This window comes from Urtica dioica, chromosome 7 (genome assembly GCF_054948205.1).
Source record: "Urtica dioica subsp. dioica isolate 48M chromosome 7, U.dioica_male_clone48M_v1_H2, whole genome shotgun sequence".
Taxonomy (NCBI): domain Eukaryota; kingdom Viridiplantae; phylum Streptophyta; class Magnoliopsida; order Rosales; family Urticaceae; genus Urtica; species Urtica dioica.
Genome location: NC_142762.1, coordinates 8,535,742 through 8,605,717, shown reverse-complemented (window position 1 = coordinate 8,605,717; position 69,976 = coordinate 8,535,742). Strand labels below are relative to the sequence as shown.

The 69,976-nt window shown below is 42.8% G+C and overlaps 6 protein-coding genes across 9 annotated transcripts; 1 reads left to right on the top strand and 5 right to left on the bottom strand.

Annotated features, from left to right (window-relative positions):
- Positions 1–9,917: 9,917 nt before the first annotated feature.
- On the bottom strand, positions 9,918–11,241 carry LOC149390196 (uncharacterized). Its single transcript, XM_089620922.1, has 3 exons — positions 10,613–11,241; positions 10,128–10,306; positions 9,918–10,050 (listed from the first exon to the last, which is right to left on the bottom strand). The coding sequence occupies exons 1-3, from the start codon at positions 11,225–11,227 to the stop codon at positions 9,960–9,962; spliced, it is 885 nt and encodes a 294-aa protein (XP_089477048.1). The 5' UTR covers positions 11,228–11,241; the 3' UTR covers positions 9,918–9,959.
- Positions 11,232–14,194, bottom strand: LOC149390195 (uncharacterized). Its single transcript, XM_089619700.1, has 3 exons — positions 13,938–14,194; positions 11,712–12,676; positions 11,232–11,627 (listed from the first exon to the last, which is right to left on the bottom strand). The coding sequence occupies exons 2-3, from the start codon at positions 12,135–12,137 to the stop codon at positions 11,232–11,234; spliced, it is 822 nt and encodes a 273-aa protein (XP_089475826.1). The 5' UTR covers positions 12,138–12,676; positions 13,938–14,194.
- Positions 14,195–14,964: 770 nt separating this feature from the next.
- On the bottom strand, positions 14,965–19,896 carry LOC149390194 (Myb/SANT-like DNA-binding domain protein). 3 transcript variants are annotated; one of them, XM_089619611.1, is made up of 9 exons: positions 19,729–19,896; positions 18,668–19,042; positions 18,445–18,595; positions 17,991–18,343; positions 17,291–17,444; positions 16,876–17,207; positions 16,653–16,803; positions 16,230–16,567; positions 14,965–15,756 (listed from the first exon to the last, which is right to left on the bottom strand). In XM_089619611.1, the coding sequence occupies exons 2-9, from the start codon at positions 19,007–19,009 to the stop codon at positions 15,208–15,210; spliced, it is 2,370 nt and encodes a 789-aa protein (XP_089475737.1). In that variant the 5' UTR covers positions 19,010–19,042; positions 19,729–19,896; the 3' UTR covers positions 14,965–15,207. The 3 variants fall into 3 exon arrangements, with proteins under 3 accessions (XP_089475737.1, XP_089475735.1, XP_089475736.1); XM_089619609.1 differs by lacking the exon at positions 19,729–19,896 and having other exon boundaries at positions 18,668–19,594; XM_089619610.1 differs by lacking the exon at positions 19,729–19,896 and having other exon boundaries at positions 18,012–18,343; positions 18,668–19,594.
- Positions 19,897–28,062: 8,166 nt separating this feature from the next.
- Positions 28,063–31,641, bottom strand: LOC149390193 (uncharacterized). Of its 2 annotated transcripts, none has more exons than XM_089620395.1 (11): positions 31,353–31,641; positions 31,057–31,275; positions 30,706–30,822; positions 30,204–30,632; positions 29,864–30,130; positions 29,391–29,779; positions 29,133–29,303; positions 28,953–29,057; positions 28,574–28,646; positions 28,348–28,452; positions 28,063–28,266 (listed from the first exon to the last, which is right to left on the bottom strand). In XM_089620395.1, the coding sequence occupies exons 1-11, from the start codon at positions 31,425–31,427 to the stop codon at positions 28,183–28,185; spliced, it is 2,034 nt and encodes a 677-aa protein (XP_089476521.1). In that variant the 5' UTR covers positions 31,428–31,641; the 3' UTR covers positions 28,063–28,182. The 2 variants fall into 2 exon arrangements, with proteins under 2 accessions (XP_089476521.1, XP_089476522.1); XM_089620396.1 differs by having other exon boundaries at positions 28,953–29,054.
- LOC149390192 (uncharacterized) lies at positions 31,476–37,252 on the bottom strand. Its single transcript, XM_089619699.1, has 6 exons — positions 37,102–37,252; positions 35,581–36,971; positions 34,571–35,525; positions 33,831–34,455; positions 31,792–32,931; positions 31,476–31,640 (listed from the first exon to the last, which is right to left on the bottom strand). The coding sequence occupies exons 1-6, from the start codon at positions 37,209–37,211 to the stop codon at positions 31,476–31,478; spliced, it is 4,386 nt and encodes a 1,461-aa protein (XP_089475825.1). The 5' UTR covers positions 37,212–37,252.
- Positions 37,253–43,747: 6,495 nt separating this feature from the next.
- LOC149390191 (pentatricopeptide repeat-containing protein At3g29230-like) lies at positions 43,748–45,669 on the top strand. The gene has a single exon (XM_089620426.1). It carries the CDS (start codon positions 43,911–43,913, stop codon positions 45,438–45,440), a length of 1,530 nt encoding a protein of 509 aa, XP_089476552.1. The 5' UTR covers positions 43,748–43,910; the 3' UTR covers positions 45,441–45,669.
- The last annotated feature ends 24,307 nt before the right edge of the window (positions 45,670–69,976 follow it).

The following is a 69,976-nucleotide window of genomic DNA, read 5'->3' as shown; positions in this document are numbered from 1 at the left end:
TCATTTATTCACACTCCAAGGAACAAAGCATGAGGTGACATACATTGCATTTCAGCAATCTTGTACATGAATTCCATATCTATGAGAACTTCACAAAGTTACTCATGACAGACTCACAACTTAGTACTTCACCAATAGGCCTTGTTCGGAATCACATAGTGAGTCCGAACTTTGACTTTCTCAAATGAGAATACTAAGGTGTGAAATGGCATGTCTCATTTCAGGATTAATGTAAGCATGATGCAATTCATACATAGTGACTTCGAGACATAAGAGGTTAAATGGTTTGTTCTTATCTTGTCTCTAGAAGTGCACTGGTCAATTCAGTACCTTCGGAAGATACCTAGAAGAACTATAGAGTTCCTAACTCTCAATGCCTCATAACCAGACATCATAGATTCTTCTAACAATCATACTGAGGTCAATAGTCCTTTGACCCTAAGATTGCGAATATATCGTTTTAAGCAAACTACGAAGAGTTTGTTCATGCAAATCTACATTTGTCTCTTCGTAAGTTGTTAAGTTTGTTTATGGACTAAAAGACTATGGTTTTATCATAAAGCTTCAGACAAGGAAGATTGAATGAACGTTTCAACTTTTTATTAATGAATAAGCAATTACAAGCAAGAGTCTTCGTAAGACTATATGACATCAAATGTACATAAATAGACACTACTACTCTTCTTGTGGGCACCATTGACAACACGCCCTACGCCACCGGCCGTGCGCGTCTCGCGCCCCCGGCTGTGCGCCCTGGGCTATGCGCGCCCTGCGCCCCACGCAGTCGTCCGCGCGCGCCCTCACGCCCCCGGCCCGCGCGCGCTCTGGCACCCCGGCCCTCCGGCCGGCCCGCGTGCGCTCCTCGCGCCCCGGTCCTCCGGCCCGCGTGCGCTCCTCGCGCCCCGGTCCTCCGGCCCGCGTGCGCCCCTCGCGCCCCGGCCCTCCGGCCCGCGTGCGCTCCCTGCGCCCCGGCCTTCCGGCCCGCGCGCGCTACTCGTGCCCCGACCCTCGCGCGCCCGCGCTCCTGGACGCCCGGCCGCTCGCGCGCCCATGCACGTCTGCGCTCCTGGCCGCCCGACTACTGCGCGTGCCTGCTGGCCCGGCCGAGCGCCCTGCTGCCTCGGCCGGCCGCTCCTGCTCCCCCGGCCGAGCGCCCTGCTGCCTCGACCGGGTGCCCTCGCACCCCGCGCCCGGCCAGGCCTCACGCCATGCGCGCCCCGCGCCCTGCGCCCGCCTGGGCGTTGTGCCTCGCGCGCTCCGCTCCCGGTCACCGGTGGGCCTTGAGGGGGCCGGCCCAAGGCCTCCTCCAACACTATAAATACCCCATCCCCCCCGTAGGGGAAGGGAAAAACAGACAACTTTCATCACACAATTCTCATCCCACAACAACTCTCTCGAGAGAGAGCTCTCTCCTCTCTCGTGCTCTTGTGACATTCCAAGAGCGTGCACTCCTCCTCCCTCGGCTCAGAAAGACAAGGACCCCCCTCCACGAGAGGGAGCGCGCTCCTCTTCTGCGACCCGAGATTCTGCAGTACACATTGTTCTCATGCTTCTTGGCCCTTGTGCTAGAACTCCGAGCTACGAGGCAAGCGACCCCTCTAAAGTCTTCACTATAAGCTACGAGCAGGGTCCTACTCTAAAGCCTTGGATTCTCACGCCTCCGAGCCCAAGATAGCTCCCAACACTCAAATTGAACTACGTTCTGACCTGATCCCGACTAAAGGGTACGTAGGCAGCCAACCTTTGGCACGGTCACACCCCCCAAAACACACCTCAGGGTCTGGAGGGTGCAGCTCGGTCTACGAGCTCCCATTTTTGGCCCGGGCACGGTCACTTGGTCCGGCCTTGGATCGAACCGCCCGAGGTATTTAATCATTGTTCATTTTCGTGCGACAACATTTTTGCGCTAGAAGGAGGGGACTTCCCGACTTACACAGCCCGAAATCCCTTCTACAGCTCGACCCCTTTCTTCTCAACTTGAGAAAGACATGAGTGGTCAACCACCCATTCGTTCTGAGGGCGTGAATAACCCCGAAAACGCAACTGGAGTGAAGAAGTACTTCATGCGCTCCCGAGCGCAAGGCGACGAGGAGTCTCTCAACGACGAGAGCCACACTTTCTCGCCCCCTCCACCTCAGGACAGTCCGGACGACCGCATCCTTGAGATGGAGGAGAAAATCCGACAACTAAAGATAGCCAATGCAAGGTACCACCGCCAACTGGCGGGCAAGGCGCCTGCACAGGGCACCCCCCACGGGGAATCCGGGGACCTCATTGACGAGGGACATGACTATGACCCCGACTATGAAGGCTTGGAAATTTCAGCGGACGTCGAGACTTCTCTCACCAAAGACGGGGAACTCCCTGTTGAGATCGAAGCCGGTCCGTCGATCCCGCCGCCTAAAACAAAGGCAATACCGATCTCCTCTCAAGAAGAGACCTCCCGACATTTAGCCCATGACTGACTCGGTCAAAGAGGCAATGTCAGGGAAGGTCCAACGACTCGGCGAGTGAGGCGTGTGGCTCGAAGCTCACGCCCCCGTACCACCGGGCCGGATCTTAGAGATCGGCTCACCGCCCAACGGAACGACCGTGGCGAAGACCTCCGGGAGAGGCTAAGTGCTCGCAAGGGTCACAACCCTGCGGCCCCAATCAATGGGGACCCTCGCACGGCTTAAGGGTCGAATGAAAGGCGCCAGGTGACTCCTCCTGAACAAGGAGTGACCCGCAACACTGGCCTCGATGTCGTCACTATGATTCACAATCTTTGTAACGAAGTGCGTGATCTGCGTGGAGGAGGCTTGGCCGGTGATACATACAGGGTCGTAGAAGAACATTCCTCGCCCTTCACTGCCCAAATCCTTACTGAGGTGTGCACGGGAAATTTCAAACTCCCAAATCTCCCTCCATACAATGGGAAAACTGATCCCACGTATCACATCCAACATTACGAACTTGGATGACGATGCAGGGCGTTTCACCTGGGGCTCTATGCCAGGCTTTTAGTCTTACCCTCACCGGACCCGGTTTTGAGTGGTTTAATAATTTAAGACCAGGGAGCGTCCAATCGTTCAAAGACCTGAAGGACATGTTCCTAGCACGATTTGCTACATCGATGGTCCAAAAGAAGACCAAGATGTACTTATGGTCAATCAGGCAAGAGAATAACGAGTCCTTGAGACAGTATCTCACCTGATTCACCGCAGAATCAAATAAGGTTGACCGCTTTGATGACAGTGACGCAATTACAGCCATCATCGAGGGCTTGCGCACCGGAGACTTCTTAAAGTCTGTCGTCGGCAGAGTCCCTTCTACAATGGCCGAGTTAATGAACCGCGCCAAAACCTTCATGGGGGTGGAAGATTACCTCGACGGCCGCAGGAGCAGCAACCAAAGCTCCCGCCGTCGGGATGAGTCCGGCAACGAGCCAGGCAACCCCCGCAAAAGGGTGAACAAGGGAGGTCAAGCTTCCGATAGCCGACCCCCTATGTCTCAAAAGCCGCGTCTTGCGAGCAATTTTAGAGACTACTCAAGTTACACCCCTTTGAACACCCCGGTAGAGCAAATCTACGCTGTGGCGCGTGACAAGTTCACCGCTCCGACTCCGATGAAAGGTGGCCTCGCATCTCGCGACCGGTCCCGTTATTGTGAGTTCCACCGGGATAACGGTCACACGACCGCTCAATTCTTCCATCTTAGGAGGCAAATTGTGACATTAATCCAAAAAGGAGAGCTCAAAGAGTTTTTCCTTCGCATGGTAGGAGCTGCAGCCCCCACCGACAACAGGCCAGCCTGAGAAAAGTGGAGGGCCCAACGCCAACACCGACCGCACCGCGGTCGCGGCTACGGCCGATGCGCAACTCCACGTCGTCACCACCATACTAGGTGGCTTACAAGACGGGGACTCGGCCCGGCAAAGGAAAAAGCTCCTCAGAGCTGCCTCTCAAGAAGGCCTTACGGGGCAAGTTAACCTCACCTATGAGGAACCTCCGTCCGTACCTCACGAGACGATACAATTCACCAATGAAGAGGCCAAGCGATTTGTGCACCCGCATAATGACGCTATAGTCCTTAAGGCCCAGGTGGCCAACAACTTGGTAAAAAGAGTTCTTATTGATAACGGCAGCGCGACCGATATAATCTTTAAGACCACCCTAGAGCGCATGAAGCTCGGGGGGCTCCGCCCTGTCCCAACTCAGACACCTCTGTTTGGGTTCACGGGAGAAAAGGTCATGACTGAAGGAATCATTGATTTACCAGTCACCTTCGGAACTACCGGAGGTATCGAAGTCGTTCACATGGTCCCTTTCCTTGTGGTTGACCAGGAGTCGCCCTACAATGTTATCATTGGGCGACCCACATTGAACAGACTAAGGGTCATCACATCTAAATACGTGTTGAGAGGCGAAGCCTTATACAAGCACGGGTACTTAACCCCGCTGCTCCGATGCCTCAATAGCGTCGAGTCGACTAAGGTCCTCCGCAAAATTCACGAAGGCCTCTGCGGGAACCACTCCGCTGGGAGGTCCCTTGCGCTTAAAGCGCTTCGACAAGGCTATTTCTGGCCGACGATGAAAAGAGACGCCTACGAGTGGGCGAGAAAGTGCGACAAGTGTCAACGTTTCTCTAACGTTCCACGACAGCCGCCATCTCCCCTGGGTAGCATCATCGTCCCACGCCCCTTTGCGAAATGAGGCGTAGACATTATCGGCAAGCTTCCCAAAGTTCCGAGACAATACGAATACGCCATCGTCGCTATCGACTACTTCACTAAGTGGGTCGAAGCCGAGCCTCTGGCCAGGATCACCGAGGCCAACACTACGTACTTCATCTGGAAGTCCATAATATGCCGCCATGGCATCCCCGCGTCAATTGTAACCGACAATGGCGCGCAATTCGGCAATGCTAGGGTTAGAGAAATATGCGCCCAACTACGGATAAGCAAGACATTCTCATCCCCGCGACACCCACAGGCTAATGGCCAAGTGGAAGCCGTCAACAAGACGATTAAAAGAAACCTCAAGAAAAAGCTCGAAGCCAAAAAAGGCGCCTGGGCCGAGGAGCTACCTTTCATCTTGTGGGCCTACCGAACGACCGTTCGAAACGCCACCGGATAGACCCCCTTCTCCCTAGCTTTTGGGATTAAGGTTGTGGTCCCCGTGGAAACAGAGGTCCCCACCTACCGGGTCGACACTTTCGACGAAAAAGAAAATGACGAAGCCATACGCCTCGAATTGGATCTAATCGACGAGAAAAGATCCGAGGCCCTCACCAGGCTCGCTGCACAAAAGCGAAAGGTTGAGAGATACTACAACGCCAAAGTCAAAAGGCGGATCTTCGCCGTCGGCAGCCTCGTACTCAGGCACGTGTTCCAGAACACCCAAGTACAAGGCGCCGGGGTCCTGGGCCCGAACTGGGAAGGACCGTATAGAGTTCGACAAGTCATACACGACGGAACCTACTACATCGAACACACTGGCGGAACTCCAATCCGGCACCCGTGGAACACCGAGCACTTGAGGCAGTACCACCAGTGATTGAGTCCCCTCCTTATTGCTCTGATTTCCCTTATTCAATAAGGCCTATGCGCCACTGTTTGAAGATGTTCCCTGTTAGCAAAAAATTAATAAAAAATAAAGTTTGCGGTCTTTTTGCCCACTTTGTTAAAGTTTTTAGTCATCACAGCACGACATGTAAACTAAAAATTTGGGGGGCTATGGGTCCTGCGACATACACTCAAGACTTCATGGCCCAAAAAAAAATTAAAATAAAAAACCTTAAGCACCCCACTCATGGGATATAGGGGCTTAAGAAGCTCGAACCCCGACGGCTCATCAAGCATACGGATTTGAGAAAAGACGTCGGCCTAACCCGGCGCAACACATATGCTCGGTCGCTCAACATTACGAGCTCAAAGACGCCGGCTCAGCCCGGCGCAACACATAAGTTCGGTCGCTCAACTGCACGAACACTTTTACCCAGGCCTAAGTCCCCTACGGGGATACAGACTTAGGAAGCTCGGACCGCGACGGCCCTTCGCGCATACGGGTTTGAGTAAAACGTCGGCCTTCCCGGCATGCCGTAAGACGCGTAAAGGCGCAGGTGAAAGACGTCTCCCGGGACGCATGTAAGTCGCGTAAAGCCGCTGTCTCAAACCCTAGAAACGGACAAATTTGAGCCTAACAAATGTTCGCTAGCCACAGGGCACGAGCACCAAAGACGCCGGCCTAACCCGGCGCAACAGGGTTTGAGTAAAAGACGTCGGCCTAACCCGACGCAATCGCATTCGCTTGCTCCAGGGCACGAACCCAAAAGACGTCGGCCTAACCCGACGCAACCGCGTTCGCTTGCTCCAGGGCACGAACCCAAAAGACGTCGGTCTAACCCAACGCAACCGCGTTCGCTTGCTCCAGGGCACGAACCCAAAAGACGTTGGCCTAACCCGACGCAACCGCGTTCGCTTGCTCCAGGGCACGAACCCAAAAGACGTCGGCCTAACCCGAAGCAACCGCGTTCGCTTGCTCCAGGGCACAAACCCAAAAGACGTCGGCCTAACCCGACGCAACCGCGTTCGCTTGCTCCAGGGCACGAACCCAAAAAGACGCCGGCCTAACCCGGCGCAACCTACGTTCAGACGCTCCAGGGCGCGAACGCCAAAAAGACGCCGGCCTAACCCGGCGGAACCTACGTTCAGACGCCCCAGGGCGCGAACGCCAAAAAGACGCCGGCCTAACCCGGCGCAACCTACGTTCAGACGCTCCAGGGCACGAACACCAAAAAGACGACGGCCTAACCCGGCGCAATCTATGTTCAGACGCTCCAGGGCGCGAACGCCAAAAAGACGTCGGCACAGCCGGCGTACCATATATGCTCGGTCGCTCAACAACACGAGCTCCAAAGACGCTGGCCTAACTCGACGCGATCTACGTTCGCTTGCTCCAGGGCGCGAACTCAAAAGACGCCGGCCCAATCCGGTGCAACATGCACGTCCAGTTGCCGAAGGCACGGACGCAGAGCCCCCGGGAACTACCCGGTGCGACCTCTTCGATCGCCGAGTGGCACGAAGCGAAGTCACTGGGCCACAGTCACATTTGGTACACTGAATCGTCGGCCTAACCCAACAGGCCGATATCACCGTTCGACACGGGTCGGCCCATCGCCTAACTGGGGACAAACGCCACCTCAACTCGAACGTTAAATGATGACGAGTATAACGATGAAATGAGCGGAGGACGAATCCCAGCTAAGGACGCAAAACCTACCAAAACTATTGGTAAGTATACAAGCCATTCGGGCCACGTTAGCCCACAAAGAAGGCACATGCGAGCGAAACTGCTCAAAAAAGAGATAAGCATTCAACGTGAAAGCGACAAAGTATCTCATAAATAAAAAGAGCCACTGGTCTAAATCCAATGAACACGTGCTGAATGAAAAGTGCGTGGAAAATAAATAAAATCCTGAAAAAAGAAAAAAAAAAAAAAAAAAAAAAAAAAGCAAAGCGCCAAACATACACGCTATAAAAAATAAATAAAAAGAGCCACATGGCTCACACAACACCCTCATCTAGTAGGGGAAACATGGTGTCGAAGAAGTCAAAAGTGACCCCCCCGGCCTCGTTCTCGATCGCGGTCGCCTCCCGACACTCCACCACTCCGGCACGACGGGCCTCCTCGGTCCCTATGTCGTAGTCATCCTGCAAGTCAGACGCTCTTCGCTCCACTTCAGCAAGCTGAGAAGAGAGACGAGCATTCTCCTCCGCCAGAGAGTCGAGCTCACGCTCCGCCCGAACACACGCTGCTTCACTCGAAGTGAGTTGACGGTGCGACGTCTCCAAAGCGTCGGACTGGGCATCCAGCTGTCTCCGGAGGTCGGCAACCTCGGTGCGAAAAACCTCCGCCGATCGGGACGCCACCTCGCAAGCTCGCCGTTCTTCGATCAGCTCCCCCGCCATCTTGGCCACCGACATCTGGGCTCCATCGCGCTGATCTCAGGCGATCTGGAGTTCCAACTTTGTCTCGCGAAGTCGGTCCCAAAGTGTCTCGAGTTTCGCCCCTAAGTGAGAACCGCGATCGACTTTGGCAACGCCTAGACCTCAAACGCCCTTGAGAAATTAAACTTCACGACTCGTGACCCACAAGCCATGAACTTGGGAGGCTAATGTTGTCGGTCGTTTTCGGCAAACCGGAAATCTAAAAACAATTCGAGGCCGGCCGGGCATCGCCGGCCGGATCACCCAACGGGCACCGGCCGCCTCGGCCCATGCGCGCCCCGCGCCCTGTCGGCCATGCGCGCCCCGCGCCCTGCCGGCCATGCGCGCCCCGCGCTTTGCGGGCACGGGCGCCCCGTGCCCTGTCAGCCATGCGCGCTCCGCGCCCTGCCGGTCATGCGCGCCCCGTGCCTTGCCCTTCTGTGGGCTTCCAAGAAGGTTGGCCCATGGCTTTCCCCATACCTATAAATACCCCCTCACTTGAGGGGGGAAAAACAACTTTCTCTCCATAGAATTTCCTAGAGAACATTTTCTCTACATTCTCTCCTCCGGCCTGCGCGTGCCCGACGCCGCCGGCCCGTGCGCGCCCTGCGCCACCGGCCGTGCGCGTCTCGCGCCCCGCACAGTCGGCCGCGCGCGCCCTCACGCCCCCGGCCCGCGCGCGCTCTCGCGCCCCGACCCTCTGGCCCTCGCGCGCCCAGCCGCGCGCGCGCCCACGCGCGTTTGCGCTCTCGGCCACCCAACTCCCGCGCGTGCCTGCTGCCCCGGCCGAGCGCCCTGCTGCCTCGGCCGGCCGCTCCTGCTCCCCCGACCAAGCACTCCTGCTGCCTCGACCGGGTGCCCTCGCTCCCCTGGTCGAGAGCCCCTGCTGCCTCGGCCGGGCACACCTGTTGCTGGGCACCCCACGCCCCGCCAGGCCTCACGCCCTGCGCGCCCTGCGCCCGCCTGGGCGTTGTGCCTCGCGCGCCCCGCTCCCGGTCACCGGGTGGGTCTTGAGGGAGCCGGCCCAAGGCCTCCTCCAACACTATAAATACCCCCCCCCCCCTAGGGGGAGGGAAAAACAGACAACTTTTATCACACAATTCTCATCCTACAACAACTCTCTCTCGAGAGCTCTCTCCTCTCTCGTGTTCTTGTGACATTCGAAGGGCGCGCACTCCTCCTCCCTCGGCTCAAAAAGACAAGGACCCCCCTCCACGAGAGGGAGCGCGCTCCTCTTCTGCGACCCGAGCTTCTACAGTACACACTGCTCTCCTGCTTCTTGGCCCTTGAGCTAGAACTCCGAGCTACGAGGCAAGCGACCCCTCTAAAGTCTTCACTAGAAGCTACGAGCCGGGTCCTACTCTAAAGCCTTGGATTCTCACGCCTCCGAGCCAAAGATAGCTCCCAACACTCAAATTGAACTACGTTCTGACCTGATCCCGACTAAAGTGTACGTAGGCAGCCAACCTTTGGCACGGTCACACCCCTCAAAACACACCTCAGGGTCTGGAGGGTGCAGCTCGGTCTACGAGCTCCTATTTCTGGCCCGGTCGCGGTCACTTGGTCCGGCCTTTGATCGAACCGCCCGAGATATTTAATCGTTGTTCATTTTTGTGCGACAACAAACCGTCTGAGCCTTGACCCAGGGCAACAATGCATATTTGTTGCGTTTCGATGAAACAATTGTAGTTACGACACAACATTTCCTGGTCCAGTCATAAGTGTCTTTGTCCTCGTGTTTACTCCATTCTGCATGAACCATACCAAGCTGGACGCTAAAAAACGAGTTCGTGGTCGTGAACGGATGCGTGATACCCCTGACCAAACCCTTCTTTCGGAGGTAATAGAAGGCCACATCCAAGTGCTGAAACAGCATATTTACATGTCACTAATTTTTACATATACATGTCACTTCCCTAATATTTACGTAAAAAAAACATGCACTTACATCTCCAGACAACCACTTAACCGGGGTTCAGGGCTGGTAGAACTAAGTCTTCGAACGTGTATCAAACACCCGGTAATTGAACCTCATGTGCAGCTTCTCGTGGATGGCGGCGTACCCAACATCATGTTTGGACCTTTTGTTTTACATACTCATTTATTATAGCAGCAATCCAGTACTTAAATTATGCAAAAATTATGATGTATATGTTACCTCTTCAACCCTTTTTTCAACCACGTTGCCATGTCCTCCACATCAACATCCGACGGCGCTGCCTTAGGCTCCGAGAGCGGATGCTTTGCTGGCTTCCTTACTCCGATGGTGAATTCAGCGTAGACCTTCGACACTGTAGGAGTGTATGCTTGTAGACTTCTCTTAACCATCTTCTTCTCCTGTAAGATTAAAATTTTCATTCAGCGAATGTCACAAACGCATAAACATGTCAATAACTAAAGTACATTTCAATAAACAAGAAAGATGTCACTAATGTTCTAACATGTCCCTAACGTAGATTCGGGTCACGAACTGCAGAACATGTAAGGCCGACTTAGATCACTAGATTCAGAAAATTTCACTAAAACCGAATTATGTCACTACAGACTAAACATGTCAGTAAACCTCTTAGACGTCACTATAGGCATGCGATGTAAATCTCTATATATTATTCCCTATATTATTGCCGGAATTAAGTAGTTTACCGGAGAATCTGGAATGTTTATTATCTCCGACGCTCCTTCACTCCGAGATGTCTTCGACGAATCATACGCACTGGACATGTAAGTCTCGAAGCGCCGCTGCTCTTGGGAGTAAGAAGTCTGGCTAGGGGTGACTTGTGTGCAAGAATCTGAATTCTCAGCATCCGCGTCAATGCCTGAAGACGCAGACGAATCCGAATCCACTTGGATTGAATATGACGATGAGGCTGGTTCGGCTGGAGATGCGGCATCAGTACATTCGCCGACAGCTGCTGGGACGGGATGCGCTTCTTCTTCTTCTGCATCACCTTCAACCGCATCACCAGCAGCAGAGTCTACACTTCTTTGTTTTGCCTGCTTACCCTCATCTCCGTCATCGTCAGCATCGTCGTCCTTTTTTTTGTCTTCTTCTTTGCAATCCCGCTCTTCTTTTTTCTTTTTCTTCCCATCTCCATCTTTCTCATTTCCTGTATCTTCTTCTTTATCGGTAGTGACATCGGTTGGGTCACTACTGACATCATTTTTCTCACCGATGACAGCCTCTTCGTCACCAATGACAACCTGTTTTTTCACCGGTGAGAGAGTCTTTGTCACCGGCGAGGGTCTCGTTCTCCTCATTCTTTTATTCTTCTTCTTCTTCTTCTTCTTCTTCTTCTTCTTCTTCTTCTTCTTCTTCTTCTTCTTCGTCAACTTTCTTTCCCTCTTCCTCTTCTTCTTCTTCTTCTTCTCTGTCTTTCTCTTTTTCCTTCTCACAGGCTTCACTTTCACCTGCTTGTCGCCCTCTGTCACCATGGTTGATTTTCTCTCTCTCAGTCTGTTCTCTGTTCCTCTTCTCCTCAAACTCTTTCTCTGCTACCTCCTCCAAAATCTTGTCCTTCGCCGCCTTCTTTGCCGACCGCATGTCAAGATCCTCCAACACGTGCTTTAGGTCATGCGCAAGCGAACCTATGTGTTTTCGGATCTCCTCCAGGTCTACTCGTAGATGACCGACCTCATTCTCTAGGTTGGTCAATCGCTCCTGAAAAATCAATCGCAAAATCTTTCACTCAACATGTCACTACCGTCTGAACATGTCACTAAAAGTTACTTTTGAATTACGTACCTCGGTTTTTGTGTCACCCGACTTGGTCTTCTTCGAGGCAGGCGGCAAAACAAAGTCTCGCAAAGGTTTGGAGGACTCGGGCTCCTCGTCACCAGCCTTCTCGCTGCCAAGATCTCTGAATTTGACATCGTCGAGCCCAATTCTTTGGATACCCCCCTCGGTCACTTTGGAGTTCGAGGACCACTTCAACAACAAGGGATCCGCAGAAGCATTGAAGACCGTGCAGAAACCTCGCTCTTGAAGTCTCGGGATGCATTCGTACGCCCAGACCTGCAGAGGATGTAAGAACCCAGGGAGATGCGGCCTCGACTTCGTCCCTCGCTTCGTCTTCGCCTTCGTCACGAATGACCTCACTCCGGACATGAAGTAGTCCCATGCTACGTTGCCCCATGGAAAGTTGTTGAATGCGTCGGGATCATCTACCATCTTTATGTATGACGAAGTCGGTAATGGACTGGCCGGTTGGCCAGAGAAAAGCACGTTGTATAAGAAATGGAGAAGTAGGTAGCGAGTCCGCTTTACGTCGTCCCATTCCTTGCTCGGCTCAATGAAAGCGGAGATATTTCATCTAGAGGCAAGTGCCCCTTTTTGGAAAGTCTCGTCGAAGAGGCCTTTTTCAATTACGTCAGTGTACTCCATCTCCTTGAAGTTGTAATCCTCGGCCAACTTCAACCCCATTATATCTCTGTAATGCTGCTTCGTGAACTCCCGCCAAGCTTGATAAGTAGTTTGTCCGCCGATTGGGGTTGTCCTTCGTAGTACCCGATTCTCAACATCAGATTGCTAATTAGTTTTGAAGACCGGGTGATTGTTGGCAACGACAGAAAGCGTCCAAAACAAGATTCCTTGAACAAATCTATTTGATTCTGTGTCATTGCACAGTTCTCGGCAAAGTTATCCACATTCCCGTGGAAGTTGAAGTTGTATTCGCCCATCTGGTCCTCGCTGACATAACGTCGCAATGACTGAACACAAATCAAAAGATCAGACAAACAATTACAATTCATCATGAAACACAAAACTGAAGCAATTATTTATTTTCGACTACTTAAACCATGTAACTACTGACATAAATGTAACTAAACCAAAGATGTGATATAACTACAACTTGTCACTAAAACTGTCTAAATAAAGCCTATGATCAAATACAAAGAAAGTGAAGCAACTTTTTTTTTCCAACTTCTTAAAACAACTTATCCAGAATCCATACATTCCACTAAACCAGGGTGTGATATGAATACAACTTCTCACTGAAATTTCAACTTCTTAAACTATTTAACTACTGACATAAACACTGAAATTTCAACTTCTTAAACCATTTAACTACTGACATAAATGTAACCAAACTAGAGATGTGATATAACTACAACTAGTCACTACAAATTGTCACTACAATTTCTGAAACTGAAGCAATTCTTTTTTTTTTTCTTTCCAACTTCTTAAAACAACTTATCCACAATCCAGAAATTCCACTAAACCAGGGTGTGATATAAATACAACTTCTCACTCAAATTCTTAAACCATGTAACTACCGACATAAATGTAACTAAACCAGGGAAGTGATATAACTACAACTTCTCACTACAACTGTAAAATGTAACTACACTAAAGCCTATAAAGCCTGTGATCAAACAACAGATCAAAAACAAAGAAACTGTAGCAATTCTTTTTTTCCCTTTTCTTTCCAAGTTCTTCAAACAACTTATCCAGAATCCAGAAAATCAACTAAACCAGGGTGTGATATAAGTACAACTTCTCTCACTGAAATTTCGACTACTTAAACCATGTACATACTGACATAAATGTAACTAAACCAGTGATGTGATATAACTACAACTTCTCACTACAACTATAAAATGTAACTACACTAAAGCCTGTTACCAAATAACAGCTTTCACACATAAAAACTGAACTGAAGCAGTAATTTATTTTCAACTTCTTAAAGAATTTAACTACAGACATAAGTGTCACTAAACAAGGGTGTGATTTGACTAAAACTTGTCACTAAATTCGTCACTGTAACTACACGTCACACTAAAACCTGTAAAATATAACTACAACAAACTATTCTATCCAGATTTAGTTACATCTTCGTCACTACTACTTTGGTAACTAACTAATACTTGACAATAAATATTAAACATACAACTACAATCTGAAATCTTTCGACATTTAGTTACACCTTTGTAACTAAATCTCTGTCATGTAATGCAAACATTTACTTACCATTTCAACTGCATCTTCGTCGATTTTCTCACTTTGCTTCAGCCGTTTGGCAGGTGATTTCTTCGGCGATGGGGCAGATTTCCGCTTCTTTGACAGTGACAATTTCGCTGACGCATTCTCACTCTTCTTTGGTAAAGGTGGTGTCTTGTTGGGGGACGATCGACTTGAACGACGGAGTGATGAATTTGGGTTCTTGGTATCGGTCTTCCCCGACGAAGACATTTGGAAAAATGGGTTACGATGAAAAAGGGGTTTTTGGGTATGGGTTCTGGGTAGCGGCTTAGGCAAAGGGGTTTTGGGGTATCGCCCTTAGCACGGTTGTGTTCTGGGTAGCGGTTTAGGAGGGGCGTGGGACAGTTACTAATGTTGGAGGGGCGTCGAGGCGTAGGACGGTTACTATTGTTGGAGGGGCGTGGGGGGCGGTTTAGGTTGTTGGAGGGAAAGAAGAGGGAATGTGGGACGGTTAGGGTGGACGTGGGAGAGAAAGAGGGAACGGAGAGAGAGAGACCTGAAATGAAAGAAAAAAAAACTGTGGGAGAGAGAGTAAGAGGGAACGACCGAACAAAGTGAAATGAAAAAAAAAAAACAGGGAATGGACGAGAGAGGGAGACCTTAAATGAAAAAAATTAAACTTAATATATGGATTTTATAAAAAAAAAGGGTATAATTGTATTAGCACATTTAGAGAATCATAGAACACTCCTAGTTTGGTAAATTTTTGAAAAAAATAGGAAATTGGAAATCACCCTTAATTTAGTCCTAGTCTTGGCAAATTTTCCAATACAAATTCAGCACCATGTTTAAATCTTCCAACTGAATCATAAATTCAAGTCTAGAATTAATCATTACTTCAAGTATTTATCTCAATAGAATTCACAAATTGATAGTGATTTTTTTATTAAGGGGAATTTTGTCTCAACCGTGACTCGAACCTGGAGCTTCAAGCTAGTGTGGATGGAGGTATAGTACCCTCAATATTTATCATCCCTAAATCATGAAATTGTCCCCTAAACTTACGAGAATTACCTTAAATTTGTAGTACATGATTCATTCCATTTCCGTTAAAGAATTGTAAGGCAAGGCCAGTTTTGTCAATAACATAAGATGTTAATGGTTAACTGTGTTTATAGCATGTCACGCAACAAATCCTAAAGACCAGATTTATTTAGCATATCGATATAAGAACTGATTGAATAAAAAAAAATGTTACATGACTATTCATCGAAGAGACGATTTCTAGAAGTCCACTAACCAATAAACCAGCGAGAGGCTATGAGTGTGGACAGAGTTTCCTGAGCAACCATTTCTTTCGCAAGGAAGCATCGAGCGCCAAGAACGTCTTTGCCTTCCTCTCGTCTTCCAACAGATCACAAGCGTCCAAAAGAAGCTCATCGTCCAAACCGGGCATGGCTTGGAGGGTGTCGATGGCACTCACCATCGGCCGATCGTTCATCCTCACCGGCTCCGCCACCTCGGGCCGAGTCTGGATTTTCTCGCTTCCGGTCTTCTGAACTTTTCTACATTGTCCCGAGCCCGACTCCATTAGTGGCCTCAGAGATGACCGCTTTCTCTGCCTTTCGGACTCGCAAATATCTTCCGTGGAAATGGGTAGGCAAAACACTTCTTCGGCTTCTATCTCCATGGTCGATGTTTCTGGGATGTGACAATCTTGGATCATTTCAAAACCATGGTCGTCAAAGATCATTTCCGTGAGCTGACCGTTTATACTTTCGACTGTTTCCCCACTTTGAAAGATCTTGTGTAAATCTCTGTAACTGCTTAAGCAAGTGTTTCTGTACGATATGGCATCTGGGTGCTCCTGCAAAATTTCATACATGGTCACTTCCAAGTTTTATTTATTTTTTTATACTGCATTAAATCGATTATTAAAAGGCCAGTTGCCAACGATAGTTTCATTTTACAGAAATTCCGGCTGATGGGAATGCCCGTGGAGGTTTTATAACGCTGATTTCAAAATTTCATTAGTTTTTCAAGGAAATTTTGTCTACAAAATTTATAACAAACGAAGCCCTACAAAAACTTTATAACATTGGCTAGATTGCAAATACAACATTTGAGGTGGCTTAGTTTGTTAAAAAAAAAAAATTATACAAAATTTATCTAAAAAAAATAAAGCGGGAATTTTGAATTTGGCAATTTTCAAATATGGAACAAAAATATTCCCCGTTCAGTGTCCGGTGCGGAAAAAACCAATACACCGTCGACTTCTCAATTTTTTAAAACATTGCGTTAAAGTTCCACTAAGATTCAAAGGGTAAGAAATCTTCGAACCTTAATGTAGGCTTCCCAAACATCATCGTCAGCGATAACCATTTGCTGATTTTCATCCCACATGAACCCGTCACAACAAAGAAGCGTGTTGATGCTCTCGTACTGGTTCTTCAACCACATATATCGATCTTCTAGGGAACGCTTGTTGCACAGGTGTCCATAGCTTTTATGAAACGTATTGAGCATGAATGCCCATGCGTGTTCGTCGAACGTATCATCTATTTTATGCCCTTGTTGGACCTGCTGTGACATAAGGTCCATCAAGAAAAAGTCCATTTGCAGTGTCCAATTTATGCTTGAAGACATTGCACAAGCGTAGTGAGCATTCCTTTCCTCACCTACCAATCAAAGAAAATCATAGTAATATAAGTGCCCATACATAAGCCAATTCTTGTACAAAATAATAAAATTGAACACTCATACTCGCAATCAACTCGGGAAATTCACAAGCGAGGCCTGAATCGCGTGCCAAACGGCTGTATCTTCCATCGAATTGCTCTTCTCCAAATATAGTGCACAATTTGTCAAAGCCCGGGAATGTTTTGACTCTATAAGTTCTAGCATCTGGATGGACCTGCAATAATTTCCCAGATATTCTCATCTCAGCAACGAATACAATCAATCTTTTTTTGTTTTTATTTTTAACCTTTGTATACGCGTCCCAGGCAGGGTCTTCGGCCAGTATCATTTCCCGGGTTTCGTCCCAGGAAAACCCATTCTGCTCGAGCAGAAGCTTAATGTCATTGTACTGTCTCCTCAGGTGTTTGTACCGATTTTTTAGCACGTCTTTGTCATGGCAGGATTTGAAATGCGCGTTGAACGATGCAGCCATGTCCGTCCAAGCCTGACTGGTGAAAGTTTGTCCAATTTTGTTCCCTCTGTGCATGTGATCGAGCAATAAATCGACGAGGTGACGATCCATCGGAGGTGTCCAATACGTTCTCGTGCGATCGCTGGCCGGGCCACCCTTTCTTTCGCCTGCATTTCCAATATCATAAGCACCGAGAAAATAAGTTTTCAAACAGTGATTTCGATCAGGTCCAAGAAAGTTTAAGAGTCACCTGATATTCGTTGTTGTGGTACATTATATCCGGGGTTCTGTTCCGGATTCAAACCACCATTCGATCCGTTTTCAAAACCGTTATCAAATATAAGGATCAAATCATAGTAGTTCGGTAAGGACTTTGTTCTATATGAACGTGTATGCGGGTGTGCCTGCATAGATTCTATTAGCGATCAGTCATTTTCAAATTAAAAGAGGCTTTTTAAGTGCAAATAGTCCCCAGAATATCCTGCAAGTGGAATATTGGTCTCTAAACTAAATATTTGCAAAATGGTCCTCAAATTATTCATCACCCAGAATTTTAGTCATTTTCATACAAATTATTTCAATATTTTTTATGAAATTAAAGTTCAACACCTAAAAACTTAACATCTATGTTTACAACCTTAAATAACCTGTTTTAATTTGTATAAGGATTATTAAAAAAAAATCTCACTCTAAAATCCCAAAATCGTTTTCTTTAATGTTTTAAGGTTATTAGAATATACTTTAGCTGGGTTTTTTTTTTTTTAATTACCAAGTTACATAAGTTACCATATATATTTAATTAAAAAGTTAAATATCTATCTCAAAAGGAATAAAGAGCTACAAATTCAACAGTTGAGAGCCATGTTGCTAAAAATTAGTAGTTTAGAACTCGAGCATTTAATAAAAAAAATAACATAAAAAAATAAAAAATAAAAAAAGAATGTAAGTACCTTGGTATAAGAATCCCAAACCTGATCATCGGCAACAACCATTCGTTGCGTTTCACTCCACGAAAAACCTTGTTGTTTGAGAAGAAGTGTCACATCGCTGTAATACTTGGACAATTTTTTATGCCGATGCCTCAGAACCCTTTTACCGTGGTGAGGACCGAACTTAGCATTGAAGAGAGCGAGCATATCGGCCCACGCCTGTTTATTGAATGTGTTGGCGAGTTTATTCCCTCTTCCGACTTGGTCCAACATGAGCTCTATGAAGTAATGGTCCATTTCTGAGGACCAGTCGGTTCTCTGGCGACCACCACCGTTTCTTGAAGAAGAATCGAGGCTATACATTCCCTCACCACCTACAGAATCAAAAATGTACAAACTGCCCATCTCAACATGATCAGACACACAATCACAACTTGTTCGAAAAACAAGGCCGGTGAAGCCTATTCACACACACCTATACTCATCCCATGCATCTCCTCGTCAAAGTCAACATCGTGACTCGATAGGCTATATCGCCCATCGGCGGTCGTATAGCTGTATAGCACACACAGTTCGTTGAAATTCAGCACCGGTTTGGTCTTGTACACTCGAGCCTCGGGATGAGCCTGCACACAGAAATCACATCAAAACCCTGATGATCGAGATAGGAAGGGACTGAGAGAGAGAGGTTCGGAGACTTTGATGTAACAGTCCCAAAAAGAGTCATCGGAGGCGACGACCATCTGGCGAGGCTCGTCCCAAGAGAAGCCGTTGTGGGCGAGGAGGGTCTTCACGTCGTTGAACTGCTTCCACAGATTGGTGTAGCGGCTTTTGAGGACGTCCTTGTCGTATTGGGACCCGAACTTTCTGTTGAAGATGACGAGCATCTCCGTCCATGCCTGCTTCTTGAAGGTGTGGCCGATGCGGGCCCCGCTGTGCATCTGATCCAACATCAGGTCGATGAAGAACCGCTCCATCATCGGAGTCCAGTAAGTCCTTGATCGATCGTTTCCATTCGCCGTTTGCCCAACCCCGACCATTCTCTGCCCACCTACCAAAGCCTCTCTCTCTCTCTTTTTTATATAAATAATATCTATTAGTATCATCAAATTGTGCTACAACTTTTTTTCCTTTCTTTCTTTGGTTCAATACTCAATTCACAGGAGTAATAGAGGATAAGGCTTACGTATAGAACACTATTTATATCAATAATTTCAGCTATCATCAACATAGACTGAATTATTCAAGAAAAGCTTCACTGTACTTTATCTTCCATTTTCTTAAGATCCTGATTTGATTTATTAACGACCAAATCATCAAGGAAGACCTTGGTTTGGACAGTCATTTTGGATTCACATCAAAAAGCGAAGCTTCACGTTGTTTTTCGTTTTCCTTTTCTTTTGCCGGCCAATGATCAATTCACAGGTTTAAATTATTAAACATTCATCGACATTTTCAGTGACGACGTATTGTTATGATACTAAGACTACACTAATTCAGCAACAGAGACTGAAAACTCAAATGAAAAAAATAAATAAATAAATAAATAAAACATCAGTCTGTATTCGTACAAGTAACCAAAAGAGCTTTACTGTATTTTTATATTTTTTCCTTTCCATTTTTTAGTCAAGAAAAGCCTCTTTTTTTTTTTTTTTTTTACAGATAATTAAGTGTTAAGTGGGCGTGTCGAAACAGAAATGATTCCAGTGAGTTTGATAGTTAGAGAGAGGTATGAAAGCAAAGAGAATCTGTGTACTACCAGAGAGCAGAGGGAAATAGCTGATATGAGCACTTTATAGACATCAGAGGGAGGGTTTGGTTTGGTTGGCGACTCGCAAAATCTGTAGCCAAGCAGAGGAGTTAACCCTAATCCCGGATAACGCCGCTTCTCTCCCACCTGTTTGGTCACACACACTCCTTCGTATCTCTCTCTGACTATTATGGGCTAATATTGGGCTCAGCTAGGATCGAATTGAAAAAGCCTGTTTGTAAATGTCATTGGGCATTGACAACTTTATTTTGAAATTGTTCCCATTTAAAAAAGGAGAAATTTCATTAATTTGGCTTAATAATACATTAAATATCAAGTGAGACCCTAATGTTTAAAAATATCATAAAATGGACTTTTGTACCGAAAATAGACAATAAATGCCCTTGTGACTTATATTATCGATTTAAACTTGGACTTTCCCTCTCACTCTCACTTTATCTCATTCGCTCAAATCTCTCATCTAAAAAAATTTCTCGTACGATATCATACGATATAATACGACCCTGTACGATTCAATACGATGGCGTACGATAAAAAAGCTTCAATCTCCGCCGGCGGTGATGCTCAGAAATCCCGAGCTCTCAAAACGTCGAAAAAGGTGAGTTTTTCAACTAATTTCTTGTTAAATCTCATCGAAAATAGTCAAAATAGGTATTAGGACATAGGATTTATCTGATTTGTGGTTATTTGAGCTGTTTTTGATCGGATTTAGAAAGTTAGGGTTAAAAATTGGGGTTGAAATACAATGAGAATCATGCATCGTACGATGTCGTACAATGTTGTACGATGTCGTACGATGAAATTCATAGAGCTGTACGATGAGATACGATGTGGTACGATGGTGTACGATGGGTTTAAGTTTTTTTTTAAAAAAATTATCGTACGATACCGTACGATATCGTACGATGCCATACGATACCATACGATGTCGTACGATGCTGTACGATAGTTTTTTTAAAAAATGTAAATTTTTTTGTTTTACGATGCTATACGAGTCTGTACGATGTCATACGATGAATTATGATTTTGACCTAATTTTGTTGTTTTTTTAGGACAATTTGAACTACATATACAACGTCTCATTCCCGGGACGTATCACCTACGGTGGGACGGGGATCTTGAAGCTGGTACGGAGGAGATTCGATGAGCTCGGCATAAAAGATCGAATCCTCGAGACTTCGTTCGAGCAATTTTTTTCAGAAAGCGAGCTTGGTTTCTCACCGGTACTCGTACATACTCTCCTTCAAAAGATGATCGAGGCGACGGTACGGGGGGAGATACATTTTGGTATCGGAGGCAAACGAGTAAGATTTGGACGCCTCGAGTACGCACTCGTCTCGGGGATGAGCTATGAAGACGGTCCGACCAAAGCCGAACAAGACCAGCGAAAGAGCGACCGATTGATCACGGACCACTTGAACTGCCTTGTCGGATGCAAGTTGAGCGCGTTAATCAATGCGTTCAACATATGTCAGAGTCATGACGATGCGTTCAAGCTCGGGCTGCTCGTATTTGTCTATGTGATAAGTGCATAATTCTTGTTATTTTGTTATCATTCTTCACCACGTTATTCATCGTAATCACTTGAAATCACGTTTACAATTGAACATCTTATGATTTGAGTGTTTACATGTGTTTAGGTGAATCCGGGGGAGTTCGGAGCTAAAATGTCAATTTTTGGAGGCAAACGGATCAGCGCACTGAAGAGGAGCAAAGCAGTAGCTGTACCGCGGTACAGCAGTCTAGTACCTAGGTACAGGAGTAAGAATCAGTGGCAGTACCGCGGTACAGCACACGGGTACCGCGGTACAGTTCCGTTAAAAGCCCAATACGACTCAAGTAAAGCCCATTCTGAGTACAATTAAAAAGGGGACTTCGGGATTTTGACCTAGCGGAAGGAGACTACGATTTTCAGAGCAAAAGAAGAGCCGCAAAGACTACGAAGAGAGAAGAGGACTTTCGGCGACAACTGGAGTACGGACGGTTTCCCCGTGGAGACCGTCCCGACTCCAAAACTCGTTCTATCTTCTTTCTCTTTTCTATTGCTTGTATTGTTTTTTATTTAATTATGTCTAGTTAGGTTTTGAACGGTTAAGGGGAATTTCAATCCCAAAACATGAATTGAAGATCTTGGTGTAGACTTTGTTTTTTATTTCTTATAATTTCCAAAACCCCCGATTCTTTGTATTACAATTATTTTTCCTGAAATTAGTTAGTCATTTAATTAATCTAGGTCCTTGTGGGTTCGACCTTTATTTGCTGCTATACTTGGTATTCAATTAAGGAATTTATTTTTTATCGCGGAACGACACGCATCACTATGGGTATCTTCTGGGGCAGCCGGCCAACAAAGCCATCGAGGAAAGGTGGCAGAAATTTATATACATCGTTGACGACCTCCCCTTCTTCTTCAAGATGCCTTGGGGAAATTTGAGTTGGGCGGAGACGTATTCCAGCCTCTCGGTGAACCTAAGGCATTATCACGAGACGCTGCAGAAGAAGTTGAAGGACAAGCCTGACGTGGCACAGAAAGAGGCCAAGTACACATTGACGGGTAATCTTCATACCCTTCATTACTGGGCGTACGAGGCTATCCCAGAGATCGGGATGAGGTTCGGGTCGAACCAGGGGATTCGTGTGCCTAGGATGCACTCGTGGTCTAGTAATGTGGTCATCATGGGCAAAGACATCGAGGCCGTCTTGTATAAAAAAACGGTAACTTTTTATTATTTAACGTTTATTAATGTATTTTACATTATTTTGGAATATTAATAATTGTTTTTGGTTTTTTAGGTGGGTGTTCTTCAAATGCTGAGACCAAGGGCAGCAGAGAGAATTTTTCACTCTCCTCGAGACACAGACGAGCAAATGTCTGTATCCCATAGACGTCGAGGGAGAAGACGCGACAGAGCCGCGAGATATCAAAGAAGAAATAGATCGAGTCGCGACTGTTGCAGAAGATGTCATCGTCGGAGACTCCGACGACGAACACGTGTCAGACACTCCCGGTGTTCATCTTGGTAGTCCAACCACTCCCGCAATGGGATCGAGGCCCACACCGACCACTCCCGCAATGGGATCGAGGCCCACACCGACCCATCGTGCCGACATTCCCGAGCCCTTTGTCCTAACACGGGAAATATGGGAAGAAATGCGAGCTTCCCAAGAACAACTGCGAGCATCTCAAGAACAACTGCTGCAATCACAAGGGATGGTCTTACATGCTCTTAGCACGAGCGGGCGTAGAATCGAGCGCATCAGGCAAAGCCAGGTTAGATTTAAATCAAGTTATGTTTAAGTTTAAATTTCATTTTAGAGTTAAGTATAAATATAATTTAACGTTTTAAAGTTAAGTTAAAATTACATTTTAGTTTAACTTTAATTTAACGTTTTAGAGTTAAGCTTAAATTTAATTTAACGTTTTAGAGTTAAGTTTAAATATCATTTTAGTTTAACTTTAATTTGACGTTTTAGAGTTAAGCTTAAATTTAATTTAACGTTTTAGAGTTAAGTTTAAATATCATTTTAGTTTAACTTTAATTTAACGTTTTAGAGTTAAGCTTAAATTTAATTTAACGTTTTAGAGTTAAGTTTAAATTTTATTTTATTTTTAGTTTTTGTGACAAGTTTAAATTTTGTGACATATTTTGTTACTTTGACTTGCAGCTTGATATGTGGAAGAGGCTTAACATTTTGTTCGAGGACGAAACGGGCTTGCCTGGGGTTGAGATTCCCACGACCCAAGCTGATGGTCGTCGTAAACGCCGGACCCCTCCTCATTCTCCTCCTCCTCATCCTCATCCTCCTCCTCCTCCGGCGGCTGGTCAAAAGCCGGCGTCTTCATCGCACGAGCCGTCTTCTTCGCATCGCGAGCCATCGAAGAAGTCGAAGAAGCTGTCTTCTACGCATCGCGAGTCGTCGAAGCGATCGGAGATCAGGCCGGTGACTTCGCCGAGGTTGTCGACGTCTACGTGAGTCCTCGTAGAGAAGACATTCCGGATAAACAACGCCGGCTCACAACTCCGCATAAAAGGAAAAGCCACAAGGCACAACTTACTCCGCCACGTCCAGATCGGCAAGTGCGACAAAAGTCGTCGCGTTGGGCCGATTTCACTGATCCGACGAGGACCAAGTATTCAGAAAAGCCGATCCCCAAGTTCAACCCATTGAAGGACGCGAGGCTAAAGGAGTTTAATAATTTCGTTAAGTGGTTGCGGACAAAAAATTGGGACGGCAAGTTCATGGAGTCTACTCGCTTGAAGACGTGCGATGGAGACACGAATTTCTTCGACACGATATTGACAGAAACCAGATGGCTACATGATTCGGTACGTTATTTATTATATTTTGCATTCCCTATCAAATTAAAATAACGATATATGTTTGTTATGTCTCAGCATATTGATGCTATAATTCACATGATTCGGGCTCGCCAACGAGCTATCGACGGATATCGGCAAGACGTCCGAATCATGGATTGTCGGTGGGTCCAGCACGTGTAAGGCCATCGAGCTGGGGGCAGAGCCCGAACCCGTGGACTGAGACATGAGGGCAACTATTACCCCGATGACTGGGTATAGGGACACCGATATTTTGCCTTGGGATGGTGCTCGCGAGATCCTGTTCGTCGTGAACTTCAAGAACCTTCATTGGTTCACATTTCGGATTGACATCGAGGCCTGGACCATTACCGTCCTCGATTTCCAAAAGGATCTCATGCAGTCGTCGATTAATCAAAATGACTTCACGGAGATGATGGAGGTACGTAAAATGTTATGTTAATATGTTTATTATTCAGACTTGGACTCGAGCATTTGCTAGGATTGTGGTCATAGGTGGTTTCTTCAAGAACCATCCCCACTCTTACCAGGAGAGTGAGCACGGTGATATTAAGTTCACTAACCCGACGTGGCTCGTCGATCAAAATGTCCCACAATGTGCATACGGGTAAACATGTTTACATTTTTCGTTACAAGTTTTGTAGAAGTAAGTTTTTTTTTACAAGTTAGTTTTTTTTTAAAAGTTATTTTACAAGTATGTTTGTTTTTTTTTTTGACAAGTTTTAAACAAGTTAGTTTTTTGACAAGTTTTGACAAGTTTGTTTATATTTTACAACTTTTTTTAGACATGTTTTTTGACAAGTTATTTTAGAAGTTTGTTTATTTTTTTTTTACAAGTTATGATATTCAACTTTTTTTGAAAAGTTATTTTACAAGTTTGTTTATTTTTTGACAAGATTTTTTACAAGTTCTTTTAAAAAAAGTTTGTTTTTGACAAGTTTGTTTATATTTTGCAACTTTTTTTAGACACGTTTTTTGATAAGTTATTTTAGAAGTTTGTTTTTTTTACAAGTTATGATATTCAACTTTTTTTGAAAAGTTATTTTACAAGTTTGTTTATTTTTTTGACAAGATTTTTTACAAGTTCTTTTAAAAAAGTTTGTTTTTGACAAGTTTGTTTATATTTTACAACTTTTTTTAGACACGTTTTTTGACAAGTTATTTTAGAAGTTCAACTTGTGCGCTATCTCTTCTTGTTCGAAAAACCAAGTTTGGAGTGTGAATCGAATAAACTCGAGCAACGTCGTAATGGGAAACGTCCTAGCATTCCTTGTTTTATTGTTGAAGCTTTCTGCATTGTTGGTCGTCATTAGGTCGTACCTATATAAAACCAACGACGTTTATATAATCAACGATATTAAAAATTCAGTACAAAAGAAGTTCTAGACTTTTACCGTTTTCCAAGAACGAAAGCTCGGGCCCACCGATCGACACCAACTTCTTCGAGATACTTTGCCATCTCGACATCCTTACGTCTCAACTGTCTAAAATTAGCTTCAAATGCTGTTTTATTGAAGGCGTAAGCAGCATCGTAAAGTTCAAAGCGACAATGGTCTGTCTTGAACTTGTATTGGACATTCAGTTGTAAATGATGGTAACATGCTCCATGAGGGATACCAGGAAACACAACCTCGACACCATGTATGATGCTAACGTGGCGATCGGATATGAACGCCAAATTAGGTACGTCTTCACCGATAGCTTCTCGCAATCTTCTCAAAAACCAAATCCAAGAAGCATGACACTCGCTATCTATAACTCCAAATGCAAGTGGATATAATTGTGAATTCGCATCCATTGCAATTGCGCAAAGCAACTGTCCGCCGTATTTTGTCTTCAGAAATACACTGTCCAATGCTATGACCGGCCGACATGCTTTGAAGCATCTACGACACGCCCCAATGGAAAAGAAAGCATACTTGAATTTGTCACCATCTTGCACAAAGTCTGTTAACGTCCCAGGATTCTTTTGCTTCAACATGTACAGCCAAGACGGTAACTTCTGGTACGATTGTTCCGGCGTACCCCGCACGTACCCAATAGCTTTCTCCCTGGATCTCCAAGATTTCAAATACGATATGTTCACACCCCATCTTGTCTTCACTTCTTCCCTGACGTTATGCGCCGAATACTCCGCCATAGAGTTAATTGAGTATTTGTCTTTAAATATGTGGCCGATGACCCATGGTGCCGCTCCTCGATGGCCTTCTGTTCGAACAACACGGGCACATGAGTGTTTACCCTCGTACGACGTAATCTCCCACATCTCAGACCACTGCACGACACCCCTCAACCTCCATGTGCATCTCTCGTCTTTGCATAGAACATACCATCTCTTTTTCGAAGAAGATTTCACTCTAAATTCGAAATTATGTTTCAACGCGTACAAGTGGATATATTTCTTCAGTTCATGCTTGTTTTCAAATTGTTGCCCAATATATATTTCTTCTGAGCTACCTGTTAGTTTCAAAGGTTAGTTAAACAATAGGTGGTTTCAGATTATACTTGAATCTCATTTGAATCCACTTAAATTACCTGTAGAAGAATGACTTGGATAATGACTCGGGTTTTCCTTCACAACATCATCGGCGGTGAACTCGGGTACTTTCCATGAATAAGGAACGATAGGTGATCCGATCATCGGAGGCTCACGCTGACATTGACCCGATGGTTCACAATGACCCGTTGGTACTGTAAACGTTTCCACAAATTCTTCATATTCTTCGGGATTGGCGAATTCTACAAATTCTTCACCCCTACCATTGTTATCTCCGTCATATCCGTCACTATTCTCTTCATCACCATCGCCACCTTCGTTTTCATCACCTTCGCCACCTTTGTTTTCATCACCTTTTCCACCTTCGTATTCATCACCTTCGTCACTATTGTGTCCATCATATTCGTCACTGTTGTGATTACAATCTCTATCACGCCTGTATACTTCGTCACTGTTTTCGGCACCCTTGTACTCGTTAAACAAGTCATCGTCACAGCCACCGTCTTTGTTTTCAATTATAGGATCATTTTGTCGATCCTCGATAACAAGAGTATTCCGTCTCTTGTTCGGTTCATTGCGAGACACCCTTCCAACTTCCACATCTTTCCCTTTACATACTCCTCGATACGCAATAGGTGCAATGATCTGTTTCGGCACCAAACTTACACAAAGTGGAAATGTATTATGATATTTGTGCTTCATAAAATGAGAAACATCACCATTGTCCTTCAATACGGCAGGACCCAGCAGAATTGTACCAACTGTGTATGGGACTTCGAGTTTTAAGTCGAACGCGAATCTGTCTAACTCGAACTTCTCGTATAACAAATCTACTAACTCCGTGTACGTTACCTCTTTCGGAACTACGAATGCACGTATTTCTACATTGGTGTAAACCCATTGGTGTCCTTCAGTCTCCCAAGTGCCGTTAACCATGACAAAAACTGCAAAAAACAGTCAAACTATGCAAAATTAGCTTCTATATCGTACAGCATCGTACAGAGTTGTATCGTACAGCGTCGTACAGTATCGTACAACAACGTACAGAGCGTAATTTTTTTTTCTAAATTTCATCCTACAAAAAAGTTAAATCTCATCCCTACACTACTAGACAAATAGCTTTTGGTGGCAGTTTTTTAATGCTACTAAATACAAAAGATGGCATTTAAAAAGTGCTACCTATGTGAGTGCAACTAAAAACTGTTTACTCTTTAGTGGCGGTCAAAATTTAGATGGCGGTCATTATTTAAACGCCATTAAATAAAAAGAACCGCCACTAAAAGAAGTGCTTCCAAAAATAGTTGTCTACTAATTTTTTTTAGTGGCACTATTATTTTAACCGCCATGTATTTGTAATTATTTATTTATATACAATTTTATTTATAAATATATATTTTTTATTAAAAAATAATATATCATTTTTTTCAAAAAATCATAAATTTCGAATTTAATATTTAAATATTTTATTTGCACTAAAATTAAAGAAAACAAGTAGATAATTTATACTACAACCAACAAAATAAATGTATTACAAAGAGAATTTTTGTTATGAACAAGTTTTCAAATACTAATAACACACTAATGAAAAAATGATTTGCAAAGTCCTTAGAGAAACGGAGTTAGAGTATCCGCCCATTCACTTCGGAGTTCATCGATCTCTTTTTGCATGTAAGTGATTTTCTGATTGAACTGCAAAAAGAGAAAAATATCCGTTAACACTTGTGTTTTAAACGTGAAACACATTGTCAATGTAGTATAATTTTTTCTTACCGCATTTTCCATCAAATCAATAGCTCTTGTTGAAGAATAAACAAGTGCTCGCATGTAAGACAAAATATAATATCCGCATTCCACATTCGTAGGTTGACGGGGACACTATAAAGAAAAGTAGAAAATTTTACCTATTAATTAATATATATATATATATATATATATAACATAGCATATATAATAAATAATTAAATAATTTTAAATAAAAATACTTAAAAGAACTTACAACAACACGTTTCCACGATAGCTTTTCGGTGCTGGATTTTCTTTGAAGAACATTGTTGAACATTCCAAAAGCCCTATATCATAATTTAATATTAAATAACTTGTAATAAATATTGCTAAATATCTATCTATGCATTGATATCTTTTCATGGTTGTGTAAATTCACTCATTCATTTCAATCAAATTCTACGCAGTGTACTAATTTGCAATATTGTCTCAGTATCAATTGATACCTGCATGGCAGCCTCAACTCTCAGTACATGCTATAAAACAAAACCCTAATAATAACTTCTACGGTTAGGTTTATGTCAACTCCAGTATTTATTAAAAAATAACCCTAGCCACATATCAATGATCAGACAAGTAGTAAATATACTTACTTGTTAAGCAAATCTTCAAGCTCTGTAGGAACACATCCACGGATAGGATCCAAGTAGTAAATAGTCTCAAAATATGGATGAACGACGCACAAAACCCAATGCCTTCTAAATATACAAAACATAAATATATTAATAACAAAAGCATTGGTTAAGAAATATAAAACCAAAGATATTACTTACCCAGTATTGATAGGGAAAAAAATAAGTTGACCATCCATAGCTAAAGCTAAACTATTAGCCACAATTTTCGCTCGTTCCTCTAAAGATCCGATGCGAAATGATGTGCATCGTGGATCTATAAAAGAGAATGAAGAACGCTGACTTGATCGACCTACGACTTCATCTAGATACCTAGAAGCTCAAGTAAAAGATAAAATATTATTAGATCAATAATAACATTATTAATAGACTTGTAGTTACTAAGAAAAAAAAACTAACCTTATGTAGAACACAACACAAATGGCAGATATTTCTTCCATTCTACAAAATTGTATAATATCCTCTTGCGGGATATACAGCGTCTCGATGTACCCAAACACTTTGAGTGGAACTTCCACTGTACTGGAACGATTCATATTCTTACGAGCATAAATGAGCAAAAACTTGCAAGCGGTGGGAAGATTTTCTAAATCGTCTAGAATTTCATTCGACATTGCCGATTCTTTAACTTGTTGATATTGACGCTCATGATCTGATTGTTCAACCAAATCCCCAACTTCAAACGGTGATTGAGTTTCAATGAACGTTGGGTAATATGGAGTCGGAGATGTAGTCTTTTTTTCCTTATATGTGCGAGCTTTTTTGGTATCTGCCTTATCTTTTAATTCCTATATAATGAGTTCATGTCACTAATTTGAATCGAAAAAATTAAGTAATGTAATGAAACGAAATTAAGTGTAAGAGAAAATTACCAAAGTATCACCCATCAACGCCACTAAAGATTTTGGCCATTCAACAATTGACCCAACTGCATCATTTACGGTGACTATTTCATCATCGACGGGAATGGGAATTTCGATTTCACCTTTGCCTTCTAGTGCAAAATCAATAGTAACACGGTAGTTCATTGCACTTAGAGGTCGCCCATGGATGGTAGGATTTATTGTATCAATCTCTAAGATGTTTCCTCGTGCAACAATGTTGTCAATTGATCCGATGGCCAACTCACATGCTTTCACCTACGTTAGAAATTGAACAAATGCAATACATAAATAAATATATAAATAACAAGTCAGAGACATTTTTGCTAACCTTTGGAGCTTGATTTGAAAGATTAGTATCCAAATCTTTATATGTTGCTGAAGTTGGATCTATATCGTTAGTTGTTTGTGAGCTGGAATACTTCACACCAAAAAACGTGTCGTCCTCTTCTTTTTCTCCTAATCGAGCTTGAAGTTCACTGATTTTTAGAAGAAGTTCTTCTTGAGTTGCTTCATATTTCTCCATTTTCGACTGTTGTGACTGTAGCATTTCTCGTTGTTCCCTCAATAATTCTGCTTCTTGCTCTCTAGATTGTTTTACATTGTTTTTGGATTTTTTGTAGAACTCCTTCATAGTGACCCCAGCTCCAACACCTCGAAGGCGGCCAGAACGATCAGGTTTATCCAAAGCTTGGGCTAAGATGTCATTGGTTTTGTGTACTGGAAGTAATCCTTTCTCGTGCAACTGACTGAATTCTTCCTACAAAAATATTTAAGAATAATGCTAGTTATAAATTTAAAATATGAAAAATTGGAAGTAATTGATACCGTACAATTCTATTTGCATAATATCGACTCTCATCGTCTAATGATTTTGCTTTCTTATCTTTCCGTGCCTCCACCCATATTTTTTCTCGGCCGTAATCAAGGGGAACATCACTTTTCGCTTGCTGTAAAGAAATAAAATAATTTGTTATACAAAACAAATAAGAAATAATCCCAAGTAACTAATGTATTTACCAATTCCGCTTCAAGTCCAGCGTATCCTTTACGACCCGTGCGATGAGGACATGTAACTAGTTTTGCCCTTTTTGATTGTTTCTCACTGAGTTCCTGCAAAACCAAGCTTGTTTTAAAAGCATTCTAAATGAATTAATGATATAAATATTAACTAGTTCACCTACCAAAAAACATGCTGATTTTCTTGAAGCAACAAAAAGATCCCAATCAGATTGACAAATTTGTGGATATTTGAGTGGAGGTTTCTTGAATGCCGCCTGATTTTTAGTCTTCACAAACGGTCTTATATATTGGGTATTCAACTTATTTTTAAAGTTGCTCCATTTTCTTCCAATGGAATTCAATTCTTTCTCTCTTCTGTCCTCTTCTAGGTCAAAAGTTTGCTAGACATGAATAAAAATATTAGAAAATTCTTTCAGGATGTACTTGATATTTAATAATAATAAAAAATATTACTTACCACAAGAACTTCCCAAAGCTTGTCTTTGGTGGTAGATGGAACTGCGTGCCAATCACTAATTGCCAATGGAACCATATTTCTTGCCAAGACACCATGATAGCTCTTTAAATTCGAAGCATTAATTCATACTCCTTGATTGTGACGGTTGTAACTGACGTTTATTTTTTCTCCTTGACTTCTTTTGCGTGTGAGGTTCTTCATGATCGTTTGACCTCTTACTCTTCTATTAGACTTGTCCTTTCTTTTATCCTGGTTAGGATTTGGCGGTTCTTCTTGATCAGAATCCATCTACAAATTATGACAAAAATGTTATAATATATGTACAGTATATAAAATGATCACAATAAAGTAAGGCTTATAATAAAAACATGTATTTCAATCACAACTGTGGCGGCTGTAACAATAAAGGTTTTGCATATCACAATAATAAAAAAAAAACTTGTATTTCAGTCAAAACTGAGTGGTACTGATCAACGGAGAAGTCGTCGAACTCGTCAACCGCAAGGACCGGCGAGGCGGAGAAGTCGTCGAACTCGTCGACCGCAAGGACCGGCAAGGCAGAGAAGTCGTCGAACTCGCCGACCGCAAGGACCGGCGAGGCGGAGAAGTCGTCGAACTCGTCGACCGCAAGGACCAGCGAGGCGGAGAAGTCGTCGAACTCGTCGACCGCAAGGACCGGCGAGGCGGAGAAGTCGTCGAACTCGTCGACCGCAAGGACCGGCGAGGCGGAGAAGTCGTCGAACTCGCCGACCGCAAGGACCGGCGAGGCGGAGAACTCGTCGAACTCGTCGACCGCAAGGACCGGCGAGGCGGAGAACTCGTCGAACTCGTCGACCGCAAGGACCGGCGAGGCGGAGAAGTCGTCGTCGAACTCGTCGACCGCAAGGATCGGCGAGGCAGAGAAGTCGTCGAACTCGCCGACCGCAAGGACCGGCGAGGCGGAGAAGTCGTCGAACTCATCGACCGCAAGGACCGGCGAGGCGGAGAAGTCGTCGAACTCGCCGACCGCAAGGACCGGCGAGGCGGAGAAGTCGTCGAACTCGCCGACCGCAAGGACCGGCGAGGCGGAGAAGTCGTCGTCGAACTCGTCGACCGCAAGGTTCGGCGAGGCAGAGAAGTCGTCGAACTCGCCGACCGCAAGGACCGGCGAGGCGGAGAAGTCGTCGAACTCATCGACCGCAAGGACCGGCGAGGCGGAGAAGTCGTCGAACTCGCCGACCGCAAGGACCGGCGAGGCGGAGAAGTCGTCGTCGAACTCGTCGACTGCAAGGATCGGCGAGGCAGAGAAGTCGTCGAACTCGCCGACCGCAAGGATCGGCGAGGCGGAGAAGTCGTCGAACTCATCGACCGCAAGGACCGGCGAGGCGGAGAAGTCGTCGAACTCGCCGACCGCAAGGACCGGCGAGGCGGAGAAGTCGTCGTCGAACTCGTCGACCGCAAGGATCGGCGAGGCAGAGAAGTCGTCGTCGAACTCGTCGACCGCAAGGATCGGCGAGGCAGAGAAGTCGTCGAACTCGCCGACCGCAAGGACCGGCGAGGCGGAGACGTCGTCGACCGGCTTCTCCGCCTCCGGCGTATCCTATGACAGGGTTATTGATTGCTGTATTCTTTACAAACAATTAGCGTAAAATATGATTGCTGTACAACTATTATTCTAATATATTAGTTTTCCTTGTCTAACTACCTGATGAAAAAATGTGGGAAAACGAAAATAAAGAGGGAATAATTCAACAGAGAAGTTTGAGAATTGTGAAAACTTTAGTGGAGAGAGAGAGAGACCTGCGGGATTGGAGTTGCAGAGGAAAAAAGAGGAGCTTCATAAACTTCCAAGAAACTATTGTATTCCAGTATTTTAGGTGATTATCTGAGGAAAAAAAGGCGGGAAAACGAAAATAAAGAGGGAAAGATTAAAGAGAGAGGTTTGAGAAATGGGGAAATTTTATTTCGTGGAATTTTTTAAACGTGGGACTTTTTTTTTTTTTTTTCTTTTTAATCATCCCTACATCTACTCACGTAATTAACTGACTCTAGCTTGTTTGAAGGAGAAAAATACATAACTGCTTGAATCTGCTATTTATGAATATATATTCATATATATTATATGATCACATATACCACGTATAAGAAAATAACAAACACAAAGTAAAACATAATATTTAATTCTAATATCAATAATATATATATATATATATATATATATATATAAGATGAGTATATATTATACTGATGAGTCAAACCAAGAAGAACAGAATAAATATTTCATTCTAATAAAATAAAATAAAAAAAGCAAACGAACTAGATAAAATGCAAATAATTTTTTTTTTTTATTAAGAAGTCATACCAGTCTTAAATTCGATGATCAATCCAAATCCCATCACAATCGAAACGCGCGTAAGCATTAGATGTATCATCTTCATCGTGCATATCTTCTCTAGACAAATGGGCGGTCAATCGATGAGGATCCTGGATATCATCGACATCCTCGTCTTCACCAAATGCTATATTAAAATTTCGTTGGGGTGAAACAACGACTATTGACTTTGTTCTATCTTTCGGATCTTGAACATAGAAGACTTGTTTGGCTTGAGATGCCATTATGAACGGGTCAGATTTATGACCTTTCTTGGTCAAATCAACAATGGTGAATCCGTGTTGATCAACTATCAAACCGTTATTGTTGTCAACCCAATCACACTTGAACACGGGAACGCGAAGGGTGTGATAATCAAGCTCCCATATTTCTTGAATGACCCCGTAATATGCCATATCTCTATATACCGGATTTTGATCTTTAGCACTAGAGAAGTGATTAGCTTTTGCAACAATACTAACACCGCTATTTTGCATAGTACGTACATCATCGAGTGATTTAACATTAAATCTATACCCATTAATGATGTAAGCATTATGCTTAATAACATACATTTTAGGTGTATGAGCTATCCATTTCAGCGATTCCGTTATGTTGTGTCTCTCTTCTTGTAGTTGACTTTCAACTCTATCTCGTAACCAATTTATGAAAGTACGACGATGCTCATCGTAAAACCATTTCTCACGCTTTGATTTTGTACGATTTATTTCCTTTAAAAACTTCATATGCTCCCTGCATGTCAAAAAAAATAATTAGTCATGTCAATTTTGTTTTATTAATCATTATAAGATTTCATCAAGTTAAACAAGCATATGAGTAAAAGAATTAAGGTTATGACATGAATTACCCAACATAAGGAGCGACTTCAATAGAATTTTGCAAAACAACACTATGTGCTTGAGCCCATAGAGATCGATCAACTTGCATAGTAATCCCTGCTCCGATTATAGCTTTCCCATTTTCATATGAATCATATCGAGGTTTAGGCACTCCGATTTCAATAGTAGTTGATAGATATTCTGAGCAAAACTCTACTGCTTCTTCTATGATATAGCCCTCTACAATGCTAGCTTCCGGTCGATTTCGATTCCTCACATAACCTTTCAAAATTTTCATGTACCTTTCAAAAGGGTACATCCACCGAAAAAAGAGAGGTCCACACAACTTGAGTTCACGAACAAGGTGTACAGCTAAGTGGACCATAATATCAAAAAACGAAGGTGGAAAAGTTTTTTCAAGCACACATAATGTTTCCACGATATCTCGTTGCAACTGATCTAACTTGGCAACATCAACAACTTTGTCACATATTGCGTTAAAGAAAAAGCAAAATTTTGTAATAACACGTCGAAGATTTTCAGAGACTATGCACCGAATCGCAATAGGAAGGAACTGTTGCATCAAAGTATGGCAATCATGAGACTTTAGTCCATATAATTTCAAATCTTTCATCGATACGAGATTTCGAATATTGGACGAGTATCCTTCCGGAACCTTGATATTTGCTAAGGATTGACAAAACTGTTCTCTTTCAATCTTTGATAAATTATAGCATGCTGGCGGAATGTAACTTCGACTTCCTACAGTCACCGGCACTAATTTTGGCATTATCTGCATTTCCTCAAGGTCCAAGCGTGCTGTATATCCATCCTTAGTCTTACCCGGAATATTAAGTAGTGTACCTATGATACTCTCGCATACATTTTTTTCGATGTGCATTACGTCTAAGTTGTGGCGTACCAATAGTTGGTCCCAATATTCAAGCTCGAAAAATATTGACTTTTTTTTTCCAACATTTGTCCCTTTCTGTTTCTTCTTCCAAATCCTGATTTGTTGAGTTTTCTTCACTTCGAGGACGCTTCTTGGACTTTATTTTCTTACCTTTTCCAAACTGAAAATTCAACTTGCTCACTCTGAGTCTCACTTGTGCTCCCGTTAATATTTTTGGAGCTTTTCTAACCTCTTTCCCTCCATAAAATTGTTTACTTTTTCTGAAGGGATGATCTTTAGGTAAAAACCGTCTATGCCCAAGATAGCAATTTTTTTTTCCATGTGTCAGTCTATGTGAGCTTATTTCGTCCCCGCATATTGGACATGCATGATAGCCTTTGACATTGTGCCCAGACAAATTTCCATAAGCAGGATAGTCGCTAATTGTCCATAATAAGATTCCACGCATTGTAAAATACTCATATGCATGAGCATCATACGTTCTTTCTTCACCTTTCCAAAGCTGTTGTAGATCTTCAATCAATGGTGCTAGATACACGTCAATGTCATTTCCAGGTTGTTTACTTCCAGATATCAACGATGTTAACATCATATATTTTCTTTTCATGCACAGAGAAGGAGGCAAATTGTATATCACAAGTATAACTGGCCAACAACTATACTGACTATTGAGCGATCGAAAAGGATTTATACCATCCGTAGATAGCCCGAGACGAAGATTTCTGGGCTCATCACCAAATTCTGGATATTTGTGATCAATGGACTTCCACGATGGTGAATCTGCAGGGTGTCGAAGATTTCCATCTACAACTCTGTCAGTTGCATGCCAAATTAAATTTTTTGCATGTTCTGGATTTCGAAAAAGTCTCTTGAAACGCGAAATCGGTGACAAGTACCATAAAACTTTTGCAGGGATTCCTTCCATTACCTCGTCAGAATTTTTTTTCTTTTTCCATCTTGATATATCACAAACTGGGCAACGATCTTCATCCTCGTAGGCTTTTCTGTACAAGATACAATCGTTTGGACAAGCATGTATCTTCTCATAATCCATACCCAAGGCAGATAATTTCTTTTTTGCTGCATATTCAGATGGAGGTATTCCATTATCTTCTGGCAACATTTTCTTCAGCAAATCAAGCAGCTCTGAAAATCCTTTGTCACTCAAACTGTTTCTTGCTTTAAAGCTGTACAACTCAACCAATGCAGATAAATTAGTATACTTGTCACAACCTTGGTATAAAGGTTTTTTTGCATCCGATAATAAGTCATTGAACATCGTAGGATCATCAATTAATTGCTCCTCTGCATCTTCTACCATTACTTCGGGATTATCATTATAGTCACTAGCATAATTTGAGCGTGACTTTTGGCGTTGAAAATTTGCACTTCGTCTCGTTTCTTCGCCATGAAATATCCATTCTTTATAACTTTGATCTATGCCATTAAAATACAAGTGTGTTCGAACATCATCTAGTTCAAGTTTTTTTATGTTTCCACATTTCAAACACGGACACCTGATAAAATTCGATTTCAGAGGAAAAAAAACTATATCAATAAAGATATACTTTGGAGACACTTAAGGTCGACGCCTTATGATAAAACTAGTAGCCAATCAACTAAACGAAAATCTATTACACTACTTACCTGATACAATTTTGACCACCGGCGTGTATGGAACTGAACTTCAAAAATTCTTCAACTCCCAAACTAAATGCTTCAGTAGTTCGATTTGCGGTCATCCAACTTTTATCCATCGTCAACCTATACAAATAAAAAAAAATTGAAAAATATTCCAAATCGCAATAAAAAAAAATCCAATAAATCTGAGAGCAATTAATAGTTGTGGGTTTTTTTTTTATATAAACCTTAGTATTTTTTTTATACATATGTACACTAAATATAAAAAAAAAGCATTGCGGTCTTGAAAAGTACCCACTTGAATTCTTGAAAACATTGCGTTCTTGAAAATTGGCTTAAGGGGTTGCATGACTTTTTGTTACATAATGTGTACATAATGAGTGTTATTTATTTTTTTAAAAAAAAGAAGAAAAAAAAAAAGAGTACATCACCTGTTGTGTTCTTATGATTTCCAGGTCTCTGGAGATGGAAGAAAAAAAATATGAATCCAACAATATAAGTTTGTAAGTTTTATAACTATTAATAAAATTTACTGGTCGTATCTATATATAGAGTTGATACCTCCATCATTAGTTGGAGTAGGAGTAGGATTCGTTTCTTAAAAATATTAATACGTTTAAAATTTTATTTTATTTTTTAAATGAAGTCTTTTTTTGCCAACGTGAGAGTGAGAGAAAGAGGTTAGACAAATTTTATTTTATTTTTTATATGAAGTCTTTTATTGCCGGCGTGAGAGTGAGAGAAAGAGGTTAGACAAACAATAAATTTTGGTGGCGGTTATAGAATACATTATATAATATCATATAATACAATATCTTTGTATATCTGCCTCTTTTAGGTAGATAACAACCACGTTTCAAAAAAAAAAAGGTAGATAACAACCAGAGCAAAAAAATGGCCGAGTACCAACCAGACACTTGCAGACTTGCAGTGGAGGTCAGACTCAAGCTTGGCGTTGAGGAGTTAGAGTTTTCCGGCACAGGATCTCAGCTCTTCGAGGCCGGAGTGAAGCTCGGCAACGTCAAATCAGATTCGTCTAGCAAGGATCGGAGCTATTCGACTCCGGAATGGAGCTCGACGAGGTCCAGTCGAAGTTCTCCGACCTGAGATCTAAGATCCTCGACATTGGATCCGAGCTCGTTGACGCCGACTCGAAGAATATCGACATCGACAAGGAGCTTTGTGAAAGACCGAGGAAAATCAAGTGCTCGAGGTCGGGGACGGCACGGCGATGGAGATGTAGCGGAGTACAAGGGACTCCGAAAACAGAGTGGAGGGCGAGTGACTGCGTGGTCTCGAAGATTCGCAATAAGTTCGCCGGAAAAATTTAATTTCAGATGACGACGGTGACAAGGTTAACTTCATCTACGCAGTACAAGTGCCTGGAAATGCTCGAATTCCAAATTTCCAATGGGGAAGATGATGCTGACGTTGTGTTGAGAATTTGGACCTTAATGGGCCACTAGGCTGCTTGTGTTTTTAATTGGGTCTGGGCTTTATTTTTACTTCCAGAGTTGATATAGACTGAAATGCTACTGCTAAACTAATTGGGATTATTCCTAAACTATGACCTCCACACTAATTTTGGACCAAAATCCAATATGTCTAAATTAATCCAAATCTATGACTACCCATTTGATTAAATTACGTTTTTAACCTTATTCTTTATTTTTCCTCTTTTCATTTCTTATCCCTCTAGTCAGTTTTTTTTTTTTTTTTAAAACAATCCACATCCTCTCTCTCTCTCTCTCTCTGCGTCCAAAAAACCCCATTTCTCTCATCCATGAATGTTTTTTTTAAGCATTTTCTTCATTCATTATGAACAGCTCTATCCCCAAACCTTCATCTTCTCCCATCTTCGACGCTGAAGCTCCTGGGAACGATGGTCATGGCCGCCGGAGAGCAGCCCGTGGCCGCCGGAGAGCAGCCCATGGCCATCCCGGCGGCGGCGACCTCGAAGTGTCCGCCGAAACAGCCCGCCATGGATTCCGCGTAGAATTTATGTGGTTTTTAAAGTTAAAAAACAAAGAAAAAAGATTATCGGGATTCTGGATCATTTTGAAAAGTTTCTGAAAATTTCTGGGTTTTCGTTGAAGATTTATTGACGTTGATGTCAATAAATATGCATTTTTATTGACATCAATGTCAATAAATCTTCAACGAAAACCCAGAAATTTCCAGAAACTTTCAAAATTTTCCAGAATCGCGAGAATCGTTTTTTCTTTGTTTCTAAACTTCAAAAACCACAGAAATTCAACGACTTAAAGAAAGATGAACCCAAACAAAGAAATCCCCCGCCAAGAAATCCAAACCCTCGCCTGAGAAATCGCCCCCGGTGGTGCGTAGAAGTCCTCGCGTTTCCCATCCCAGCGCCGATGGGTCAAAGCCGAGCGTGGTTATGTGTTGTTGAGATGTTAATTATGTTACTAAAAATGCATCTCTAACTCTTGGTGCCCAAATTTTTTTTTTAAACAAAGCTGTTGTTTCCCAATTTTGATAACATGTGTTTGGTGTTGTCGGGGTCGTTGACAGTAGCTAGTTTATTGATAACAATGTCAAACCTGCCGGTTTATTGACATTGATGTCAATAAACCAGACAGTTTATTGACATTGATGTCAATAAACCTGACAGTTTATTGACATCAATGTCAATAAACCGACAGGTTTGGCATTGTTAATAAAATTGAGGGTATTTTTGTACTTAAAAAAAATAGATAGTCATAGTTTAGGATTAAATTGAACTTATTTGATTTTGGTCCAAAATCATTGTGGAGGTCATAGAATAGGAATAATCCCAAACTAATTACCTAGCTTAATATTAGCCTTCAGTAGTCTAGAATGATGAAATGGGTGTGAATGAATGAAAAGCAATTTAGATTTACATATTTTCTTTGTATTTGGATATCCGCCTCTTTAAGATTTTATTTTATATTATAATTAAATAACTAGTTTTTTAGGCATTAATTTACATAATATCATATAAATACATTATAATAAATGAATAAAATAAATAATTTTGGTGGCGGTTATGAGTGCCATCTTTTTCAATGATTTAGCAGCGCTTGATTTATGAATGCCTTTTTTTGGTAGGTAAATGTTTTGGTGGCAGTTTGAATATAATTGCCACTGAAAATATAAAATAGATGGCAGTCTTTCAGCAAAACGCCACCTTTCAAGTGCCACTAAATATCATTTTTCTAGTAGTGCTACCATATCGTATACCATCGTACAAACAAGTTAAAACTCAGATTTTGGACTATGTTTTCAGATCTGATCGATTTTTATTGCTACATTCTATCATATACAATCATAAACTTTGTAAAAATGATTAAGTTAGTAATCTTACCCATGATTCTTTTGAAACCCGCTTAAGTAGAGAGGATTTGAGTGTGATTGAAATGATAAAAATGAAGAGTGAGAGATGTATAGGGTTCAGAGGGGTATTTTTGTCCGATTTTGGGTCAAAAATCTATTTTTAGATATTTTTAAACATTAGGGTCTAATCTTGACATTTAATGGATTATTAAGCCCAATTAATGAAATTTCTCTTTAAAAAGTTTTTATCCAAAATCTAATAAATTATTTTTATTCCAAAAGTTTGAACATTTATTGACAATATTGTACATAAATGTGTGTTTATTAATAAATCGGTATTTATTGAAAAACTTAGTTATAGTTGTGAAATCAAAAATATTTATTGAATTCCTATAAAAAACTTTTTAAATAATCGGTAGTTTTTTTTAGAAATAATCCCTTTTATTTTTATTGTTACATATTATTTAATAAATATTTCTTTACTATCTCTTATTAGAAACTTTATAAATTAATTTAATAATACATGTGCTTTAAGCGTCTGGCTGCTTCATAACTTTGTTGGTAATTTTTTATAAGTTAGTAAATTATTTCAATTGACAAATGTGCTATATTATTTTAGGTGAATTTTATTAATATGTTTACAAATAAATAAGAGTAAGATGTTATAATCTTTAATAATTTGAGTAAAAATAGACTAAAATATGACTCATGATGAGCTCTTTTCTTCTAAAAAAAATATGTTAGGAAAATATTTTGATGTCAATATATCTATAAATTTTATGAAATCTACATATTCGATGAATTTAACTACAATGATATCGCCGCCTTATGGAAACTGCAGCAAGGAATCACAATGGCAGAGTGGTGTGGTCTCGAGTTTAAGTTCATGAGGACAAGCTTCTCACCTCGATTGGTCAAAGCTATGTAGAGATTGAATGGGATGGATTGGTGATGGGTGCTGATGTAGTCGTAGAATTGTCAACAACCTTAATCACGGTGACATTGTTTATTTAGAATTGTAGTAGATTGCAGCACGATCAATACTTAGACAGAGTCCGTTCCAAAGTGGACGCGGGGAAAGTGCACAAAGACCTCACTGTTATCATATGAGTTCTTTGAAATATATTTCTGGCATCCGCATATTTCATATGTGTTTTTTGTCGCTAGTTACTTACAAATCTCTTAATTTAGTCTTCAATAATATTTTGGTCCAACAAATCGTACTTTTATAGATATTTTGACTCTATTAAGATATAAACTAAATTTCAGTCATCTATAATTGTATACCTATGACATAAAGTTATTTTAGTAATTGAAGAAAAGGATAAAAAAATAAAAAAGCAATTAGGTCAATAGTTCAATAACCTATCATTTTAAAAAAAAAATAGTCAAAGTTTCATTTTATTAAAACAAAATAGATCATCAGACCAAAAGTAAATTAATTAACTAGTCAGGTTAATTTAATTTACTCTTTAGGTTAATTAATTACTTTGATTTGGTGAGCTATTTTCCTATTAAATGAAACTTTGGTTAGATCCTTAAAAGATTGATTAGTTACAACAAATACTTGATAAAAAAAATGAAAAATGAAAAAATAAAAGTTGGTTTTGTAGTTCATGTTAACAAATAAATAAACTATGAGAATTCCCGCAACAGGAATAAATTAGCTCACATATTTTTTTCGTGGAAATAGATTTCAGTAGTCGTTTTCAATAAAAAAAATTAATATTAGTCGTTGATTTTTTTAATTTTCTTAAATAACTGTTTTAATTTTTGAAGTGTTTATTTTATATTTAATAACTATTAACCATATTTTCAATAATCGTTAACCAGATTTCAATAAATATTAACCAAATTTTAATATACCAATATTTTTAAACTAGATTTTAACTAAAATTCAATACACCAATATTTTGAATCAGATTTTAATAATTACTAATCAAATTTTAATAATTATTAACAAGATTTTAATAACTCTTTATTAGATTAACCGGATTTCAATAAATGTTGACTAGATTTCTTTAGCATGAGGGTACTTTTGTGCATCAAAATGAAACGATTACTGCCAAAATATTTTAAAAACATAAGTGAAATATGAAAAATGACGTATATTTTAGACTAATTATATCATTATTCCATATTTTTTCTACTCTACTACTATAATTTTAGCGTACGCATATTTCCCTAAGAGCATTTCTAAGTCACACCAAATTGGTGTGAGAAGTGAGACATTTAGTGTGGATTTTGCTCAAACTCACATTATTTTTTGCACTAAAATAGTGGAGAAAATGTTGTAGTGAATAGTGTATCACCAAATTTGGTGTTTAACTATTCACCCACACCATTTTGGTGCAACAAAATTTTTAATTGCAAATTAATCCCTAAATAAAAAAATTATAATGTTGACCCTATTTAAATAATTCATAAAAAAAAATTACTTATCAATAATTAAAAAAAGAGTAAGTAAGATAACATTAATAAAATACATAGCATTAATCAAACACAATACATATCAAATAAAATACACACCAATTATAATTAAAATAATACAAGTACAATCTCAGGAAAGTTGAATTTACCACGCATGACATAATGAAAAAAAAAAATACAATTGCATGCATAATCAAATAAAAACACAAATTACTGGAAAAAAAAAAAAAACTATTACGTAGTAGTATGACATATTAGAGTTGGGTGCATGCATTATTGTGCACAATATGATAAGAGAAGAGGTGCATGATCTTAATGTCCCGATTTAATAGATTACCAATACAAACAAATAAGAACTATATATTGAAATGGACTAAATGAGGGTGTAAGATTTAAACAATTCTTGATTGACATAGAAAAATCAAAGATAAAGATGCTCATATAGTCCTTTGTAATGCGTTGATTGATTGTTGGAAGAAATATACTAATGATACTGAGTAGTGAGTATCGACGTTTTGTGTGTTTTTTTGTTCATGTGTATGTTTCTTTTTTTTTTTTAAATTTATTTTAAGTATTTAATTTTACCTATGATGTAATGTTTATGTTAATCTTTATTCTATAAATATTACCCCAAAATATGTTTATTTTTTTAGGCTGATATTTTTTTTTATATTAATTTAACATAATATTTAATATTATAATAAATTAATTTGATATTGTTGATATAAAAAAATAATATAATATGTAATAAGATTGCTATTGACCTAACAAATTATTAGAGGGGTTAATATGCAACTCTTATGAAGTAATATCGAATAGTATACAAATAATTTTTATTATTATTTTTATTTTATTTTTATTTTTTGTAAAATTTGGTGTTATAGACAGTGCCTTTTGTGTTATGGTTGTGTATGGTCTAATGTCTAATACCTTATCCGAGGCTACTTTCCTTCCAGGTTTATGATCATATTCGAAGGGATAGCGTTTTGGTTGTCCTTGTCCCTTGAAGAAACGTTATTGTAGGTTTGTGTTCTGCACAAGCCGTTTGTCCATCATTACGAATCTCTGAAATGGTAATCTCAACGATGTGCAATTGCGCTTTCGTCTCGGTCCCCCACGACCAGCGAAGTTGGAACAGAGTGATAAAACAACAAGTGGTCAACGGAAACGCCAAGCAAGCGATTCAGTCCTACGTCAACATGCTTCAACTCGGCTTCTCTCCCGATAATTTCACGTTTCCCATTCTTCTCAAGGCCGTCAATTTCGGGTATGTCTCCCTTGGGATTGAACTCCACGGTCAGGCGACGAAAACTGGGTTCTTCGACCATGTTTACGTACAAACCGCTGTTATCAAGATGTACTCGGAACTCGGCCTCGTCGACGAAGCACGCCAAGTGTTTGACAAAATGACTGAGAGAGATTTAGTGGCTTGGAACTCAATGGTTGTTGGGTACGCCTCTAATGGCCATATGGGAGCTGCAATTGAACTCTTCAGTTCAATGCCGGTCAAGGATGTCTTGTCCTATAATATCATCTTGTCTGGGTTTGCAGATGGGAAGAGAATCGAATCCGCGCGTCGAGTGTTCGACGAAATGCCCGACAGAGACGTGATATCATGGAACTCGATGATATTGGCCTGTACGAACGCCGGAGATATGGCTGGAGCTTGTGAGTTGTTCGAGAAAGCACCGGAGAGAAACATCATCACGTGGAACACGATGATCACGGGTTACGTACAGAATGAGCTTTACGCCGAGGCTATCAATTTGTTTGACCGAATGAAGACCGAAAATGTTGAAGCCGATTACCTAACGGTAACGGCTTCTTTATCCGCATGTGCTCATCTAAGATCGCTCGAAACTGGGACGCAGATCGATGAGTACGCGAGAAATCGTGGCCTGCTCTCGAAACCCCACGTGGTAACTGCCTTGATCGACATGTACGCGAAATGCGGAGGCATAAAGAATTCCCTAGAGGTGTTCTACAAATTCCGACACAAAGACATCTTCTGTTGGAACGCGATAGTCTCGGGGCTTGCTCTTCACGGCCACGGAGATTCGGCCCTGAAACTCTTCGATGAAATGCAAGAGAATTGCTTGAAACCGGACGATATTACCTTCATCGGCCTTCTTAGTGGGTGTAGTCATTCTGGGCTAGTGCAAGAGGGACTGAAACTTTTCGAGTCGATGCAGAAGGAGTACAAAATATCTCCGAAGATCGAGCATTACGGGTGTATGGTTGACCTTTTGAGCAGAGCCAAACTCTTTGAGAGAGCATTCGAGCTCATCGAAACGATGCCCTTGGAGCCCGGGGATTCGATAATCGGCGCCATGCTCAGTGCTTGTGTGACTCACCGGGACATTGAAACAGGAGAAAGAGTCATCAAGCTTATCGAGAAGAAAGCTAATAATGGTCAACTCAGCGACGGTGAATATATGATGATCTCAAACTTGTACGCGTCTTGTGGCCAGTGGGAAGAAGCGAATCGGTGGAGAAGCATGATGAACAATTCGGGCGTTGTTAAGACCGCCGGTTTTAGTGCAATAGAGCTCGATGGAAAGCTCCACATGTTTTTGGCTGGAGAGATTGGTCGTGTTTAGACGAGAATCGGAACTAAACTGCGTATCTGTCTCTGAATTGGTTTGATCTGACGAAGTTCATATCATGGGAGAGAATGTACATTTAAACATCAGTTAATGTTACTCTCTGTGTTGTATGGTATCGGACTGATGATTTATTTTCTCGTTTTCTCGCAATCCAGTGAATAACTAACTCGTATATGCAAAAGGGAAAAATATGATTTTGCTTCTGTCAATATGATTTTGCAAAGGTGTCAAAGATTGCATTTTATTTATTTATTTAGTACTTTTCCTGTAAGGATATTCCTTTTAGCGTCAAATCAGGATAGATCAGAATTGAGAATAATATCCAGAGTCTGAAGCACACCTAGTTATGGTTTCCATTATAGTGTAGATCTTAGCATGATTTTCGCTGTCAAGAATCTCAAGATTAATAGATGCGTATAGATATGATTTATTAGTCGTGCTTACAAGTTAGTGAGGCGAATCAGGTAAACTCTTGCATTGCATTTGCCTACCACCATTGAACCATGTCATGTATTTTTATTTTCTTTTTTCATGTTACCCAAAAGAGGCGGAAAGAAAACCCGGTAAAATCGTAAACCGGATCAGAACATTAATTTTTAGATCAACGGTTCAGTTTTAAACGGTTTAAAATTTCACCGGTCCGATCCGGTCCGGTTTATACTTTTAAACGGTTGGTCCGATCTAAAATTTTTAAACTGCGGTTTAGATCGGACCGAACTGGTTACTATTTAAGAAAAATATAAGTTAAAAACCTTAAAATAAAACGATCCAGTTTAAAACGGTGTAATGGTCTAAAACGGTCTGAAATGGTTTAAACCAGACCGGACCGTTTTAACCAATTTGGTCCGGTCCTTTTTTTTCTTCTTATTTTGTCCGATCCGATTTAATTTTTTTAAAACTATTTAGACCGGTCCGGTTTGATTTTTTTGACCGGTTTTAGACCGGACCGGACCGGACACACCCCTAGAATATTGGTGACGCCATTTAAAAAACCGGGAAATGTCGGCCGGCATTTTGTCAATTTTCCCTTTGTGGCCACTCTCCGATTGAAAGTTATTTTTTTCCTGCGTATTTGTTTGCTACAATATCGCTTATTTTTCTCCAATTAGTCATCAGGTATAAGATAAAAAAAAAAAAAAATTTCACAAAAGTATTCAATATATCCCTGAAAAGATCATTTCATCCTAAAACCTAAATCATCTCTATCCTTCTTCGGATTCGATGAATTTCTTTAATCTCCCGGCGAATCCCGCTGGTCCCCACTAGCTGCCGCGAACTGGCAAATAATTTATTTTTAGGCAGTTGCAATTATGTTGATATACCGATAAAATGCGACATCTTTGGGTTAAATGCTTATATATGTTGTAAACAAATCGTAGATATATGTTTATGTGCATTTATTATGAAGATTAATTCTTTAAGACTTGACCGCGCTTCTTCATTATTTCTCGCGTTAAGATTCCGATCCCCATTGATAAGCAACATGTCCATGGTTCGCAAGATTGGATTTTATTTTGATAGTAAGAACCCTAGATTTTGAATTGGAGATTTTTATTTGGAAAATAACAAATTTGAAAGGACGTGCAAGGATGAATTCATTGCGAAGATCTTTTCATTATGTCACACATTTTATGCCTCGTGTGATGAGAATATTGGCATAATGATCCAAATTTGGAAGGATGGATAATTCTTGAAAGCACTCGAAGTTAAAAGTACATGTTTGACGTAGTCTACATTCATGGGAAATTTGTGAATCGAGGAGATAATTCGTAGATAATTTTTTTTTTAATATATAACTAATCCTAAATAACAAGATTGTGAGTCTAATAAACTCACGTATAACATTGATACCGTTGAACCTTTCATTCAAGAGAGTGAATAATGACCAGTTGGTTAGACGATAATGGCATCGTTTGGCACAGTTTTGTTTTTAAAAAAAATGCTTTTACAAAAATTGTTTTTTTCAAAAACTGACTAAGTGTTTGGTAAACTGTTTATAAAACAGTTGTTGCTGGTAACAAAAACTAATTTAGCGTTTGGTAAAATAAATATATTATAATAAAAAGACTAAAATAGACATAAAATAAATATTTAACAGTGTTGTGGATAATCACGTGAGGATATTAAAATAATTTTATATCAGTTACAAAAACGCTTTTTCTAAAAGCTAAGATTCTTGCTTTTGTGACTCATGTACAATTTTTAAAATCGTTTTTGAAATTTTTTCTAAAAACTGTTTTACCAAACAGTAAGATTGCAGTTTGGTTTTTGCTAACAGCAAAAACAGGCTTAAAAAAGCTGTGCCAATTGATGTTTTTTTTTTACCAAAAGTAAATTATTATTCTTACAATACATTAGTTAAGTGGGGTGAGAGAAATAATTCCTTACAATTATACCTTCCAAATTTTATTCTCTCTCTCTCTCACGTCGACGAGCCTCGCCGCCGCTTTACCTTTGTCCCTTTTACAGGGTTTTTTTTTTTCAAGATCTCGTCTTGTGTGATTATTAATTTCTCTCATTAATTGGAATTTTTAATATGTTTTCCATAATTAGTTATGGGTAATCATCTAGAATTGATATTTATTTATTTTTGTGTAATTTCGAAGTATGGATAGTTCATAAGTTTCCGACAAACGTATAATTAAACCTATTGTTAATCGCGTTTTTGGATTAGCATTCAGAACCGTCCGTGGTTCGATCTAGGGTCGGACCCTATGACCGCACGTAGGTTAGGTGTGGTGAAGCTCTTCTATTATCGTCGTCTTTGTCTCACCGGAAAGTGGTTTCCGACTCCTCGTCACTTCGCCAATAGTCGGCCTTCGTGTTCTTCACGCTCTTTGCGTTCTTCGCGTTCTTCGTGTTTTTCGCGTTCTTCACGTTCTTGATGAATTTTTCATCTTCTTTGTTGTTCTCGACCTTTTTCGTCTGTTTTTCGTGTTTTGAGAGCTTTTGGGAATTTTGGGAAATTTGAGATTTTTGAGAGCTTTTTGAGGTTTGTGAGGTTTGAGAGCTTTTTCTCTTTTTGATTTCTCGGATCCCCTTTTATGAAAATATGAAGGGGTATTTATAGGATCTTGAATGTGAAAAGTTATGGAAACTTGGCGGAGGGATTCTCCAGTTTTGTGGATTTTACCAGAGGGATCCTCCGGTTTTGTAGGTTTTACCGGAGGGATCTTCCGGTTTTATGGGTTCTACCGGAGGGATACTCCGGTTTTGTGAGCTTTACCGGAGGGATCCTCTGGTTTTGTGGGCTTTACCGGAGGGATCCTCTGGTTCTGTGAGCTTTACCGGAGGGATCCTCCGGTTTTGTGAGTTTTACCAAAGGTGTTGGGGCTGTGATTTTTCTTTCCTGGCCCTTGGCAGGGCTGGGATTGCCTTCACAATTTTTGGGTTGGACTTCCTCCTGGAGGTCGAGCCTGTCTGGAGGTCGAGCTCGCTTGGAGGTCGAGCTCGCCTGGGGGTCGAGCCCGGCCTCGAGGTCGACCCTGGCTGGAGGTCTAGCCTGCCTGGAGGTCGAGCTCGCCTGGGGGTCGAGCTCGCTTGGAGGTCGAGCTTGCTTGGAGGTCGAGCCTGGCCTGGAGGTCGAACCTGGCCTGGAGGTCGAGCCTGGGGGTCGAGCCTGACCTGGAGGTCGACCCTGGCTGGAGGTCGAGCCTGCCTCGAGGTCGAGCTCGCCTGGGGGTCGAGCTCGCCTGGGGGTCGAGCTCGCCTGGAGGTCGAGCCTGGCCTGGAGGTCGAGCCTGGCTGGAGGTCGACCCTGGCTGGAGGTCGAGCCTATCCTGGAGGGCGAGCCTGGCTGGTGGTCGAGCCTGGCCTGGATGTCGAGCCTGCCTGGAGGTCGAGCTCGCCTGGGGGTCGAGCTCGCCTGGAGGTCGAGCCTGCATGGAGGTCGAGCTCGCCTGGAGGTCGAGCCTGGCTGGAGGTCGAGCCTGCCTGGAGGTCGAACCTGGCCTGGAGGTCGAGCCTGCCTGGAGGTCGAGCTCGCCTGAGGGTCGAGCTCGCCTGGATGTCGAGCCTGCCTGGAGGTCGAACCTCGCCTGGAGGTCGAGCTTGGCCTGGATGTCGAGCCTGCCTGGAGGTCGAACCTCGCCTGGAGGTCGAGCCTGCCTGGAGGTCGAGCTCGCCTGGAGGTCGAACCTGGCCTGGAGGTCGAGCCTGCCTGGAGGTCGAGCTCGCCTGGGGGTCGAGCTCGCCTGGGGGTCGAGCTCGCCTGGACGCCAGGATGAGAGGTCCCCTCAGGGGTGAGCTCGACTTGTCTTAATCCCGGGCTCTACTCTTTGGGCCGGGGTTGCCATGCCTCCTCGCTTGAGTTGGGCCTTGACGCTTTTTAATATGGGAAAAATCTCACATAACAGGTTTTACCTGAGGGATCCTCTGGTTTTTTATGGTCCTGGCGGAGGGGTCCTCCGCTTTTGCGTCATTTCTGCATTTGGATTATCGTTTTTCCCGTACGAAAAACGACGCCATAACATTAACCCCCCAAGTTTTACGTGCGACTCGTCGTGCTTGAAACTACTGTACTCGGGGGTGTTTTCCGAATCTTGTATTTCATTTTTTTTTACTTAAAAAATGATAAAAGAGGCTTTGGACGCTAAACGGGCGTCCCAGGTTCGAATCCAGCCCAACAAATATTCCTCTTTATTTATTTATTTATTTATTATTTTTTTTGTCAGGCGTAACCAAAGCAACCCATTCCCTTGATTTGCTGTCAGGGGCATAGTGACTAAAACCATCCGCTCTGATTTGCTGCCAAGTGACTAAAGCCACCTATTCCCTTGATTTGCTGCCAGGGGCATAGTGACTAAAACCACCCACTTTGATTTGCTGCCAAGTGACTAAAGCCACCTATTCCCTTGGTTTGTTGATGTATTCATTTGAGAAGATATTTATTTTCTTTCTGCTGTTGGAGTTCTTCTCAGCAAGTCTTCATCACCATTTTTTTATTTCTTTTATTTGTTGCCGTGTGGTTGTGTGTGTGTCAGGTCCTTAGGATGGGCAAGAGATCTGTTCCATTTTTTTCTGGGATTGACTTATCTTCATTTCCATCTATTTCTATTTATTATTATTATTTTTTTTCTTTTTTTATCTCCAGCCTCTTTATTTTGAATTTCAATGTATTCACTTCTGCTTTTCTCTCATTCTTCCACTGCTAGACACAGTGACTAACCATAGATTCTCTATTTCCCCAAATAACAAAGAGGTGGGTTTTTATCTGGTTTTTTTTTTAGCTCACCTTTTTTTCTGAGTCTATTTTTCTCCATTTTAATGAGCAATACCAACCAGCCCACGAATGGTGGTGGACCACCATCGTCTCCTAATTTAAATGTACCATGTGACGAGCTGGGAATTTGGTCATTATCCTCTCAAATATTTAATTTGGACGATATATCCAACCTTTTAGAAGACAGCGACGCAATTATCTCTACCCCACACTCGGACATCGACTTTGGGGATTATTTCGGCGACACGCTTCTTTCCTCTTCGTCCGGGATGGCTGTGGAGACGGGCGACGGTGAGTTCGAGCTCATATTGTCGATTCTGCGAGGGGTAGAGCCCATCGTTGAAGCGCTGGAGTCAAGCGTCGAGGCGGCCACCGACGGAGGCGAACAGAACGGGAAGTCCTCGTCGACCAAAAGCCTGGTGGTGGCGATTGGCGGGGGTCAGCACTCGTTGGGGCTGTCCGGCGGGGTGAGCATGGAGGGGACGGTCAACGGAGACCACATCGTCCCGGCAGAGGCAATTGGTGGAGAGACATCCATGCTTGCCGCGACCGGTGGGGAAAAAGGTTCGCCGAGCTCTTCTGGCGGGTCGATAGACTCGACGAGGTCCTCTAATGGAGAGAAGCTCTTGTACTCGCAGGGTAACGAGGAGATGATTTCGCAAAGCCCATCCGACGGAGAGTTCGACCTGACGGGGCGCTTGTCCTGATGGACGCCCCAAACGATTGTCTCAGCCTTGCGAGGGAGATTTCGGCAACCGTGGGTGATGGGGCGTCCCTGGTTGGTCCTTTGAACCTAGTTTCCCATGGTGATGGCGGTTCAAGTCTGTGGGTCTCGAACGTTGGTGGAGAGGGGTGTGACCTTGGTTTGTTTGCAGTCGGGGAGGCCAGTGGCTCGGGCTTCGAGCCGGAATCTGTGAGTGGTATAGGAGTTTTAGTCTCGGGCGTCGGCAACGTTCTTGGAAGCACCATCGTGTTGCGGGGCAGCGGCTCAGGCGCGGGGGAGCCGCCTAAACGAAAGAGATTCATCGGCCCGAGGCCGAAGCCCGATAAATTTTATGGCCTTGACGTTCCGTGTCTAATGACGAAGGAAAGACTGGAGTATTTCGTCCGAGAGTTTCAGATCCCGAGTGATGTTTCCGTAAAATTGCCCGCGCCTTATGATGTTGCGAGCAAGCCTCCTCCAGGTTACACTACCGTCCATGTCGAGAGTCTCCGAAACGGCCTTCGTTTTCCACTCCATCCCTTTGTTCTCGCTCTTTTTGAGAGGCTTCACTTGGCGCTTGGTCAGTTGAATGCGAAGAGCTATTGGGGTATAGTTGCTTATTACGTGCTTTGGTTCGAAGAGAAAGGGAAAGAGCTTTCCGTCGACGAGTTCCTTTCCACATGTCGTGTGAGCCCAAATGTTCGGACGTCGGGGTCGTGTATCGTTCGTCACTGGAGGTCGAGGCTGCTCGAGGAGTTCTCCAACAAAGATCGGGGTTGGGCAGACGACTATTTTTCGTTCGTTCTCCGGGACTTGGGAGTATTCCGCTTCGTTTTGTTGATGTGGCAGAAATCCCGAAACCTTACGGGCCTTCTAAGGAGTTCGAGTCTTTTATAGATTCTCGCATTTACGCCGAGCTTGTCACGTCTCAGTACCGAGATACGAGTGTTTGGGAAAGGGTCGGGTGGTTCCCTTACTGTCCAGCCGACGAGATCCTAACCGTTCTACCGCGGCCTTGGTTATTTCGCGATCTCGTTGTCGAGGCTGCCGATGAGCCCCCTCAAGAGTTTCCGGATCTTTTGATTCCCTTGTCTCCTATGACGGAGAGTGGTCGTGATGGTATTTGTCTTATCGCGCATCCTCTTTTACGGGCGCGGTATCCCTTTTTTTTTTCTTCTTTTTATTGATTTATTAGTGTTTTTTTTTTGTAGGTATGGTGGTGGAGAGAACTCGTGGTGCTTGCGAGTGTAGGGTTTCTGCTACGGGATCACTTCCGGTTCCGTTCTCCGGTTTGAGGGAGTCGACACCTTCTGCGGGTGCAAGGCTTCCTTCTCAGCCTCATGGGTTCGGCCCGTCTTCTCGTGCCGGCAAGGCCCCTGCCTCATCCTTGAAGGTGTCTGGTGCTAGCTCGAAGAGGCCTAGGGACGAAAAGGCTCCATTGTCTGCTCCAATTCGTGGCGGCACTTCGAAGAAGTATAGGGAAGCTCCTTTCACGCCGCCCATCGTAGTGACCTCCTCTTCTCAGGAGTCGCTCCCTTTGGCCGCCAAGGCCATTGCTTGTATCGGGGCGGCTTTACCGTCGGAGGTGACCAGAATAGATCAAATGCCCGGCATTGCTCTCGTCGAGGCACTTACTCGGAATGCCTTACAGGTATATATATATATATATATATATATATATATATATATAAATAAATTTAACGGGCTGTCCCACTCGTTTTAATTTCTTTATATGTTTGCAGTGTTATTTTTCTGCCCTTGCTGCTAAACGCAACTTCTGTGATTTGGCGAGGCGGGCCGAGATATCGTCCGAAACCCTCCGCCTTGCGAGAGAAGAGGGTCTGAGGGCTGGTCGGGATGAGGGCGCTTCAAATGATTAAGAAGCTGCGAGAAGAGGCTGCTGACTTCTTGGGAAAGAGCCGTGATCAGGCGGCCGAGCTCCGATGTCTGCGTTCGGACCTACACGCTATTCGGGCAGATCGTGACACCGTTCGTACGGGGCGTGACGCGTCTCGGGCAGAGTGTGGCTTGCTTCGGGCGGCGCAACGCCAGCTCATCTCTGATGAAGGATACAAGCGTCTGGTTTCTTATTGGCGTGGGATCTTCCAAGGGAAGAAGAAGACGATAGCGGAGAACCCAGGTCTCCCAATTTCCTTCTCCTATGTTCCTTCCGACTTCCCTTCAGAGGTGACTGAGCCAGGCGAGGGCGATGAGGTTCCTCCTTGGGACGCGGAGCGAGTAAACTTGGATGACGATAGCGATTCGTCGCTTTAGAAGCTTGCATTTCCTATGCCTTTGCGGTTTCTCGTGACTTTCCGTACTTGTCTTTTTGTGTAGTTACTGTGTTTGTATGCTTTTGGGAAAACTATCATTTGTTGGTTTTTTCCTTTTGGTGGCGCAGCTTGTTGAGCGTCCTTCTAGCCCGTTGTATCTTTTGCGGGTCCCAGTTTTGGGTTTATTCGAAAAATGAACAATTTCCCTTAGAGCATTAATAGTTGTATAATCTTTAAGAGTCTATGGATTATCTGTGCAATCTTTTTCAAAATAATATTTTGTAAGAGTATTGATGGCGCCAGTTGTTGGGATTTTGACCTTGTCGAACTAGTCACTTCGTCCAGTTCAGCTCGCCACGTCGTCAGTCGAGCTCGCCACTTCGTCAGTCGAGCTCGTCACTTGATCAGTCGAGCTCGTCACTTCGTCAGATCGACCTGGAATGACTTCGTCATTTCGTCCAAACGTCTTTGGATTCAGTTCGTCAATTCGTCAATTCGCCAAACCGTGTTGGGTTAACTTTGTCAAAACCTCTCGAAACAGAAAACGAAAAATAAAAGAAGGAACACAAGATTTATAGTGGTTCACTTTCAAAGAGTCTCGACGGCGCGAGCTCTTTTATTTTTTTTTTGTTAGAGTCTCGACGACGCGAGCTCTTTTTTGTTAAGAGTCTCGACGGCGCGAGCTCTTTTTTTTTTTTTTTTCTTATTATTACTATTAGAGTCTCAACGGCGCGAGCTCTTTTTTTTGTTAGAGTCTCGACGGCGCGAGCTCTTTTTTTTGTTAGAGTCTCGACGGCGCGAGTTTTTTTTTTTTTTTTTTATTTATTAGAGTCTCGACGGCGCGAGCTCTTTTATTTTTTTTTTAGAGTCTCGACGACGCGAGCTCTTTTTTGTTAGAGCCTCGACGGCGCGAGTGCTCTCCTTTTTTTTGTTAGAGTCTCGACGGCGCGAGCTCTTTTTATTATTATTATTATTATTAGAGTCTCGACGGCGCGAGCTCTTTTTTTTGTTAGAGTCTCGACGGCGTGAGCTCTTTATATATATATATATATATATATATATATATATATATATTTTATTAGAGTCTCGACGGCGCGAGCTCTTTTATTTTTTTTTTGTTAGAGCCTCGACGGCGCGAGCGCTCTCTCTTTTTTTTTGTTATTAGAGTCTCGACGACGCGACCTCTTTTTTTTTTTAATCCTGTTAGCCCCCAGTTTTCATGCTTAAAATTTTATTCCAATTTTTTTTTTTTGTTTACATTACATTCTTGGGCTCTGTGGCCGCTTTTGGAAAGTAAAATACATTAAAATTAAAACTTTGGCAGTGGTGCTTGCCGGTTTGCAAAAGATAAGTAGTTCGGCTTTGTGGCCTACTGAAAATATTGGCGGAGGTGCTCTGCGTTCCATGGGTGTTTGATCTCTATTCCACCAATTTCTTCGAGGCGATATGTTTCGTCCCGTATTACTTTCCGGACTCGGTATGGTCCCTCCCAGTTTGGTCCGAGTACTCCTGCTCCGTGTACTTGGGTGTTATGGAATACTTTTCGTAAGACGAGGCTTCTTTCGGCGAAGCGACGAGCCTTGACTTTTGAATTGTAGTGCTTCTCCACGACCCTTTTTTGGGCGGCCATGCGGGTAAATGCTTCCGCTCTCCTTTCTTCGATAACATCTAACTCCATCCGGAGTGCCTCGTTGTTGTTTTCTTCGTCAAAGATTTCCATTCGGAAGGACGGAGTTCCGATCTCGACAGGGATGACAGCTTCGACTCCGTAGCTGAGGGAGAATGGGGTTTCTCCTGTCGCGGAGCGAGTCATTGTTCGATATGCCCAGAGGAAGAGAGGGAGTTCGTCGGCCCACGCACCTTTCTTCTCTTCTAGTTTCTTCTTCAACGTCTCCTTGATGGTCTTGTTATTAGCTTCGACTTGGCCGTTTGCTTGTGGATGGTGTGGTGATGAGAATGTCTTGCTGATTTTCAGCTGTTTGCAAATCTCCCTTACTTTTTTGTTGTCAAACTGAGAGCCGTTATTGGTGATTATAGAGTCTAGAATGCCGTGGCGACAAATGATTGATCTCCACATGAAGTTGGTTGTGTTTGCTTCAGTTATCTTGGCTAAGGGTTCTGCTTCTACCCACTTGGTGAAGTAATCTATTGCCACAATCGCGTACACTCGTTGTCCTGGCGCCATGGGCAGTTTGCCGATTATGTCAACTCCCCATTTGGCGAACGGGCGAGCAACGAGGATGGGGCACAATGGTGCCGGGGGCTGTTTTGGTACGTGCGAGAACCGTTGACATTTATCGCATTTTCTGGCAAGGTCAAATGCATCTTTCTTGAGTGTTGGCCAGAAGTAGCCTTGCTTCAAGGTTTTTAGCGTCAGAGACTGCCCTGCAGAATGATTTCCACAGATGCCTTCGTGGATTTCTCTCAAGACGTAATTAGCCTCGACCTCGTCTAAGCAGCGAAGGAGCGGTTGCGAGAATCCTCTTTTATATAGCGTGGTTCCTCGAAGTACATATCTTTGCGCTTGATATCTCACTTTTTTGGCTTCCGCTCGGTCGGTGGGGAGGATTTCGTCACGAAGATAGTCTACAACAGGTGTCATCCAGTTTGGCTTCGAGTTGTCTTCTATAACATTTATTTCCTCTTTTTTTTATTGACGGGTGTTTCAGGGTCTCAAGTGGTACCTTCCCCAGATTTTCATCATCGGCTCCGGAGGCCATTCGAGCTAAGGTGTCTGCTTCGGCGTTTGAGTCGCGGGGAACTTGCGTGATCTCGTACCATGAGATTTCTTCGAGTCGGAGTTTGGTTTCTTTGAGGTATGCCAGCATGTTTTCCTCTTTCGCCTGGTATTCTCCTTTGACATGGTTGACGATGAGTAGCGAGTCGTAGTGAATCTTAAGATTAGTTACACCGAGCTTTTTGGCCATGTCGAGTCCTGCTAGGAGTGCCTCGTATTCGGCCTCGTTGTTCGAGGCTTTGAATTGGAAATGGATGGCGTATTTCAGCTTTGCTCCGTCTGGGTTGACGAATACAATTCCTGCTCCAGATCCACGAGTGTTGGATGCTCCGTCAACGTGGAGGCTCCATATGGGTCCGTTTGGGGTGGCTTTCCTTTTTTTTATGCTTCTTGCTCTTGGGTGCCTTTTTCGCCGTGGTGGACGTCCGCATCGTACGTGAACTCGGCTATAAAGTCGGCGACAACTTGTCCTTTGATCGCCACCCTTGGTTGGAATTCTACTCTGTATTCGCCCAATTCCTGAGACCAGACAGCCATCCTTGTTGATGTTCCCTTCTGTAAGGCCTTCTTGATCGGGTATTTAGTTCTCACCACGATCTGGTGTGCTTGGAAATAGGGCCGGAGTTTTCTTGATGCTACTGTTAGAGCGAGAGCCAATTTTTTTGTCTCTGGGTATCGAGTCTCTGCATCCAGGAGGGCCTTGCTTATGTAGTACACGAGACATTGTATTCTTTCTTCTTCTCGGACGACGACTCCGCTCACTGCTCTTATGGACACAGATAGATAGAGGTAAAGGATCTCACCGTCCTTTGGTTTGGCTAGGAGTGGTGGTGTGGAGAAGTATGTCTTCAAATCCTGGAATGCAACCTCACACTCGTTGCTCCAATTGAAGTTATTGCCTCCTTTGATGGCCTGGAAGAAAGGCTGGCAGCGGTCCGTCGCTTTTGAAACAAACCGGCTCAGTGCCGCTATCCGCCCTGTGAGGCTTTGAACTTCTTTTGCTTTCGTGGGGGATCTCATGCCTAGTAGAGCCTGAATTTTCTCGGGGTTGGCCTCTATTCCTCGTTGGTTGACAATAAACCCCAAGAACTTTCCGGATTCCACTCCGAATGCGCATTTGTTGGGATTCAGTTTCATCTTATATTTTCGGAGTAGCGCAAATGTCTCCTTCTGGTCTTTGACGTGGTCTGATGCCTCGAGGCTTTTGACAAGCATGTCATCAACGTAGACTTCCATCATTTTTCCGATCTGTTTGGCGAACATATGATTCACCAAGCGTTGATATGTGGCTCCAGTATTTTTCAATCCGAATGGCATTACTTGGTAACAAAAGAGTCCTCTATCGGTGGTGAATGTGGTCTTGAGCTCATCTGGCTCGTGCATCCTTATCTGATTATATCCGGAATATGCATCCATGAAGCTCATGAGCCCATGTCCGGCGGTGGAATCAACTAGTTGGTCAATCCTTGGTAGAGGGAAACAATCCTTCGGGCATGCTTTGTTGAGGTCAGTGTAGTCGATGCAGATTCGCCATTTCCCGTTTGGTTTCTTCACCATAACCACATTTGAGACCCACTTAGGAAACTTTGCTTCGCGTATGAATTTGGCGGCGATCAGCTTTCCCACTTCTTCGTTGATCGTGAGGTATCTCTCACGATTGAAAGATCTTCTCTTCTGGACTTTTCCCGCTTCTCCTGGAAGCACATTGAGTCGGTGCGTAATGATTTCTGGGTCGATTTCGGGCATGTCTGCATGTGTCCATGCAAAGACATCCTTGTGTTCTTTGAGGAATGCTCCCAGTTGATCTTTTAGTTCCGCTGGCAGGTGTGCTCCAATCTTGAACACTTGTTCGGGCTTGTCTTCGTCGAGTATCACGAAGGTGAGGTCACTTGATGCTTCCACTTTTTTTGTGTCAGCTTCCCCCCGTGGGTCCAGGTCTCCGAACATTTGGGCCTTGCGAATCTCGTCTGAGATATTGTCTTCGATCTGGTATATAGCCCCTATTATCTTATCATCTTCTTTAGCAATGTTGACCTTCTTGTTGCGGGATCCCTGAACGTAGCACATCCTTGAATCGGCCTGACTTCCTTTCATTACTCCGACCCCCGATGGTGTTGGGAACTTCATGAGGAGGTGGTATGTTGAGGTGACGGCGCGGAGTTTGTTGAGCGTAGGACGTCCTATGATGATATTGTGGGCGGAAGGGTGGTCCACAATTAAGAAGTTAACCAATCGCGTGGTTTGGGCTTCCCCTTCTGTTCCGAAGGTAACTGGGAGATTGATGGACCCTTCCGTGTCGACACGCTCTCCGGTGAAACCGAAAAGCGGGGTCTTGACTGGGGTTGGGTGAATCTCGCCCAGGTCCATTCGTTCAAGGGCCGTTTTGAATAGTATGTCGGCTGATCTCCCATTGTAAATGAGGATTCTTTTTACCATGTTATTTATTACTTGCGCCTTAATGACGATTGCATCGTTGTGCGTGTGCATCACTTGGAGGGCTTCTTCCTCGGTGAAGTGAATTGCTTCATACGGGGTGGTTGGCCATTTGCTTTCCGTAAGGTTGATGTGATGAGAGTGAGCTTCCCCAGTTGCTGCTCGCGCGTAGTTTTTTCGTTCATGTGCAGTGTCTCCCGTTTCGGGTCCCCCAAAGATTGTCGTAACAATATTAAGTGGGGCTTTTGCCGCACTCCCTTGGGCTCCACGGTTGTTGTCGGTGGCAGGCCTCTTCCCGCGGTCTTGCTGTTTATTGGTTTGTGTAGCGCGTCTCCTTTCAACGGGGTCTGGGTTGGCAACCATCGATAAGACAAAATCTTTTAATTCTCCATTCTGGATCAGATCCTCGATATGTCTCCTGAGTTGGATGCAACTAGCGGTGAAATGACCGTGATCTTTGTGGAATTCGCAGTACTTTCTCTTGTCTCGCATGGATGGATCTGCATACATGGGCATCGGGTCGGTGAACATGTTCTTGTGTAATGAAAAGATCATGTCTGGCGTGGCTTTGAGCGGAGTGAAGTTCCTTTGGAACTTTTCGAGCAGTAGGGGTCGCGGGTTTGATGGTGGACAGACGTTCGAGACAGTAGCCGTCGTGGTCCGGTTCTTCTTTCTTCGCAAATCGCTTTCGAATTCATCGTCTTCTCTTCGACGGTTTCCTCTGTCGCTGATCTTTCGACTATCGAGGTATTCATCAACGGAGATATGTTGGGTGGTGCGAGTGATGAGTTCCGACATGGTCGTCGGTCGTTGTTTTACTAGCGATATTAGGAAGTTTTTGGTTCTGAGCCCATCGATGAAAGCGTAAATTGCATCGCTGTCATCATAATCGTCTACCTTGTTTGATTCTTCGATGAATTTGTTTAGGAAATGCTGAAGGGTCTCATGGCTTCCTTGCTTGACTGTCAGGAGATGTGACTTATCTTTCCTTCGAACACGTGACGCGGCAAACCGTGTTAGAAACTTTTCTTGAAGGTCCTCGAAAGATTTGACCGATCCTCGCTTTAGCCTTTGAAACCATTCGAACGCAATTCCAGTGAGTGTGAGGCAAAACGCTTGACACATTGTCGAGGGCGTCTGCCCCGCCATTTTCATGTTTGTCTGATATTGGTGAATATGGTAGAGTGGGTCAGCGCTCCCATCGTAAAGTGCCATGGTGGGCGGACGGAAGTTCCCTGTGGTGTCGTCAGCGAGCACGTTTGCCGCAAATGGTGAGGCCACCCCTTCAATCATGCTCCTTACCATTGGGGTCCTGGTCTGTGCTGCATGCAACTCTCGGATTTCCTCTCTCAACACGTGGAACATGTTAGTTACTTCATCATTTCCGGCATGTATGGTGGTAGGCGCAAATATGGTAGTACGTTCTCTTTCATTCGATGCTTGATCGATCAGAGTGACATGTGCTGCAGGCGGCGTTGCCGTAATCGGAGGGGCGACTTCTTGTGGTCCGCCTGTTTCAGGGACGGCTTGGCGCCTCGGGATCTCCAACCGAGCATTGAGGTGACGTCGTAGATCCACGTTGGGCCCTAAGCGTCCTGGCGACCTCGTACGCCGCAGCGGAGAAGATCTTCTGACGTCTCCGCTATCTGCTACTTCTTCTCCTTGGCCCAATCTATCGAGAGCAGACCTTCGTGATTCGGCTCCGGTTCCTGCGACGGAGCGGGCGGCCTGAGGGATACTGACGCGTTGTGGGTTGGTGCCTAAGTTCTGCGGTCCATGTTGATCTAGCCCCCGAGCGGTTCTTCATTCTGCCTGGCGGTGGCGGCCGATGTCTCGGATACTTGGGTCAGGGTCGTCGTCTTGTCTGCCTTCGATGTTCGCATTTAGTGTTTGCCCTTGTTCGTGCCTTTGACCCTCGGAGTTAGCGTTTTGCGGGCGTCTTTCTCTTGCATGGGCGTGTAAAGTCATGACCCTCTCCTCTCGATCTCTTGCGAACTCGCTTGCTAGCAGGAAAAGACTGTTCTCGAGGCGCTCCATGCGACCGTCTCGTTCGACGAAGACAGTGTCGAGGGTGGGATTTCTAACACCGGTGGTATTTGGGTGTGGCAGAGGCGCGGTGTCTGCTGCCGGGACGACGCTTGGTGGCGAGGTTTCTTGGCCGTGCCTAACTTGAGTTCGGGCTCGTGTGTGAAGTTCTACGCTCTCCGTGTTGGAATCGATCTAGGGTTTAAGAAAATAATTAACGCTTCGGTAAGCGAGGAATTTTAAAAATTTTCTTTTACAAGTAAAACAAGTTTTACTAACCTAGACATAGAGCAAGTACATATAAATAAAAACTATTATGAGCTAAGAAGTTTACTAAGCTTTCTTGAAGCTTGAACTTTGAAAAGCTTTTGGAAAGTTGCAACGCTCGTCTCCCTCGCAGCACGTCTCTCTTTCTTTCCTCGGCAACTCGAGCAACCACGTTAGTTTCTATCACTAAATCACTCGAAATAAAGGAATTAGTGAGTGGACACTTTTAAACACTACGACTTAAGAACGAGTCTTGAAGTCGCAGAGCTAAACACTAGGTCAAATGGGGACCTAGGTGCCAAAACAAAAAAAGTCGAAAATAAACTAGAGAGAGAGAGGAAGGGGCGGCAACCACAAGTTCTAGAGAGAGAGGCTCTCAATCTCTAACTTATGTTGAATGAATAGAATGAGAGGAATGAGGGTCTTATTTATAGGAGAAGGGTTGGCCTTGGAAAGAAGTAGTTTCCTCTTATTTTCCAAGCCTTAATGAGCAATCTTTTATTGCCCATTCCTATCCAAGATAGGCGCCCACCTCAAGCAAATCTCCAAGGGATTAGTTTCCTCTTTTGTTCTCTCTTGGTTGCCTTGGCCGAAATTCCCTATACAAGTATATGAAATTTGTTTCCTCTTTTTCTTTTGGCAAGTATCTTGATACATTTATGCACAAAATATTCTCTCTTCCTATGGGTATGTTGGGCGCCCAAATGGTCTCTAGAAGGAGCTTCTAGAAGCTTCTTCATTTGTTCATGACAACATGAGAAAGGCCCATTAAGAATTTTCAATAAAATTCTTATGAAATGAAATTAATTCACAAGGCCCAATGATCAAGTCATGGCTGAGTGATATAAAGTCATCAAATGAACTTGTCAAAAAATTTATTGATATTCATTTCATCCTTTGTCTCAAAAGACAAAAATACCCTTTTGACTATTTTCGTTTTTGTTTTGACTTAGCTTCCAGTTTAACTATTCCTAATCGATGTGATTCGTGATAGTGACCTCATGGATCCAAATGAACAAAGCTTGAGCTAAATACTTGGACTCAAAAGTTCACAAACCTTTTCCAAGTTTAGCTTAATGTGAACTGACTCCACTAAAGAGTTGACACTGAAAATCTCTCGGTTCAAATGAATTTATTTTCTACTCAAGAATTCAACCTAATTATGATGAGCGGATCCACTGAATATTATCTATGTTTACCCTTCATGAATGTCATCAGCTAGTCGGGATTTACTAAATTACCATTTTACCCTTCTAGCTGTTATTTCCTCAACTCCTTTGTCGCTTGTGAATAAGTTAGAAACAATGTATTGACGAGGAGCTAACAAGTCACATTGTTTCATCCAAAAGAGTCAGGACTCAATTTGGACACTGGCCAGTTCATTTATTCACACTCGAAGGAACAAAGCATGAGGTGACATACATTGCATTTCAGCAATCTTGTACATGAATTCCATATCTATGAGAACTTCACAAAGTTACTCATGACATTCTCACAACTTAGTACTTCACCAATAGGCCCTGTTCGGAATCACATAGTGAGTCCGAACTCTGACTTTCTCAAATGAGAATACGTAAGCTGTGAAATGGCATGTCTCATTTCAGGATTAAGGTAAGCATGATGCAATTCATACATAGTGACTTCGAGACATAAGAGGTTAAATGGTTTGTTCTTATCTTGTCTCTAGAAGTGCACTGGTCAATTCAGTACCTTCGGAAGATACCTAGAAGAACTATAGAGTCTCCAACTCTCAATGCCTCATAACCAGACATCATAGATTCTTCTAACAATCATACCGAGGTCAATAGTCCTTTGACCCTTAGATTGCGAATATATCGTTTTAAGCAAACTACGAAGAGTTTGTTCATGCAAATCTACATTTGTCTCTTCGTAAGTTGTTAAGTTTGTTTATGGACTAAAAGACTAAGGTTTTATCATAAAGCTTCAGACAAGGAAGATTGAATGAACGTTTCAACTTTTATTAATAAATAAGCAGTTACAAGCAAGAGTCTTCGTAAGGCTATATGACATCAAATGTACATAAATACACACTACAACTCTTCTTGTGGGCACTATTGACAACAAACTCCCACTTGACTCAAAGAAGATGTGTGTAGTCGTTCATGCTTAATCCCTCTCGATGTTGGTCGAAGACCTTGTTCGCTAGGGCCTTGGTGAATGGATCTGCCAGAGATCTACTTCACCTCCACGTCTCCGCGTTGCGCGATCTCTCGAATCAAATGGTATTTCCTCTCAATATGCTTAGAGCGCTTATGGCTTCGAGGTTTCTTTGAGTTAGCGATAGCCCCACTATTATCACAATAAAGGGTCATGGGCTCGTCGACATTTGGAACAACTTCCAAATACTTAAGGAATTTTCTAAGCCATACAGCCTCTTTGGATGCTGCACAAGCAGCCACATATTCTGCTTAATACTCCTCCACATAACAGCTCCACCATTAAGGATGAACACAGATCCCGAAGTGGATTTCTTGGAATCCTTATCCGCTTGAAAATCGGAGTTGGTATATCCCGTCATAGTCAGGTCAGTACCTGAGTATGTAAGCATCAAGTTCCTAGTTCTTCGAAGATACTTAAGAACATGCTTAACAACAATCCAGTGCTTGGGTCCAGGGTTGGATTGGAAACGACTAACTACGCCAACGGCGAAACAGATGTCAGGTCTAGTGCAAAGCATAGCATACATGAGGCTTCCTACGGCAGAAGCGTAAGGAATTTTCCTCATGTCTTCAATCTCTTGTGCAGTCTTGGGAGACTGGTCCTTAGAGAGTGAAACTTCATGCCTAAAGGGTGTTTGACCCTTCTTGGAGTCTTGCATCGAGAAGCGATCCATCACCTTATCAATATAAGATGCTTGAGAGAGTGACAGGGTCCGGTTTTTCCTATCTCGAAAGATTTGGATTCCCAGAATGTACGCGGCTTCTCCTAGATCTTTCATATCGAATTGCTTTGCCAGCCAGACCTTAACCTCAGATAACTTACCCACGTCATTACCAATGAGTAGTATATCATCGACATATAGCACCAGAAACAGAACTTTCCCTTCGTGTATTAACTTGTAAACACAAGGCTCATCTATTGACTGTTCAAAGCCGAAGCTTTTCACAGTTTCATCGAATCTGATATTCCATGACCTAGATGCTTGCTTTAATCCATAAATGGACTTAAGCAACTCACAAACCTTGGTCTCTTGACCTTCTTCCACGAAATCGTCTGGTTGAGCCATGTAGATGCGCTCGTCAAGATTGCCATTCAGAAAGGCTGTCTTGACATCCATTTGCCAGATCTCATAGTCGAGAGCTGCAGCTATGGATAGGAGTATGCGGATGGATTTAAGCATCGCGACTGGCGAGAAGGTTTCTTCATAGTCAATCCCTTCTTGTTGGGTATAACCCTTCGCCACAAGTCGTGCTTTGAACGTCTCGACGTTCCCATCAGGACCCCTTTTCTTCTTGTATATCCACTTACACCCTACGGGTTTAATCCCTTCAGGAAGGTCTACAAGTTTCCAGACTTTGTTGACATACATCGAGTGCATTTCAACTTTCATGGCGTCAAGCCAAAGGTTTGATTCAGAACAAGCCATCGCTTGGCTATGGGAAACAGGATCATCCATGTCGGAGACGGCTACAAGAGAGTCTCCATAAGACATGTACCTGTCAGGCTTTTGAGTAGCCCTCCCACTACGTCTAAGTACTACTTGACGAGATTCTGATGAGTTAGGTTGTGTTTCAGTTGGGGTAAGAACAGTTCTTACAGATGAGGTAGAAGCTTCCTCACCCAACTTTTCTTCAAGCACAATTTTGCTTCTAGGTTTCGCATCCTTCATAAAGTCCTCCTCAAGGAAACGAGCATTCGTGCTAACGAAAGTCTTATCGTCCTCGGGACTATAGAAAATGAAACCTTTGGTTTCCTTTGGATATCCTACAAACAGGCACAATTCTGACCTACTAGCCAACTTGCTAGTCTTTTGCCTTAGCACATGTGCAGGGCAACCCCAAATTCCAATGTGGCCCAAACTTACTTTACGGCCAATCCATCTTTCATAAGGAGTACCAGGAACCGTTTTAGACGGAACTTGGTTCAGAATGTAAGCGGCTGTTTCGAGGGCATATCCCCAAAAGGAAAGCGGGAGTGATGAGTAACTCATCATCGATCTAACCATCTCCATAAGAGTTCGGTTTCTTCTCTCTGACACTCCGTTTTGTTGAGGTGTGCCAGGTGCGGTAAGCTGAGAAGCAATACCTTCTTCTTTAAGAAAGTCGTCGAACTCTCCAGACATATACTCACCACCTCGATCAGATCGAAGGGTTTTGATCACTTTGCCAGTTTGCTTTTCCACTAAAGCCCTAAAGACCTTAAATACGTTAAAGGTCTCGGATTTGTGTTTGAGAAAATAGACAAACCCATATCGTGAGTAATCATTGGTGAAGGTAACGAAGTATTCGTATCCTCCACGTGCCTTTTGGTTGAGCGGACCACATACATCAGAATGTACTAGTTCCAGCAACTCAGTGGCTCTTCGACCCTTATCGGAGAAAGGTCGCTTAGTCATTTTTCCTTCTATGCAGGATTCACAAGTAGGTAGTGAACCTATTGCAGAGGCTTGGAGTGGACCGTCCCTCACAAGTCTCTTAATCCTATCTAGACTGATATGACCAAGTCTCAAGTGCCAGAGGTATGTGGATTTTGTTAGATCAGAGGATTCAGAAAGTTTGATCCTCTTAGGCTCCCTAATTAGATCATTATCTATTTCAGTGTCTAAAAGAGAAGGTTGAGTGGGATAGATGTAGAAAAGAGCATTCTTCATACATGCATCAGTGATAAAAGAATTATCAGGAAACGAAATACGAATTCCATTCTTTATGAACTTTAAACAATAATCTTGCTCGAGAAGATGAGCAACGGATATTAAGTTCTTCCCAAAGGTAGGAACAAAATAAACATTATTCAAGTTTAAAGTGCGGTCTTCAAAAGACAGCGTCACGGATCCCACAGCCTTAGCGGACACCAGGCTCCCATCACCCCATTTGAAACAGAACTCGCCTTCCTCTAAGCTTTTGGTTTTCTTGAAACCATTCAAGGAACAACAAATATGGTTAGTAGCAGCGGAGTCAAGAATCCACGTTGATACATTATCAGCTACTAAGCATGCTTCGGTAACTAGTACAATACTATGTTCCTTTGCTTTGAGATAGGCAGGACAGTTCTTTTTATCGGCCATGTAAGGTCCCTTCTCAGTTCTAGAGGCGGAGGCTTTGTGCTCAGTAGCATGTGCCTCTCCTTGATTCCTCTTTCTCTTAGTGAGACCTACAGCAGTGTGAAGTTCCTCCATAAGCTTGGTAACAGTGTACTCTAGCTTGTTAATGGAGTAGTTCATCTTGGAGGTATCAAGAGATGCGGGGAGAGTTTCTAAGATCACATCTATTACATTCTTCCCATCAATCTCAGATCCTAGGATTTCCATTTTAGTCAGATGATTAATGATCAATATCATAAAGTCTCCAACAGGAGTCCTAGCCTTCATGCGACAGTTCATAAATTGTCGGACTGCTTTTTGCCTTGCTTGATGCCTTTGCCCTCCAAGCATCTCATGGAGATTGGTGAGCATGTCGGCGGCAGTCTCGATGTCACGATGTTGTTGTTGCAACACATTGTTCATTGATGCTAAGATATAGCACCTCACAATCTCATCGGAGCAGAACCAGGCCACCAAGGCGTCTTTGTCCTCTTGAGTTGAATCATTATTCGTCAGAGGAGGACACGGGGTGGTGAGTACCCATTTGTGCTTGGTAATGGTAAGGATGATGTCGAGGTTATGTTTCGAGTCTATGTAGTTTTCGTTTTCGAGTTTGTTCGAGGAAAGGATGAAAGAGAGAGAGTTGGGAGACATTTTGCCTATAAAAGTTGAAACAAGTTTATGATTAGTCTTTGGTTTAGGATTTAAGTTTGTTTAAGACTTTATAAAATCCAAAGGTGTTATAAACTAAACGATAATTTACTCCTTCGAGGGAAGGCCGCAAAAAATCTCCATTTATAAGTAAATGACACATCATTAATGCTTAGCCAAGATGTCAATACACCATTTTTGACTAGCCACCTTGTAAATTGGTTTGATCACTCACATCCTTTCGCAGGGCCTCGAGGGAGGATTACTAGGGATTGAGTCTAAGTGTGTAACCAACCACTTAGTCCAAAAGATTGACTTTGAAAAACAATCCGCCGAGGGGAGGTCTTGTCTCATTGTCTCACTCTCGGACTTAGCTCATTGAGCAATGATCAGAGCAAAGCGCCCTTGAGTACTCTCATTTAAGAGAGGGCCACGAGGGTGACTCTTAGTCTGGCGACACTTGCACTTTTCATTAGTGTTGGAGATCGTGGGTTACAAACAACAAGTATAACTCTCCCACTTATTTTTTGGAGTTGGTTCATCTACTCTTATAAGTTCGGAAACGGTTTTCCTAGTTATAGAGCGATAGAGCGGACAACTAGAAGAGAATCCTAGATCATCATGTTCAGAGCAGTATTAGTGCATAAAGGCACAAGGTACATACTCGATCTTTTCCTATTTTCTATTTCGGGAAAGTGCATGAGGGAAGTGTGAACTTCAACTCACTCGAACACTTGAAAGTTTGAGATTACACATCTTTTTATTTTTCGGCTTGTCTACAAGGAGACCTCCCACTCAAATTTTTCAAGAGCATACGGATTTTGAACATATGTGATATAGATATAGTTTTGAAAACATTTTGAAAACTTATTTGATTTGGATGACAAAATATTTTCAAGTTTGAAAGTGAAAACGGTTTTTCAAAATTCAAACTAGTTTTTGTAAAAACTCAATTTCAATTAATCTTTCAAAAATCAAAACTTTTTAATCTTACACATCATGTTTATAATCTTATAAAAAACAATTTTTCTCAAGAAAATTTTCTCATTAGAGTTCTATAACTCATGGTAGTGGGGCTGAAAATCCGGAATTCTAAAAAACTGGAGTTTCGGAACAGCCGCGCACCTCGGAGTAAAATCGCCATAACTGGCGGCTCCGATGTCCTTTTGACCTGAAACCGGTGGAATTGGACAGAGGACAGACAGAGCTTTAATTTGATTTAAGAATCATCAAATTTAGATTTCTGAGCAGAGAGTTATGCCACTTTTAATACGGGTTTACTCCAGCTCGAAGAAAAAGAAATAATTAAAGCTTGGTCCTTTTTAGGTGCGAAAAAGAATCGAGTGTAACGGAACATTTTATGAAGGTTGTTAAAGCTTTTATTTGTGTTTTATTAGCAAGGTCATAACAAGGCATAAAAGAAATAACAGCAAGCATAAAACGATTCAAGTAAAAATAAGAAACTAGTAAGACAATAAAACTAGTCACAAAATTTTACTCGAAATTTCTCAAATCTTTAAAACACGTTTTTCAATATAAAAAAATTAAAAAACATTTAGAACTGATTCTAATGTGTTTTAATAACATCCCAAACTCATAGAAAATCAACATGATTTTTAATTTAAAGGCAAGAGCAATAAATTAAAAAAAATCCAAGATAACAATTCTAACTTGTCACAAAATTAGTAAACATTCGAAAACGATTTTCAAGCTCATATTTTTAAATACATGTACATGCTAATCTTTGACCATAGCTCTGATACCATTTGTCGGAATCGATCTAGGGTTTAAGAAAATAATTAACGCTTCGGTAAGCGGCGGAATTTTAAAAATTTTCTTTTACAAGTAAAACCAGTTTTACTAACCTAGACAAAGAGCAAGTACATATAAATAAAAACTATTATGAGCTAAGAAGTTTACTAACCTTTCTTGAAGCTTGAACTTTGAGAAGCTTTTGGAACGTTGCAACGCTCGTCTCCCTCGCAGCACGTCTCTCTTTCTTTCCTCGGCAACTCGAGCAACCACGTTAGTTTCTATCACTAAATCACTCGAAATAAAGGAATTAGTGAGTGGGCACTTTTAAACACTACGACTTAAGAACGAGTCTTGAAGTCGTAGAGCTAAACACTAGGTCAAATGAGGACCTAGGTGTTGTCAATGGTGCCCACAAGAAGAGTTGTAATCTTTATATTCTACATTTGATGTAATAAAGTCTCATGAAGACTCTTGCTTGTAATTGCCTATTCATTAATAAAGTTGAAATGTTCATTCATTCTTTCTTTGTTTGAAGCTTTATGATAAAACCTTAGTCTTTTAGTCCATAAACAAACTTAACAACTTACGAAGAGACAAATGTAGATTTGCATGAACAAACTCTTCGTAGCTTGCTTAAAACGATATATTCGCAATCTAAGGGTCAAAGGACTATTGACATCAGTATGATTGTTAGAAGAATCTATGATGTCTGGTTATGAGACATTGAGAGGTTGAGACTCTATAGTTCTTCTAGGTATCTTCCGAAGGTACTGAATTGACCAGTGCACTTCTTGAGACAAGATAAGAACAAACCATTTAACGTCTTATGTCTCGAAGTCACTATGTATGAATTGCATCATGCTTACCTTAATCCTGAAATGAGACATGCCATTTCACAGCTTACGTATTCTCATTTGAGAAAGTCAGAGTTCGGACTAACTATGTGATTCCGAACAGGGCCTATTGGTGAAGTACTAAGTTGTGAGAATGTCATGAGTAACTTTGTGAAGTTCTCATAGATATGGAATTCATGTACAAGATTGCTGAAATGCAATGTATGTCACCTCATGCTTTGTTCCTTGGAGTGTGAATAAATGAACTGGCCAGTGTCCAAATTGAGTCCTGACTCTTTTTGGATGAAACAATGTGACTTGTTAGCTCCTCGTCAATACATTGTTTCTAACTTATTCACAAGCGACAAATGA

Excerpts from the sequence above, each read along its gene's own strand:
- LOC149390194 (XM_089619609.1), bottom strand. The coding sequence starts at position 19,075 with ATGATACTAATAGATATTATTTATATAAAAAAGAGAGAGAGAGAGGCT. Across the intron at positions 18,344-18,444 it reads GATGCATGGGATGAGTATAG|GTGGTGAGGGAATGTATAGC; the intron begins GTGTGTGTGAAT and ends TTGATTCTGTAG. Across the intron at positions 17,208-17,290 it reads ACCACAACAACGAATATCAG|GCGAAAGAAAGGGTGGCCCG; the intron begins GTGACTCTTAAA and ends TTGGAAATGCAG.
- LOC149390191 (XM_089620426.1), top strand. The coding sequence starts at position 43,911 with ATGGTAATCTCAACGATGTGCAATTGCGCTTTCGTCTCGGTCCCCCAC.
- LOC149390193 (XM_089620395.1), bottom strand. The coding sequence starts at position 31,427 with ATGGTTCCATTGGCAATTAGTGATTGGCACGCAGTTCCATCTACCACC. Across the intron at positions 30,131-30,203 it reads TTTCAAATCAAGCTCCAAAG|GTGAAAGCATGTGAGTTGGC; the intron begins GTTAGCAAAAAT and ends TTTCTAACGTAG. Across the intron at positions 28,267-28,347 it reads TTGATTTGATGGAAAATGCG|TTCAATCAGAAAATCACTTA; the intron begins GTAAGAAAAAAT and ends CTCTTTTTGCAG.
- LOC149390196 (XM_089620922.1), bottom strand. The coding sequence starts at position 11,227 with ATGAGGAGAACGAGACCCTCGCCGGTGACAAAGACTCTCTCACCGGTG. Across the intron at positions 10,307-10,612 it reads TAAACATTCCAGATTCTCCG|GAGAAGAAGATGGTTAAGAG; the intron begins GTAAACTACTTA and ends TTAATCTTACAG. Across the intron at positions 10,051-10,127 it reads TTGAAAAAAGGGTTGAAGAG|GTCCAAACATGATGTTGGGT; the intron begins GTAACATATACA and ends GTAAAACAAAAG.
- LOC149390195 (XM_089619700.1), bottom strand. The coding sequence starts at position 12,137 with ATGGTAGATGATCCCGACGCATTCAACAACTTTCCATGGGGCAACGTA. Across the intron at positions 11,628-11,711 it reads CGGGTGACACAAAAACCGAG|GAGCGATTGACCAACCTAGA; the intron begins GTACGTAATTCA and ends TTGATTTTTCAG.
- LOC149390192 (XM_089619699.1), bottom strand. The coding sequence starts at position 37,211 with ATGGATAAAAGTTGGATGACCGCAAATCGAACTACTGAAGCATTTAGT. Across the intron at positions 36,972-37,101 it reads GGTGGTCAAAATTGTATCAG|GTGTCCGTGTTTGAAATGTG; the intron begins GTAAGTAGTGTA and ends GAATTTTATCAG. Across the intron at positions 31,641-31,791 it reads CAGTTTTGACTGAAATACAA|ATGGATTCTGATCAAGAAGA; the intron begins GTTTTTTTTTTA and ends CATAATTTGTAG.